The following is a 72,089-nucleotide window of genomic DNA, read 5'->3' on the forward strand; positions in this document are numbered from 1 at the left end:
CCAGGCTCCTCCATCCATGGGGATTTCCAGGCAAGAGTACTGGAGTGGGAGATGGTAAAATATTAAGTCATCCTATTAAAAAAATCAGAGGATTGGTTTGTCCACTAACATGCTCAGTCTCTTTAGTTAACAGGGAAATGAACATAAATCCACAGAGATAACAACATAATAAAACTCAATAACTACAATAAAAACCGCATCTGTCACAGGCAAAAATGTTGAACATCATATAAAGATAATGGTGGTAATACATTTAATGAATACTTCCTACTTAGAGTCACAGTTTAAATTCTGACAACAACCCTAAAAGGAAATTGTTATTATTATTCCTGTTCTTTAGATGTTTCAACTAATGTTTATTTCTAGTAGCCAACTTTGTATTCTCAGCAAAAATCCTACTGAAGTGTAGAGGAGGAAAAAAGCTTCAACCTCTCCATACACTGCCTTTCTTTCTCTCCCTTTTTCTATTTTAGCAGATTTTTCTTCTTTTACTGAGCAGCAAGACCAAAGGAGCTCAGAAAATATTTATACTTAAGCATATTTTTTTTTCCTTTAGGTACACCAGAGGCCTATGGAGACACTATGAAACAATGGTTGATTTCGGTTGTACAGTGATGCCAAGGGTGGTACATAGTGCAATATAGTATCTTTAGAGGACAGTGCAGAACTTTCTTTTTTTTTTTTCCAGAAGCTACAGTTTCCTTATTTGAAAGAATGGCTATAGAATCCTCTTAGGGAGAAAATGATATTTTGGTTTTTTCTTGTAACAAGATAATAAAACAGAAATATTTTCCTTACTTTTGATGGATGCCCACAAATAGGTGGTACCCATATGTATATTAAAATATACAAGCAACTCCTGCAGTTCAATTCCAGAAAAATAAATGACCCAATCAAAAAATAGGCCAAAGAACTAAACATACATTTCTCCAAAGAAGACATACAAATGGGTAACAAACACATGAAAAGATGCTCAACACCACTCATTATTAGAGAAATGCAAATCAAAACCACAATGAGCTACCATCTCATGCTGGTCAGAATGGCTGCTATCCAAAAGTCTACAAACAATAAATGCTGGAGAGGGTGTGGAGAAAAGGGAACCCTCTTACACTGTTGGTGGGAATGCAAACTAGTACAGGCACTATGGAGAACAGTGTGGAGATTCCTTAAAAAACTGGAAATAGAACTGCCATATGACCCAGCAATCCCACTGCTGGGCATACACACTGAGAAAACCAGAATTGAAAGAGACATGTGTACCCCAATGTTCATTGCAGCACTATTTATAATACCCAAGACAGGGAAGTACATAGATGTCCATCGGCAGATGAATAGATAAGAAAACTGTGGTACATATACACAATGGAATATTACTCAGCCATTGAAAAGAATGCATTTGAATCAGTTCTAATGAGGTGGATGAAAATGGAGCCTATTATACAGAGTGAAGTAAGTCAGAAAGCAAAACACTAATACAGTATATTAATGCATATATATGGAATTTAGAAAGATGGTAATGATAACCCTATATGCAAGACAGCAAAAGAGATACAGATGTATAGAACAGTCTTTTGGACTCTGCGGGAGAAGGCGAGGGTGGGATGATTTGAAAGCATAGCATTGAAACATGTATATTATCATATGTGAAACAGATCGCCAGTCAGGTTCAATTCACAAGACAGGGTGCTCGGGGCTGGTGCAGTGGGATGAACCAGAGGGATGGGATGGGGAGGGAGATGGGGAAGGGGTTCAGGATGGGGAACACATGTACACCCATGGCGGATTCATGTCAATGTATGGCAAAACCACTACAATATTTTAAAGTAATTAGTCTCCAATTAGAATAAATAAAATTTTTAAAAAATAAATAAAAATAAAGTGAAATACTAGATTCATAAATAACACTTCCAAAGGAGGTGATTCTGTTAGTCACTTAGTCATGTCTGACTCTTTGAGGCCCCATGATCTGTAGCCTGCCAGCCTTCTCTGTACATGGAATTCTCCAGGCAAGAAGACTGGAGTGGGTTGCTGTTCCCTTCTCCAGGGGATCTTCCTGACCAGGGATTGAACCCAGTCTCCTACACTGCTGGCAGATTCTTTACCTTCTGAGCCACCAGTATTGCCAATTTTAACTGAACCTTACCTCCAGACTTTAAGTAATGTTGGACCAGTTAAAAGAATGAAACTTGCAACTGGAGGCAAATTTCTTTGAAAAAAGTTGCAGTGTATTCCTCTAATTTTCCCAACATGGCGGAACAGAGGGGACCTCCTTTTTACTTTTAATTATGTGAGTATGGTTTCATCTCAATCTACAAGGAGCTTAACTTATGTTTTAGGACTTGTGTCTGAAAAACTTCCCTACAGTGATGATTGTGGATGGCTAGTTTCAGATGGTAGAGCAAGGGGAAGCGGTTCTTTCAGGAATATCTGAAATACATGGGTGGTAAGGGTTTCCCATTGGTGTGCACGAGCATAAGGGGGAACTTGGACTAAACTTAAATGGATTTTCCCACAGTTTGGCACTTGGTGAAGGAGACAGTCCATGTAGAATGGACCACAGGAAACTAGCAGCTGGTAGGGGAATGCTATGCCAGATGAATCTGGGCCTAAATTGAAGGAGAAATATAGCCCTTATGACCACAAGTGGAAGTGACAAATAGATTCAAGGGATCACATGTGATAGAGTACCTGAACAACTATGGAGGGAGGTTTGTGACATTGTCCAGGATTCAGTGAACAAGACCACCCCCAAGAAAAATAAATGCAAAAGGCAAAATGGTTGTCTGAGGAGGCCTTTCAAATAGCTGTGAAAAGAAGAGAAGTGAAAGGCAAAGGAGAAAAGGAAAGATATACCTATTTGAACACAGAGTTCAAAAGAAGAGCAAGGAGGGATAAAAAAGCCTTCCTCCATGATCAGTGCAAAGAAATAGAAGAAAACAATAGAATGGGAAAGACTAGAGATCTCTTCAAGAAAATTAGAGATACCAAGGGAAATTTTCATGCAAAGATGGGCACAATAAAGAAAAGACATGGTATGGACCTAACAGAAGCAGAAAATATTAAGAAGAGGTGGCAACAACATACAGAAGAACTGTACAAAAAAGATCTTCAAACTCAGATAATCACAATGGTGTGATCACTCACCTAGAGCCAGACATCCTGGAATGAGAATATGTGAACCTTAGGAAGCGTCACTACGAACAAAGCTAGTGGAGGTGATGGAGTTTTAGTTGAGTTATCTCAAATCCTGAAAGATGGTGCTGTGAAAGTGCTGCAGTCAATATGCCAGCAAATTTGGAAAACTCAGCAGTGGCCACAGGACTGGAAAAGTCTTTTCAATCCCCAAAGTCATTTCAATCCCAAAGAAAGACAATGCCAAAGAATGCTCAAACTGCTACACAATTGCACTCATTTCACATGCTATCAAAGTAATGCTCAAAATTCTCCAAGCCAGGCTTCAACAGTATATGAACCAAGAACTTCCAGATGTTCAAGAAGATTTAGAAAAGGCAGAGGAATCAGAGATCAAATTGCAAACATACATTGGATCATTGAAAAAGCAAAAGAGTACCAGAAAAACATCTACTTCTGCTTTATTAACTATGCCAAAGCCTTTGACTGTGTGGATCACAATAAACTGTGGAAAATTCTGAAAGAGATGGGAATACCAGACCACCTGACCTGCCTCTTGAGAAATCTGCATGCAGGTCAAGAAGCAAAAGTTATAACTTGACATGGAACAACAGACTGGTTCCAAATACGAAAAGAAGTACATCAAGGCTGCATATTGTCACCCTGCTTATTTAACTTCTATGCAGAGTACATCATGAGAAATGCTGGGCTGGAAGAAGCACAACCTGGAATCAAGATTGCAAGGAGAAATATCAATAACCTCAGATATGCAGATGACACCACCCTTATGGCAGAAAGTGAAGAAGAACTAAAAAGCCTCTTGCTGAAAGTGAAAGAGGAGAGTGAAAAAGTTGGTTTAAAACTCAACATTCAGAAAAATAAGATCATGGCATCTGGTCCCATCACTTCATGGGAAATAGATGGGGAAACAGTGGAAACAGTGTCAGACTTTCTTTTTTGGGGGCTCCAAAATCACTGCAGATGGTGACTGCAGCCATGAAATTAAAAGACGCTTACTCCTTGGAAGCAAAGTTATGATCAACCTAGGTAGCATATTAAAAAGCAGAGACATTACTTTGCCAACAAAGTTCCGTCTAGTCAAGGCTGTGGTTTTTCCAGTGGTCATGTATGAATATGAGAGTTGGACTGTAAAGAAGGCTGAGCACCGAAGAATTGATGCTTTTGAACTGTGGTGTTGGAGAAGACTCTTGAGAGTCCCTAGGACTGCAAGGAGATCCAACCAGTCCATTCTGAAGGAGATCAGTCCTAGGTGTTCTTTGGAAGGACTGATGCTGAAGCTGAAACTCCAGTACTTTGGCCACCTCATGCAAAGAGTTGACTCATTGGAAAAGACTGATGCTGGGAGGGATTGGGGGCAGGAGGAGAAGGGGACGACAGAGGATGAGATGGCTGGATGGCATCACTGTCTCAATGGACATGAGTTTAGGTAAACTCCAGGAGTTAGTGATGGACAGGAAGGCTGGCATGCTGTGATTCATGGGGTCGCAAAGAGTTGAACAAGACTGAGAGACTGAACTGAACTGAACTGACTGAAGTAATCAGAGCAAGAGGTGACTGGGAAACTGAGACGCAGGACATTCTTCCTTTCTGAAATTACTAATGAGGAGTAACTGCCAGTTATGACATGCAAAGGATGAGCACTTTAGGATGTACACTTTAATATTCGAATGTTAAGCCAAAGAAAGACTGAACTCGTAAAACTGGAAAATACAAGCATATCCAAGTGACTTCCACCTCTATTAAATGTACAGAAAATATCACAGAACACTTACTAGCAGATTAATAGGAGCTGCTGCTGCGGCTAAGTCGCTTCAGTCCTGTCCAACTCTGTGCGACCCACAGATGGCATCCCACCAAGCATGCCGTCCCTGGATTTCTCCAGGCAAGAACATTGGAGTGGGTTGCCATTAATAGGAGCATATTTTAGTAAATCACTTTCTAAACAAAATGCAGGCTAATTAATGCCCGGTACATACATCAAACTGACACATTATGCTATTTAACATTTATTTGATCAGTCAGAAGAAAATGGAGGCAAAATCACTGAGTGATAAGGTTCTTATTTATTTGGTCTTATACCTTAGAATAGTGTGTGGCTGCTGTTTCACTTTTCACTTTCACGCATTGGAGAAGGAAATGGTAACCCACTCCAGTGTTCCTGCCTGGAGAATCCCAGGGACAGGGGAGCCTGATGGGCTACCGTCTATGGGGTCGCACAGACTCGGACATGACTGAAGTGACTTAGCAGCAGCAGCAGCAGCTGTGTTATCTTCATGAGATTCAGAGATGCTAAGTGAAGCTAGTTTTCAAGTGTCACTCTTGGCAAGTGAGATATCCCTTTTATAAAAATATCTGCTGAGCTTTGACTCTTAAACTGAAGTGTGTGTCCACATACCTGCCAGAATGTGAATATGTCTTTGTTCATCCTGATTCACAGAGCCTTCAGTCAACAAAAGTGCTTTACAGATGAGCAATTCAAGACTGCAAAATCAAAGGTGGTACATCAAGCTATCTTTCTCCAAGGACCACTGATCATCTTACCTTGAGAAACCAGTAAACTAGATGTTGCTATGTCATTTCCAGATCTCTGTCAGAGTGTTTGTGCGTGGTCATTGTCATTCTCTGAGAGAAGAATGTTGCATGGAAACCAACGATGGCACCAGATTAGCCACTGATTCATAGGAAAACATCTTTCTTTTTTTTTTTTTTTCCTCCGTCTGACAGTAGTATGTGTCTACAGAAATCAGGAAACTTTATTTCTTTGGGGGGTTTATGAAATGTTACCTTGTGAACTGACCTTGACACTTTATTATTGATGATGATGCTTAATAATACATATTTTAAGCCATAACTTCTCTATTAGGTTCTCATATGATACTGTTTTTCATTTTTAGTAACAAAAGTAATTTCAAATCAGATCTCTATAAAACAGTCCAAAACATTGGTATTTATGGTTATGGCCAAGCAGTCACATGATAGCACCTCTAGATATATTTAATGAATTTTTTCATACTTGATAAGGCCAAAATGACATTTGTACAGTAGACATGCTTTTATATTTTTCCCATCTCTTTTGGGGGCAAGTTCTAAATCTAAAAATAAAAAAGAAAAGAAAAGAAAAAAAAAATCAGAAAGTTTGCAAATTGCTGGAACAGGGATGATTCTGGCTGGCAGGAATCATCCCAAAATATTTTTGTAAATATCAGGAAGTCTCCCAAGCAAGTTTGAGCTCAATATTTTGGCTTGGGTGTCTAATCCCTAAGCAACATAGGCCATCAAGGAAACAACCTGCATTTTCAGACATAATAGTAAGGAAGAAATTATACCTGTCGCTGAGTACTCAGTGTCTTGTATAGCATGTTGAAAACTACCTCTCTTCAATTTACAGGTGCCCTAGCCTGATTTAACATGTCAAAGGTCCTAATTTCTAATTTGCTAAGCAATTTATCACATATTACCTACACTCTCTCAAGTCAGATCAAATGCTACCACCAAATCATGGCAATGAATCTAGATATGAGGAACTTTGTGATTAGTTCATTGGGAGAATTTATCATTAAATATTAGAAATATACCTTCAATTCAAAATATAAGGTTTATATTATATTACATCATTATTTGAATAATATTTGTGGAAAAATATGTAAAAAGGAACAGGGAAAAACCTAACATATCTTTCCTGAATCAATTAAAGTTAAATTAAATGTTATTTAGAATTCAGCTTCACATCATAAAACTCACAGGTTGTGCATAGAAATATTTTTGAGAGTACTTAGAAATTTTGCACAAATTTTTTCCAGTAGAAAGATGTTCTGAAATAACAGAGCATATGCCTAAATTTAAAAGACAGAGATTTCCTCTTTATCTGAACTGTGTACTGTTTGTGAGGGCTTCCCTCATAGCTCAGTTGGTAAAGAATCCACCTACAGTGCAAGAAACGCCAGTGTGATTCCTGGGTTGGGAAGATCCACTGGAGAAGGGATGGGCCACCCACTCCAGTGTTCTTGGGCTTCCCTTGAGGCTCAGCTGGTAAAGAATCTGCCTGCAATGCAGGAGACCTGAGTTCAATCCCTGGGTTGGGAAGATCCCTGGAGAAGGGAAAGACTACCCACTCCAGTATTCTGGCCTGGAGAATTCCAAGGACTGCATAGTCCATGGGGTCGCAAAGAGTTGGAAACGACTAAGCCCACTTTCACTTTCACTGAAGTGTGTAAGGGAACAAAAGGCAGACAAGGGAGGAATTATGTTCCCATTGTTTGCTTAGTGAGGACTACTGACACCTGAAAATCAATACCTCTGGAGTCAGACAGCTTGGATTCATATCCATGATCTGCTGTTTATTAATGATTCAATTTCATGTCAGTGTAAGTGGGATGGTATAGAATAGTTACTGTCTCACAAAGGTGGTGATGGAACTGCACCACTGGTTGCTATTTTTAAGTCCCAACAACATTCATGGTAAAGAGGATGATAAAAGGATGATGTTCCAAAACTCTACAACAAAGTAATGATAGTCATCAAGTAGAAATGGTGAAAAGTCGTGAGAAGCTGGAAATTGGATATAGTAGTGTGTGAGTGAACAAACAGGGATGAGGATATGGTCAGGCACTCAGCTGTGTCCAACTCTTCGCAAAACTATGGACCACAGCCCACCAGGCTCCTCTGTCCATGGAATTCTCCAGGCAACAATATTTAGAAGGGTAGCCATTCCCTTCTCCACGGGATCTTCCCAACCCAGGGATCAAACCCATGTCTCTTGTGTTGCAGGCAGATTCTTTACCACTAATGCAACCTGAACAAAGAGAAGAAAGTATTAATTAGGACATGTAACAGGTAGGTGTATGTCTATATTTAAGGCTATTTGTTAGGTACAGCACAAAGCACATGGTGCCAGAGAGAAAGAGTATTTTTTAAAAAATATTCACTCATTTATCTCTACAATTTTCTCTCACACAATTATCTACCTCATCATTTAAGAGCAAAGTGTTAATAATGAAGACTAATCAATTTCTATAAGTTACTCCCTGAATCTCCCTGCATTAAGTCATTTAATATAATGTCATTAGGACAATCTTTGAAAAGAGAACTGGATTCAAATTCACACTTTTCCTGTTTTTATACTTTGCATAAATGACTTCTGAGCCTTAGTTTTCTGTCTGTAAAATGGGAAATATACACTTTGTTGAGCTATTATAAAGATGAATGAAATATTATATTAAAGCACTTAATACAGTGCCTAGTAATGGTAGAAACTCAACAAAATTAGTGGCAGTTATTATTATCCCTGCCATTAATAAAGTGACACATTAATAAAAAGTTTACTAATAAAAAGTGACACAAAAATCATCTCTTTGATCATCTAATATAAAATTCTAAGAATTAAAAATATTTTCACAAATTAAGCTTATCTCAGTGGTAAGCTTTGTGCATTCCATTAAACAAATTTTACTGAACACATGCTATGTTCCCAGCATGGGATGATAAACAAAATGACTTGGTCTGTGATCTCCTGATGATTTGAATCTCTCTATATCTATTTTTTTAATATAAATTTATTTATTTTAATTGGAGGTTAATTACTTTACAATATTTTATTGGTTTTGCCATACATCAACATGAATTCGCCACAGGTATACACGTGTTCCCCATCCTGAACCCCCCTCCCTCCTCCCTCCCCGTATCATCCCTCTGGGTCATGGAGATTGAAAGTATGCTAAAAGACAACTACAGTAAATGGTAATTAGTGCTACCCCTGGAGGTGTTGATGTGAACGAGCACCTAACCCAGACATGTAAGGAAAGCTGAGTTTAGATATCCTTGTTTAGTTCAGTTCAGTCATTTAGTTATGTCCGAGTCTTTGCGACCCCGTGGACTGCAGCAAGCCAGGCTTCCCTGTCCATCACCAACTCCCAGAGCTTGCTTAAACTCATGTCCATTGAGCCGGTGATGCCATCCAACCATCCTCTCTCATCCCCTCTTGTACTGCCTTCAATCTTTCCCAGCATCAGGGTCTTTTTCAAGGAGTCAGTTCTTCATATCAGGTGGCCAAATTATTGGAGTTTCAGCTTCACCATCAGTCCTTCCAATGAACACCCAGGACTGATATCCTTTATGATGGACTGGTTGGATCTCCTTGCAGTCCAAGGGACTCAAGAGTCTTCTCCAACACCACGGTTCAAAAGTATCAATTCTTTTGCACTCAGCTTTCTTCAGAGTCCAACTCCCAACATCCATACATGACTACTGGAAAAACCATAGCTTTGACTAGATGGACCTTTGTAGGCAAAGTAATGCCTACTTTTTAATGTGCTATCTAGGTTGGTTAGATATCCTAGGTAAGGGTTAAATAAGGAAAGAGAAAGATTCAATTTTTCTAGGAACAATACTGTGAAGGCTGAGAAACCAAGCAATGTTATACAATCAAGTAACAGAAAAAAAGACAAACATGTTCAGATTTGAAGAATGTGGAAGAGAGGCAATAAATGAAATCAGAGAGAGAATTTTGAGTTAATATTCCAGGGTTTTATAAATCTTTAGGAATGGGACTTTTTCCAGAGTAATATACAAAGAACAAATTAGAAATAGACTGACCATATTATCCAGCACCCCTACACCTGTGTATTTACCCAAAAGAATTAAAATCAGGGTCTCAGAGAGATACCAGAACTTCCATGTTGATTGAGGCACTATCCAGAATAGCCAAGATGTAGAAATAACTAATAGCTTCTCTGGTGGCTCAGAAGGTAAAGAATCAGCCTGCAAATGCAGGAGATCCAGGTTTGATCCCTAGATTGGGAAGATCCACTGAAGAATGAAATGGCAGCCCACTCCAGTATTCTTGCCTGGAGAATGCCATGGACAGAGAAGCCTGGTACAGTCCATGGGGTCACAAAGAGTTGAACATGACTGAGCAGCTAACACTTCCATGGCCTTTTCAGGGTTCTCTGGTGGCTCAGTTGGTAAAGAATCCACCTGCAATGCAAGAGACCTGGGTTCAATCCTTGGGTTGGGAAGACCCCTTGGAGGAGGGCATGGCAACCCACTCCAGTATTCTTGCCTGGAGAATCCCCATGGACAGAGGAGACTGGCAGGGTGCAGTCCATGGGGTTGCAAAGAGTTAGACACAACTGAAAGACTAACGACAGAAATAACTAAAGGGTTTCCCAGGTGGCACTAGTGGTAAAGAACCCTCCTGCCAATGCAGGAGTTTTAAGAGACATCGGTTTGATCCCCAGGTCTGAAGATCCCCTGGAGGAGTGCACAGCAACCCACTCCAGTATTCTTGCTTGGAGAATCCCATGGACAGGGGAGACTGACGGGCTGTGGCCCACAGGGTCGAAAGAAGTTGGATACAACAGAAGTGACTTAACACATGAGCATAAACAACTAAAACACGTGTCAACAGATGAACAGATAAAGAAAATATCGTATACATACAATGGGATATTATTGTTTTAAATTAGAAAATTCTGCAATATGCAACGACATGGATGAACACTGAGGACATAATTAGTGAAATAAGTAAGTCACAGACAAACGCTGCATAATTCTACTAACATGAGGCATCTAAAATGGTCAAATTCATAGAATCAAAGATTGGGATGGTGTTCACCAGAGATTCAGGGAAAGAAGAAATGAGGAGTCGATAATCAATGGGTATAGTTTCAATTAAGCAAGACAGATAAGCTTGAGAGGTCTGCTACACAACATTGTACCTATAGAAAATATTGTATTTAAAATTTTGTTAACAAGGTAGATCTCTTGTTAATTGTTTATCAAAATAGTTTTTTTTTTAAAGGAATGGACACAGTTTAACATTAAATTATACTTTCTATAAAACTTTTTCAAAAGCATATTTCACAAATCTAGAAATTCTAATATAGAGCCCAAGATTTGGAATCTCCCATGGAAAGAATGATAACACACTGGCCACCAGAACGTGACACTTCTAAGCTTTTCAGCTCTGCATAATATAATGTTTACCTTGAGAAAAAAAAAATTTAATACCAAGGTAAGCCATTTACTTTTCTCATGGGTTAATGGTAACTTTTGTCTACTCAGATGGAATGTATCAGAAATAAGATGTTTTCTTTTGTGAGTTAGGCTATCAACTGAACAGGGTTAGAACTGTTCAACTGGAAGCCACTCAAATGGTGACACCAAACTTGGACACAAATGCTGACCTCTGTCTTGCTCCTAAAACATGACTTCTTTTCTCCACAGCCAATAAGGCCATGTTTTTATTTCCTTCAATAACACATGATAGATTTCAGTGAGAAAAAGTAATTCTGCAGCAAATTCTGCAGGCAAGGGATTGAAGAAAATGGGAGGTCCTGTCCATTAGCTCGTTTTAAATCGGGGATAAAAGAAAACTGTGGCTTTAAGAAGAAATAGAGAAACTGGATCGAACTCATTTTGGATTTTAACTTTAAAAAGTCTTACTTTCTGCTGATTCAGTTGAATAAAGTGTTTTGCCCTTTGCCTTTCACTCTTTTCAGCTCTTAAACTTTTTACTGTCATTCTATTCTATATACTGACCACTTACATTTCTTATTTTGAAACGTTCACTGATTTTTACAGGGGGGAAAAATACTATCAGACACATTATTAGCATCTTGAATAACTGAAGAAAGTAAAGGACTTGAAATTTTGTTTTCTGGGATTTTATCTATTTACCCATCTTAGAGAACTTGTGAACATAAAAGGTTACAAGGAATACAATTCAAATCTTACAAACTTTGCTACTTGGCTTGGTATTCACACTAATCAGCTTATCTGATTATCCTAACTCAAACTTTCTTTTATCTCTATTAGCCATTTCAATATCTTAAAGATTTCCCATAAATTGTTAATACTTCCCTTTAGGCTTTAGTTTCTGTTCCCACAATCATAGATTCGAATTAAGTGGTGAAAGCCTTTGCTAATTCAATAAAGGGTATTTCAGTAGCAAATAATGAGAGATCCCCAAAATACTATAAAATGTTACATTTAGATGTAGCATCAATACCTGCGCTGGCCAAACTCTCCACAGATGAATCTTCCCAACCAAAGATCTGTTCCCTAGTGTAAGGATGGTTCTTAGGAAAGCGGGAAACACACTGGGTAACAGCATGGAGTCAGCACATGGAAGATGCTTTTTCTCTTAGTAATTCCTGCTCTGTAGTGGGATTGACTTAATATTCATATTAGTTGTCCTCAAACTCCACAAAGTTCATGCTCTTTAGTAACTTTTCTTCTCTGGTCAACTATAAACCCAATGTTTCCACTACCCCTGTGAGTTTTTCTCTTTGGCTCTACTTAAAACCTTTTTAAAATACTTTTTTAAATGCATTTAATAAATACAACAAATAATGATTGCACAGACTAACTTATAGGCCAACTAAGAAAAGATAAGAAAAAAGGTTAAACAAGAAATCACAATTTGAACAGAGAAGCCTAACAAGTTCAACTGTATGCTGACAAAACTATAACGCTTGGATCATTAGCTTGTGGCAGTTGATTGAATTCAGAATTTGTCATGAATTAGGCATTTCCAGTAATGTTACAAAACCAAAATAACATCTTTAAAAGTTTTCAACTCCTCTTGAAGAACATTTTTACCTGCCCTACCCTGTTCTGTTTCTTATGAAATAACTGAAAACATGGAGTGGCTTTCTCTGTTTAAATTGATCATTTGTAGGCAATTTTCACTTAAATAACTAGCCATGATGATATTAAGTCTTCAAGACATGTACTGACTTAGGCATACTCAGAAAAAATAAAGGAAGAAAGAAAAAAAATTAAAGGCCCAGGTGCTATTCCTTTGCTCACACCTATGGCAGGGAGAAAGAGCTCTGAGAACAGATCATGAAACAGACACAGATGTGAGAACATGCAGTTGCTACCAGCAGCTGCCATTTAGTGATGTCCATGGAGATAAAGTTCATAATGTATTACACCTTCAGATTATATTCTGACATAACACACTATAAATCACAGAAATTTTAACAACTAGGTTGCAATTTCTCCCCTTTTGTTAAGTGGAGTCTCCTGGTTAAGAAAAAGTGAACAGTTCATATGCTGTGTGAGCATACGTTTGGTGTTTGGGTTCTCGTGTGTTCACTTTGTGTGACTACGCATATATTTCTTAGCTTCTGCTGTCATATTCACACTGTCAGAGATAAATTGAAATTGCCCCTGAAGAAACTCAAGCAAAACAGAAGTGAAAAAGAGATGGAAGAGAGGAAAAGGAAGAAAAAGAGCTAGAATGTTTTTGTATTTATTTTACTCAGAGTGCTCTAAATGAGAAGTAATGAAATATGCTATGGACAGAGGAGCCTGACATGCTACAGTCCATGGGGTCACAAGAGTCGGACACAACTTAGCGACTAAACCACCACCACATACATGTTACTTCAGTATTTAAGACGGAATTCGATGAAGGTGGTCAAAAGGTACAAACTTCCAGCTATAAGATAAATAACTACTAGAGATGTAATGCACAACATGATCAATTAACACTGTTGTATGTGAATAGAGTAAATCCTAAGAGTTCTCATCACAAGGAAACATATTTTTTTCTTTCATTCTGTATGTACATGAGATGATGAATATTCAGTAAACTCATGGCAATCATTTCATAATGTACAGAATTATGCTGTGCACCTTAAATGTATATAGTGCTGTAGGTCAATCATATCTCAATAAAACTGTTAGAAATGAAAACAAATAGCTGTTTCCAAAATATTATTACTTTTATATATAAAGAGAAATATCTGTGACTTCCCACACTTAGGCAATTACTTAACTCTTCATGGTCTGGAACATGAAGTAACTCTATAACAAAAGGCTGTCCAATGTTAAAAGCAGATGAGATATCAGAACGAGGGTATTCTGGGAGCACAATTATAGTTAAAAACCATTGAGAACCTGATTATGTTTTCCTCCTACTTTAGGAAGCTATGTTGTCAGATGGATTCCTAAATGTAAAACAGTCATATCCCTTTTGGTTCTGTAAGCTGATTCCAGTTTCTCCAAAATTTTTGGACAAAGTATTTCTGATCTTTTCTCCCCTGGGTTGCTTACAATGAAGCCATCTGCTCTAACCTCTATACACCAGTGTTAGTACTGTCCTCATGTTATCTCAACACCAGTGACAAGGTACCTAACTACCTGACTTTGTATTGCACATTATTGTTTTGAATTAACCAGACAGGGTAGAGGAAAGGTTAGAAAGCAAACAATGAAATATTTAAAGATTAGTCAAAAGAGGAGACTAGCTTAGAATAACATTACTTAGAATACTTCATTTCACCTTTCCAAACCAAATTCACAAATCCTTATCCAAAACCTTTGGATCCATCATGTTTCAGAATAAAGACTTTCTTTTATTTCAATTTTGGAAAGATAGATTGTGTCTTTACTACCTATTAGGGAAGGCTTGCAGCAGGTTCTAGGCAACATTCTATAATCAAGCACATTAATAAAACTGCAACAAAAGAGTTGAATAATCCCACTAAGTACAATAAAGAATGTAAATAGCCACACAATTGCTCTTGGCCAGTTTTTGCTGCCAAATGAGTTAATTTTGGGGCTTTGGATGGGTTGTATACCAGATTATGAGTAATGAGTGGCAGACCCATAACTGTTTTTCTTCTAGATATTTTGAAGGTAATTCTTGAATAATCGCTGCAAATATTAATGCAATGTACTAAAATCCCCAAAACTTGTTGGCTTGAGTCCTTAACATTTATTTACTGAAGTCTTCTATTTGAATAGAGTTTTATTTTGTACTCAGAAAGTGTGAAAGTGTAAGTAGCTCAGTCATGTCCGACTCTTTGTGACCCCATGGACGATAGCCTATCAGGCTCCATGGGATTTCCCAGGTAAGAATACTGGAGTGGGTTGCCATTCCCTTCTTCAGGGGATCTTCCCAACCCAGGGATCGAAGCCAGGTCTTCTGCATTGCCACCAGATTTCTTTACCGCTGAGCCACCAGGGATTAATTACTCAGAAAAGGAAAATATTTTTTGATGTCTTCAAGTAGCTTAAGGATTAGAGTAGATGTGCCAGAGTAGCTATTCTCTATTTCTCCTGAAGACAGGATCAATTAAAGTGACATAAGGCTTCAGAACATTGGACTGGAAGAACATTTACTAGCACACTATGACTTTCAGAGTTGTAAGACGTTAAAGGAAAACATAGATGCTTAGAAAACAGTCCTTCCCATATACAGAAAGAGAAGAAAAATACAGACCATTGTCTTTCTGGAATGCTTATATTCACTTTATACTTAAGGGAATGGTCTTGCTGTATTTTTGAGACAATGATAACATTTTAAAATAATGTATCCTAATGTGGAGCCTCCAGTCAGATCCAGTCTATAGCCCTAAGCTAAGAATGGTTTTGGAGAAGGCAATGGCACCCCACTCCAGTACTCGTGCCTGGAAAATCCCATGGATGGAGGAGCCTGGTGGGCTGCAGTCCATGGGGTCGCAAAGAGTCGGACACGACTGAGCGACTTCACTTTGACTTTTCACTTTCATGCATTGGAGAAGGAAATGGCAACCCACTCCAGTGTTCTTCCCTGGAGAATCCAGGGGACAGGGGAGCCTGGTGGGCTGCAGTCCATGGGGTCGCTAAGAGTCGGACACGACTGAGCGACTTCACTTTCACTTTTCACTTTCATGCATTGGAGAAGGAAATGGCAACCCACTCCAATGTTCTTCCCTGGAGAATCCCAGGGACGGGGGAGCCTGGTGGGCTGCCGACTATGGGGTCGCACAGAGTCGGACACGACTGAAGTGACTTAGCATAGCATAGCATAGCATAGCAATGTGGAGAGACACATCATTGTCACATCATTAATATCTACATTTTTCCTGTTTCCTTACATGAGTCATTCCCAGCATCCAGAATGGATCCATATCATACCATCAGTACAAAATGGTAGCCATTTGGCTGGTCTACCATTTTCACTTACAAGTTTTTATATTTATTGTTTTTACATGTGGTTAAAGTGTCTTATTTAAGAAAAATATATCATTGACAATAGCAGAGTAATTACACAGTCATTGCTTCAATCTGGCTATATAAATTACTGTGATTTAACCTACAGTAGTAGTAAAAACAAATGATATTATTTTTGGTTCATTACTGCTGATCTAATAAAATGTAATGAATTAAGAAATTTCCTGAGTGAAGCAGACTCATAAAAATAACAATTTACTAATAGTGCTGTAATGCTCAATGTGAATGAATTAAGAAAAATAAGCATTATAACAAAAATATATCTTTAAGAACACGTCTTCCCCATTTCTTTCATCCCCTGTCTTCTAGTGTGAATGTATGCTTTGATGGCATCCATGGAGATCATTATCAGGAACTATAATCTCAAAATGATAGCTTGTTTATATGAAAACTTTAATAAAAATTCCAGGAACTTTAAAGTTTCTGGGTAGCTTATATGAATTTAAGGATAAAGACATATTCCATATTCTAGGGATGCTTATGTGCCAAGAACTAACTCATATTGATGAAGCAACATTCAGAAAAGGAAAATCTGCCCCGTCTCCCTTTTGTTGTAAATATCAATAACCTCAGATATGCAGATGACACCACCATTATGGCAGAAAGTGAAGAAGAACTAAAAAGCCTCTTGATGAAAGTGAAAGAGGAGAGTGAAAAAGTTGGCTTAAAGCTCAACATTCAGAAAATGAAGATCATGGCATCCGGTCCCATCACTTCATGGGAAATAGATGGGGAAACAGTGGAAACAGTGTTAGACTTTATTTTTGGGGGCTCCAAAATCATTGCAGATGGTGACTGCAGCCGTGAAATTAAAAGACGCTTACTCCTTGGAAGGAAAGTTATGACCAACCTAGATAGCATATTGAAAAGCAGAGACATTACTTTGCTAACAAAGGTCCGTCTAGTCAAGGCTATGGTTTTTCCAGTGGTCATGTATGGATGTGAGAGTTGAACTGTGAAGAAAGCTGAGCACCGAAGAATTGATGGTTTTGAACTGTGGTGTTGGAGAAGACTCTTGAGAGTCCTTGGACTGAAAGGAGATCCAACTAGTCCATTCCGAAGGAGATCAGTCCTGGGATTTCTTTGGAAGGACTGATGCTAAAGCTGAAACTCCAGTACTTTGGCCACCTCATGCGAAGAGTTGACTCATTGGAAAAGACTCTGATGCTGGAAGGGATTGGGGGCAGGAGGAGAAGGGGACGACAGAGGACGAGATGGCTGGATGGCATCACTGACCTGATGGACAGGGAGGCCTGGTGTGCTGCGATTCATGGGGTCACAAAGAGTCGGACACAACTGAGCGACTGAACTGAACTGAACTGAGAAGGGTCACAAGTGCAGGCGGCTTCGATGGCACACCAAGTGCGGCTGAGAGGAGCTACTCGATGTCTGAGGTCAGGGGCAGAAGCCGGGAGGACCCTATGCCCGAGGGGAGGCGGTCAAGAGGAGCTACCCCACGTCTGAGGCCAGGGGCGGCTGCCGGGAGGAGCACCCTTATGTCCAGGGAGCAGTGGCTGCGCAGGCGCAGGAGGGCCTAGAGGAGCTACTCCACGTTCAAGGTAAGGAGGGGCGGTGGTGAGGAGATACCCCTTGTCCAAGGTAAAAGAAATCCAAGCAAGATGGTAGGTGTTGCAACAGGGCATCAGAGAGCAGACACACTGAAACCATAATCACAGAAACCTAGTCAGTCTAGTCACACTAGGACCACAGCCTTGTCTAACTAAATGAAACTAAGCCATGCCCTGTGGGGCAACCCAAGATGGGTGGGTCATGGTGGAGAGGTCTAACAGAATGTGATCTACTGGAGAAGGGAATGGCAAACCACTTCAGTATTCTTGCCTTGAGAACCCCATGAACAGTATGAAAAGGCAAAATGATAGGATACTGAAAGAGGAAATCCCCAGGTCAGTAAGTGCCCAATATGCTACTGGAGATCAGTGGAGAAATAACTCCAGAAAGAATGAAGGGCTGGAGCCAAAGCAAAAAGAATACCCAGCTGTGGATGTGACTGGTGATAGAAGTAAGGTCCGATGCTATAAAGAGCAGTATTGCATAGGAACCTGGAATGTCAGGTCCATTAATCAAGGCAAATTGGAAGTGGTCAAACAGGAGATAGCAAGAGTGAACGTCGACATTCTAGGAATCAGCAAACTGAAATGGACTGGAATGGGTGAATTTAACTCAGATGACAATTATATCTACTACTGCGGACAGGAATCCCTCAGAAGAAATGGTGTAGCCATCATGGTCAACAAAAGAGTCTGAATGAAGTACTTGGATGCAATCTAAAAAATGACAGAATGATGTCTGTTTGTTTCCAAGGCAAACCATTCAATATCACAGTATTCCAAGTCTATGCCCCAACCAGTAACGCTGAAGAAGCGGAAGTTGAATGGTTCTATGAAGACCTACAAGACCTTTTAGATCTAACACCCAAAAAAGATGTCCTTTTCCTTATAGGGGACTGGAATGCAAAAGTAGGAAGTCAAGAAACACCTGGAGTAACAGGCAAATTTGGCCTTGGAATACAGAATGAAGCAGGGCAAAGGCTAATAGAGTTTTGCCAAGAGAACACACTGGTCATAGCAAACACCCTCTTCCAACAACACAAGAGAAGACTCTACATATGGACATCACCAGATGGTCAACACTGAAATCAGATTGATTATATTCTTTGCAACCAAAGATGGAGAAGCTCTATACAGTCAGCAAAAACAAGACCAGGAGCTGACTGTGGCTCAGATCATGAGCTCCTTATTGCCAAATTCAGACTGAAATTGAAGAAAGTAGGGAAAACCACTAGACCATTCAGTTATGACCTAAATCAAATCCCTTATGATTATACAGTGGAAGTGAGAAATAGATTTAAAGGCCTAGATCTGATAGAGTGCCTGATGAACTATGGACTGAGGTTCGTGACATTGTACAGGAGACAGGGATCAAGACCATCCCTGTGGAAAAGAAATGCAAAAAAGCAAAATGGCTGTCTGGGGAGGCCTTACAAATAGCTGTGAAAAGAAGAGAAGTGATAAGCAAAGGAGAAAAGGAAAGATATAAGTATCTGAGTTCAGTTCCAAAGAATAGCAAGAAGAGATAAGAAAGCCTTCCTCAGCGATTTAATGCAAAGAAATAGAGGAAAACAACAGAATGGGAAAGACTAGAGATCTCTTCAAGAAAATTAGAGATACCAAGGGAACATTTCATGCAAAGACGGGCTCGATAAAGGACAGAAATGGTATGGACCTAACAGAAGCAGAAGATATTAAGAAGAGATGGCAAGAATACACAGAAGAACTGTACAAAAAAGATCTTCACGACAAGATAATCATGATGGTGTGATCACTGACCTAGAGCCAGACATCCTGGAATGTGAAGTCAAGTGGGCCTTAGAAAGCATCACTATGAACAAAGCTAGTGGAGGTGATGGAATTCCAGTTGAGCTATTCCAAATCCTGAAAGATGATGCTGTGAAAGTGCTGCACTCAATATGCCAGCAAATTTGGAAAACTCAGCAGTGGCCACAGGACTGGAAAAGGTCAGTTTCATTCCAATCCCAAAGAAAGGCAATGCCAAAGAATGCTCAAACTACCTCACAATTGCACTCATCTCACAGGCTAGGAAAGTAATGCTCAAAATTCTCCAGGCCAGGCTTTCACAATACGTGAACCATGAACTTCCAGATATTCAAGCTCGTTTTAGAAAAGGCAGAGGAACCAGAGATCAAATTGCCAACATCTGCTGGATCATGGTAAAAGCAAGAGAGTTCCAGAAAAACATGGATTCTGCTTTATTGACTATGCCAAAGCCTTTTACTGTGTGGTGTGGAAAATTCTGAAAGAGATGGGAATACCAGGACACCTGACCTGCCTCTTGAGAAACCTATATGCAGGTCAGGAAGCAACAATTAGAAATGGACATGGAAGAACAGACTGGTTACAAATAGGAAAAGGAGTACGTCAAGGCTGCATATTGTCACCCTGCTTATTTAACTTATATGCAGAGTACATCATGAGAAATGCCGGGCTGGATGAAGCACAAGCTGGAATCAAGATTGCTATGAAATATCAATAACCTCAGATATGCAGATGACACTACAGAAAGTGAAGAGGAACTAAAAAGCCTCTTGATGAAAGTGAAAGAGGAGAGTGAAAAAGTTGGCTTAAAGCTCAAAATTCAGAAAAGGATAATCATGGCATTTGGTCGCATCACTTCATGGGAAATAGATGGGGAAACAGTGGAAACAGTGTCAGACTTTATTTTGGGGGGCTCCCAAATTGCTGCAGCTGGTTATTGCAACCATGAAATTAAAAGACGCTTACTCCTTGGAAGGAAAGTTACGATCAACCTAGATAGCATATTGAAAAGCAGAGACATTACTTTGCCAACAAAGGTCCGTCTAGTCAAGGCTATGGTTTTTCAGTGGTCATGTATGGATGTGAGAGTTGGACTGTGAAGAAAGCTGACCGCCAAAGAATTGATGCTTTTGAACTGTGGTGTTGGAGAAGACTCTTGAGAGTCCCTTGGACTGAAAGGAGATCCAACCAGTTCATTCTGAAGGAGATCAGCCCTGGTTGTCTTTGGAAGGAATGATGCTAAAGCTGAAACTCCAGTACTTTGGCCACCTCATGCGAAGAGTTGACTCATTGGAAAGACTCTGATGCTGGGAAGGATTGGGGGCAGGAGGAGAAGGGGACGACAGAGGACGAGATGGCTGGATGGCATCACTGACTTGATGGATGTTTGTTTGAGTGAACTCTGGGAGATGGTGATGAACAGGGAGGCCTGGCGTGCTGCGATTCATGGGGTCACAAAGAGTCGGACATGACTGAGCGACTGAGCTGAACTGAGAAAGGTCTCTCCGACTTTGTCTTACTGCTGTCTGATTTCTAGACTAAAGTCTACCTCTCTTCCCACCTCCCTGCTCCCTAACCTCCATCCCTGTCCATTTCGCATATGTACCCACAAACAATCATTGCAGGAACACTTGGTCTGTTCCCTCTCATGCCAAAGGTAAAGAAATTATTTAAATTTTATACTTCTATATGACTTTTACTTCAAAATATTATTACATGAATTTTTGTCAGTACCATTTAAGATCCTAACTGAATTACTACATTCCTTGATAATACATTTCTTCTTTTTTTTTTTTTCTGTTTAAAAAGTGATGCATGTCAATTGTGCAAAGAGAAAACAGACACGACTCAAAATTCCCCTGCTTTGTAATAATCACTTTTAATATTTGATAAATTTTTACTCTTTAATCCACACATTCTGATGTACAAATAATCCTACTCTTTCTATTTTGTTTATCTGTAACTATTCTTCATTTATGATTTTGAGTCCCTCTTTCACCAGACTGGCAGACAGACAAATTTGACTTCAAAGCTCCAACATTAGAGTTCTGTCATGATACCTGGGTCACACACAGCATCAAGACAGCAAGGATCCCATTGGCTGTTGATTATACAGGATACTACTGAAGAGTGATCATGGCTGACTGTTACTTTCATCATTGAAAAAGTCAGGAAGAGTGAGAATCATATAAAATGACACACTCACACCTAAAACCATTTATTTGAATGAAAGACAAAGGACATAAACATCTGGTAATATCTTGACATGGGACCAAGACTTTACTTATGACTATCTTATCCTTGAAGGCATTTTCATATACTCTGTTCTGTATGGTCTACAGTTTCAAGTATTGGTTTCTTAAAAGTAATATGAAAACTTAGAGATGTCTGTTATCTGAGTGAGGATTATTTTAAAAATTTACATTATCCCACATTTTAAATGTACAAGTATGTAATTAAATTCAATCTGTTCTTAGAGATGGTTATTTAATCTTTCCTAGTCATCAGCTTTATTTTTTTCAGAATAATACTTCCTTTTCACACTTCAGTTCCATAAGTTTATATAAAATTTAATTAAATTAATTACAGGTATAAATTCAAATGGCATAAAGAGATCTTTGAACATAACTCATGATTGGTAAGCAGACAGTTTAATGCGTGAGAGCAGAAGTAGGAAGCCTGACAATCTCAAGCACTCTCGGTGTGGTGGAATTCTGTGACTAATTTTATAGAGGGAATAATAGTATTGAGTTAATGCAGTGAGTTGGTTAAACAAAAGCTAAGAAAATTCTGCCTACTTTCCATTAATTGAGCCATGGTTTGAATAGAATTCTTTTAATTTTTTTCCATCTAATAACACATTATATACATAGGCCACAGGTTGAAATAGTCCTCGGAAATATAATTTCTAACACTTTCATGTGATTTCTTTAAACAGCTGCCTCTAACACAATTTAACCATTCCACTACTGGTTGGAATTAGAATATTTCAAATAATGACATTACATTTACTGTTAGAACGATTTTAGAAGTGTAATTATTGAAGCAGGTGAAATACATATTTTAAAATATTCTTAATATATATTTCCAAATTACTCTTGAGAAAACATTTTTTTCAGTCAGTTCAGTTCAGTCACTCAGTTGTGTCTGACTCTTTGCGACCCCATGAATCACAGCACGTCAGGGCTCCCTGTCCATCACCAACTCCCGAGTTCACCCAAACTCATGTCCATCGAGTTGGTGATGCCATCCAGCCATCTCATCCTCTGTCCCCTTCTCCTCCTGCCCCCAATCCCTCCCAGCATCAGAGTCTTTCCAATGAGTCAATTCTTCGCATGAGGTGGCCAAAGTATTGAAGTTTCAGCTTTAGCATCAGTCCTTCCAATGAACACCCAAGGCTGATCTTCAGAATGGACTGGTTGGATTTCCTTGCAGTCCAAGGGACTCTCAGGAGTCTTCTCCAACACCGAAGTTCAAAAGCATCAGTTCTTCGGTGCTCAACTTTCTTCACAGTCCAACTCTCACATCCACACAGGACCACAGGAAAAACCATAGCCTTGACTTGACAGACCTTTGTTGGCAAAGTAATGTCTCTGCTTTTGAATATGCTATCTAGGTTGGTCATAACTTTCCTTCCAAGGAGTAAGCGTCTTTTAATTTCATGGCTGCAGTCACCATCTCAGTGATTTTGGAGCCCAGAAAAATAAAGTCTGACACTGTTTCCACTGTTTCCCCATCTATTTCCCATGAAGTGATGGAACCGGATGCCATGGTCTTCGTTTTCTGAATGTTGAGCTTTAAGCCAACTTTTTCACTCTCCACTTTCACTTTCATCAAGAGGCTTTTTAGTTCCTTTTTCTGGCATAATGGTGGTGTCATCTGCATATCTGAGGTTATTGATATTTCTTTTACACACCTACTATTAGAGGCAAAGGGTCTTTTTATGGAACATTTTCCCAGACATTATTTTGTCTATTTTTAATAATTTGATAAGCAAAGTCTTCTATTTCCCTTTAACTCTAATTTTAATTATTTGCAATTGAAACACTGATGCATTCTATTCAATACTTATTGTTTCACATTTTTCTACTGAAGTTTATTAATTTTCATATTGATTTGTATATGCACTATTCATATGGAAGAGTGAAGTCTTTATTACATTTTAAGAAATATTTTTTCAGAAATTTTGATGTTTTTAAAATTTCATTGTTATTAGTGTTCAGAAATATGTTATTTTGTATATATTAATTCATCAATCTTCTTTGTGGTATATTTTTAAAAAATCTAAGTGGATGTTCAGCCTTTTGAAATCAAATAGATACCAATATTTTCTTCTACTTTAATTCCTAAGTGATTATAATATTAAGTTAACTAACTAAAATAGCAAATTAAATATATTACATATTGTTTGTTAATTACACACATATATATAAAAATCAGTGCTTGCTAATATATGCCTTCTATTGTTGTTATCTGGTCACTAAGTCATGTCCAACTCTTTGCAACCCCATGGACTGCAGCATACAAGGCTTCCCTGTCCTCCACTATCTCCCAGAGTTTGCTCAAGCTCATTTCTAATGAGTTGGAATGCGATCTAACCATCTCACCCCTTGCCATCCTCTTCTCCTTTTGCCTTCAGTCTTTCAGTGCCTTCTATATTGAGTACTTAATAGTCTTGCCTATTTTATTTTTTACAATCAATGACAAATTAGTCTGTTTTCATGACAATGTATCTTATTTCTGTTAATACCTTATATACAGATAAACATTTCTGGGGCAAAGCTGGATAATTAAGACAAAACAATCTCTATTATAATTTTAAATTTTTTAGGTCTTTAACTTTTCAACACTGTTTTATGGATTTCTGAATACAAGTTTTGTCCTACTTCTGTTAAATATATATCTAATTATTTTACTTTTTGACACTATTGTAAATATTATTTTAATTTAATTTTCAGAAAGTAATTGCCTGTATATAGAAAGGCGTTGATTTTTTTGTACTTTATTCTTATATCCTAAGCCCTGCTCAAGTCATTTATTAATTCTGATAGCTTTTCAGTGGTTTTATTAGAATTTCATGTATATTGGTTCATTTTGTTTTCAAATATATTTAGTTTTACTTCTTCCTTTACAGTCTGGATGATTTTTTTTTTGCTTAAATGTCCATTCTAGAACCTCCAGTACAGTATCAAATAAAAGCAGCAAGAGTACACACTCCTATGTTTTTCCTGATCTTTGGAAGAAACATTTCACTTACAATATGATGAGACCTGTAGGATCTTCACAGATGTTGTTTATCAGGTTGAGGAACTTCCTTCTAATTTGACTGCCTTTTATCATGGTGTTGGATATTGTCAAATGCTTTTTCTTCATCTGTTGTGATGAATATGAATTTTGTACATTATTCTATTAATATGGTATATTACATCTATTGATTTTCAGATGTTAAATAAGTCTGAAATCCTAGCATAAAACCCATTTGATATTGTTATGCTAACTAATCTTATACATTGCTGAATTCAATTTGCTAATATATTAAAATGATTTTTTGCATGTAAAAAATTTTGGTCTGTGATTTTCTTTTCTTTCTTTCTTTCTTTTTTTTTTTTTTTTTTTCATAGTTTTGGCTTTGGGATAATGCTGCTGCTGCTGCTGCTAAGTCGCTTCAGTCGTGTCCGACTGTGCGACCCCATAGACGGCGGCTCACCAGGCTCCCCTGTCCCTGGGATTCTCCAGGCAAGAACACTGGAGTGGGTTGCCATTTCCTTCTCCAATGCATGAAAGTGAAAAGTGAAAGTGAGGTCGCTCAGTCGTGTCCGACTCTTCGAGACCCCATGGTCTGCAGCCTACCAGGCTCCTCCGTCCATGGGATTTTCCAGGCAAGAGTACTGGAGTGGGGTGCCATTGCCTTCTCCATTGGGATAATACTAGTCTCATAAAATAAGTTGAGAAGTGTTTTTTCTAGAAGTTTTTAAGTCTCTATCTGATGTTAGTATAGCCCATCTAGCTCATTTACAGCTGTTTTCATGGTATAACTTTTTCTATCCTTTTACTTTCAAACTACTTGTATATTTGACTCTAAAATGTGTCTCCTATGGACAGGCTATAGTTGGGTCAATTTTTAAAAAAAATCTAATCTCTCAAAATCTGTCTTTTGAATGGATGGCTTAAACCATCAAATTTAATGTTATTATTTATGTGATTGAATTTAAAGCTGTATTCTTGCTTTTTTTTTAAATTTATTTTATTTTAAAACTTTACATAATTGTATTAGTTTTGCCAAATATCAAAATGAATCCGTCACAGGTATTCATGTGTTCCCCATCCTGAACCCTCCTCCCTTGGTTTTTTATGTGTCTCACGAGATTTTCTCCCTCCTCTTTTCTAAGTGTAAAGATTTGTAGTGTGACATTTTAGTTTCTGTAATGATTTTTTAAGTTATATTTTTGAATTATTTTCTTAGGGAATTCTCTTCGGTTTACAATGTGCATACTAAATTATCACCTCTAGTTTATACTGACATGTACAAAAAAATAGAGAAATTTTATTACTATATAGCTCCACTCCCTCCCAATTTTTGGTGCTATTAATGCTATTCTTATTATATCTATATGTAACAAACTCAGCAATACATACTCTTTTAAGGAAGCTGAGAGGAAATGAGAGCAAATATATATTTATAGTTTGCTGTACTAAGCTTTTTATTTACCCTCTCTGGTTCTCTTCGATCCTCCCTGTGAACTTAAGTTACTATGTGTTGCTATTTCTTTATTGGAATACAGTTTTGTTCCCACCTACTTGTTTGTGCTGTTATTGTCAAATATATTCCATTTCTGTAATGCTAAACAATACAATTACATTCATAATGTTTTATGCAGTTGCTTTCTAAATCAGTCAAGTGGAGAAAAGATTAAAACATTATGCAATTACACCATCATTGTATACTACCTACATAATTACCTTTATGTTGCTCTCTCTTTTTTCCTTTCATGTGGCTTCAAATTACTGTCAGATGTCACTTGCTTCATGCTTGAGTAACTTTCTTTAGTACTTCTTAAAAGGTAGTTCTGCTAATAACAACTTCCCTGTTTGTGTTTATCTGGGAATTGTTATTTCTTCTTCATTTTTGAAAATTAGCTTTGCTGGCTATAAAATTCTTGGTTTTTAACTTTTAGCACTTAGAATATGTCATCCTTTCTTATGATCTCCACTGTTTCTCTTAAGAATTTTGCTTTTAAAATTACTGGTGTTCCCTTGTACATGATGAGTCATTTTCTCTTGTTGCTTTCAAGATTTTTTTGAGTGTGGTTTCAGCATTTTAGCTATGGTGTGTCTGTGTGCAGAAGTTTTTATGTTAATCATACTTGGAATTTTTTGAGTGTTTTGGCACATAGATTGTTTTCCATCAAATTTGAGAAGATTTTAGCCATTATACCTTCAATTATTTTTCTGAGCCTTTGTCCTTCTCCTCTCTTTCTGATACTCACATTATGTACGTGTTGATACATTTAATGAAGTCTCACATTCCTCTGAAGTTCTGTCTTATTTTACTTATTCTTTATTACTCTGTGTTCTTCTGATTATGACTTCTATTGCTGTATCCTTAAGTTTGATGATTCTTTTTTTTTTTTTTTTTGACAGTTCAAATATGTTTCTGGGAACTTATATTGTGTTTTTCTTTTTTGCTATTGTATTTTTCCACTTCTGATTTTACCTTTATATATGTGCCAAGTCACTTCAGTTATGTCTGACTCCTTGTGACCCTATGGACCGTAGTCCATCAGTCTCATCTGTCCATGGGATTCTCCAGTCAGGAACACTGGAATGGGTTGCCATGCCCTCCTCCAGGGGATCTTCCCGACCCAGGGATTGAACGTTTGGTCTTTTTAATAATTTCTATATCTTTCCCAATATTTTTCATTTAAAGAAACATTGTCACCGTACTTTTCTTTAGTTCTGTAAGCATGATTTCCTTTAGCTTTTGAATATATCTATAACTGCTACTTTGGTGTCTTTGTCTGCTAAGTCCAATATCTGGGCCTCTCAAAAGCAATATACATTGCCTGCTTTCTTTTCTTATGTATGGGTCAAGATTTCCTGTTTCTTTTCATATCTCGTATTTGTTTTCTGAATACTGGACACTTTTGATAATATATTGTGCTGCTGCTAAGTCACTTCATTCGTGTCCGACTCTGCTCGACCCCATAGACGGCAGCCCACCAGGCTCCCCTGTCCCTGGGATTCTCCAGGCAAGAACACTGGAGTGGGTTGCCATTTCCTTCTCCAGTGGATGAAAGTGAAAAGTGAAAGTGAAGTCGCTCAGTCGTGTCCGACTCTTCTCGACCCCATGGACTGCAGCCCACCAGGCTCCTCTGCCCATGGGAATTTCCAGGCAAGAGTACTGGAGTGGGGTGCCATTGCCTTCTCCGGATAATATATTGTAGTGACCAGGTACTGTTGCCCTCAGGAATTGTTTTCTTGTTTGTTTGCTTCTTTGTTTGTGACTTCTCTGAACTGATGTTAAAAAGTTTATTTCCCCTGCAGTGCGCTGCTCACAATGCTCCTAATCAGACCCTTTTACTTATTTTTTTTTTTTTTCTTTAGGCTTGTTTCATAGGGATTGCCCATGGGCCAACACAAGCTACTTATTGGCCAAAGGTTATGGTTAAATCCCCTTAGGCAGTTAGTTTTTTACTTTTCACCATTGGACCTGAAAATTGACATCATAGTTCAGAGAATCTACTTCCCTATTCCACACACCTTGCCCTCACCCTCTTGCCTCCCAGCCACCTGGTGCTTTTTCATCCAGAGAAAAGGTGTGTGGAGGCTCCCTCTCTGAGTTCTCCTGGAAGGGCACAGTCTTGTACATATATACTCTTCCGGACTGCTAGGGATGAGTGTAATTTTATTTTTCAATCATCTGGTTTTCTGAAAGTTGCTTCTAGGCCAGAATACTTTATTATTAAACAGTGTTTTGTCAGAGGTTGTATTTAATGCCAATGTGGCTTCACCCCTGTATTCATATTTCCATGTGTCCCTTGCAGCATGCTATCTCATCTGCCCGATCATGCTATGAATACTCCTGAATGATTGCCTGAGTGTATGCATGTGCAGTCTCTTCAGTCATGTCCTACACTTTGCAACTCCATGGACTTCTCTGTCCATGGGATTATCCCAGCAAGTAATACTGGAGTGGGTTGCCAGGTCCTCAGTGGGTGCCATCAGCCAAATGAGCATACCCTTTTGCCCACCAGAGTTGTCTGTGATCAGAGAAGGGCTCTTCTTTGCTATCTCTAGAACACGTCTGGCTTCACTGATGTTTTGCTTGTATCAGAGCTAGTGACTACTCTCAGTTTTCCACCAAGATATCTTTTTTTTGTTTGTTTGTTTTTGAGGCTACTCTTAAACATGAAGTTTTCTACTCTCTATTTCAGTTAAAGTTAGTACCTTCAGGTAGAGCTGTGAAGATCTTTGTTCTTATATCTCTCTTTTCTGCAGCACTATCCCAGATCTTGGGCCTGTGACCTCTTTTCCCTAAGATGACATGTATGACACTGGTATGAGTGGCAATCTTTAGTCTTCTCTTTCTGCTCCTTCTGACATGGAACTTCCATCCTATAAATGAGCTGGGCAAAGGCTATCAGGGTCCAGTATTTCAACTGAGTAGAGAGAGAGCTCTGTTTTCAGCTGTAGCTGCCCAGGACAGAACTTCTGCAACACAGGGGTATAAGGGTGTGGAATGTGATGAGAAATGCCAGCAACTTGCCCCTACTGGGGTGAAAGAAGAGAGTCACACTGGGAGTGGTTGGGGAAGGGAGTCCCATCTTCTAGACTGCACATGGCCAGGGCAGAATTTCTGTAACACAGGGCTGATGTGTGTAATTAGCAAGTCATGATTCACATGCCACAGACATTCACTGTTCCTACTGACATTTAGTAGATTTTCTTCTATGCATATTTCTTCATTTGTTGTATGATCTTAAGGAAATTTCCAGAAACTTTGGAAAATAGCTGTCTAATTTCACCACTTCATTTATTGTTTTCCTGGGGAGGGCATCTGCCATATTCTTTACTCCCTCAGTTTGGAGGTCAGACGCCATTTGATTTTCTTATTGTGTTTCTGGTTAGACGTCTGATTTTTTTAAGATTTCCAGACATTGGAAATTTGTTTTGTTTTACTTCATTGAGAATATTTATAATGGCTGCTTTAAAAGTCTTTCCTGTTAGTTGCAACAGTTGGTTCATCTTGGACGCAGACAATTGCTTTTCTCATTTGAATATGTTCCATTTTCTTGGTTCTTCATGTATCAATTTTGGATTGTATCTTGAACATTATCAATGCTGTCTAGGTTCTGAATTTTGTTGGTTTAATCCAATGAATATTATTTCCATGCTTTTAGCAGATAATTTTCAGGGCTGAGTTTGAACTGCAAACTATATTTCTTATGTTGCAGATTCAGTCTCAGTTCAAATCTTCTGAATGTCCCTGGATTGTTTAGGGTCTATTTCTCACATGCAAAGGTATTCCTTTGCTGTACTCAGTCTGGACTAGAAGTCACAGAGGTGAGAATTTACTTCTATGGCTTCCTACTCTCTCTTTTCCAAGCAATTATGAACCCTCTACCCAAAGCTGTCTGTTTCCTCTCAAACACTTTCTAGTTCCTTTTTCATTATGTTCAAATTTTATAAAGTAGATATTTTATGCAGGCAATCTTATCCAGTAGTATCTTATTCTGTCATACCCATATGTGAAACATTTATGAGAAGAATTTTAACCAAAATTCAGTCTTTTTTTATAGATATAGTGGCTTCATAGATCCAGTGCTTGATAGTAATATAGCCACTCCTGCTTTTTTAAAAAATTAGTCTTAGGATATTATATTTTTTGTTATTCTTTTACTTTTAAGTTGAAGTGAAAGTGTTAGTTGCTCAGTTGTCCGACTCTTTGCAACCCCATAGACTGATTCCGCTGGGCTGCTCTGTCCATGGAATTCTCCAGACAAGAATACTGGAACGGGTAGCATTCCCTTCTCCAGGGGATCTTTCTGACCCAGGGATTGAACCCAGGTCTTCTGCACTGCAGGTAGATGCTTTACCATCTGAGCTACCAGGGAAGTCTTTTCAAATTATGTCTTTATAGTTAAAGTTTTTTTTATTTGTAGACATTATATGATTGAGCCTTGCTTTTATTTTTTTTTAAATTTTATTTTATTTTTAAACTTTACAATATTGTGTTAGTTTTGCCAAATATCGAAATGAATCCACCACAGGTATGCCTTGCTTTTTAAAATCCAATATAATTGACTCTGTAGTGCTTAACCATTTGCATCTAATGCAATTATCAATAAAGTCCAGTTTAAATCTTGCCATTTATTTTCAGTGCATCCAATAAGATGCTTGTTTCTTTTCCCTTTTTTGTCTTCATTTGTATTAATTTATTTTATGATATCACTTTTATCTCCATTTTTTTAGTTATACCCCTTTATTTATACTTCAAGAATAGTCTAAGAAGCTTAAAATTCAATAATTCCATTTCTCCATTCCCAGGCCATACTAGTATTTTTATACTTCATGTTCTTTCCTATTTACAAAGCCACAATACATGCTATTATTTTGCTTTGAACACTTCTCATTAATAGGAAGAATGTCTTATTTTGATATTTTCCCACATTTTTTTTTCCCACACATATTTACCATTTCTGACATTCCTCCTGCATTTGTGCAGAGCCATATTTCCAACTATTATAACTTTCAGTTATGACCTCCTTTAAAGTTTCTTGTGGCGCTGGCCTACTAGTAATACATTATATCAGATTTTGCAAAGCTAAACTTGTGCCTTTACTTTATAATGACAATCTTTTCTGGGTACAGTGTTCTAGCTCTTTTCCCTCTTTGTCCTCTCCTTCTTCTTCCAACGATTTGAAGATATTTCACCATTGTGTATTGAATTTTTGGTTTTCTGTCATGAAAGATACTATTTTTATATTTATTCTTCTATACCTAACTTTTTTTTTTTTTTTTTTCTGGCTGCTTTTAAGGTTTTCCTTTCTATTCACTGCTTTTCAGCAATTTGTTTATGGTGTAATTTGATGTCATTTTCTTCATGTTTTTTTCTTAGAATTTGTTTAGCTTCTTGAATTTGTGGATGTGCAGTTTTCAACAAACTTAAAAGAATTCTGGACACCATTTCTTAAAGTCCCCCATCTCCATCTGAGAATCAATTTACATATTTGTTTAATCTCTTAATGTCAGCAGCTCATTGACACCATGTTGATTTTTTCAGCCTTTTTCTTTTTACATTTATTTTGAATAGTTCTATTGCCAAATCTTTCAGTTAATTTTCCTTTCCACAGTGTCAAATCTGTTGCTAATGTCATTCAGTTTTTGTGTTTTTTTCCAAAAATTGCAGTTTTTATCTTTAGAAGTTAGAGATGGGTCTTTTATACATCTTCTACTTCTCTCCTTATCATGCTTACGTTTTCTTATATATTCTTGTTTAATGCTCTTGTCTATGATTTCTATCATCTTCATCATTTCTGGACCAGTTTCTATTGACTCTTGTCTTTTGCTACTAGTCCCATGTTCCTCAGCTCTGGTATTTTGCAGCACAGATTCTAGCCAACTTTGCCTCCCAGGGTTTTGACCTCTTCAGCTAAGCAAGACGGCCGGTCTGTTCAGTTCCCCTTACTGCTCTGTGTTAAGGAAACTTTCTCTAGACAGTAAATTGGGGTATTCATAAGACTCACGTGATTTGTTTCCTTTTCTGTTCAGGGATGCCCTTCCTATTCTATTCACTGTCCAATGTCTGAAAATTGTAGCTTTACTTATTTTGTCTAGTTTTGTATTTGGTTAAGGTTAGAGGGTAAATCAAATTTCTTTTGCTCTTACATGGGCAGAAATTGAAGACTGAGTTTTGGCAGTCTTAATGTAATTTTGGTTGTTTGGTTTTTTCCCCCGTTTCCATGTTTTTTGTTTGCTTTTGTTTAAGAAAAACCACATCTTGAACCTGAAAATTTCTAATTTTTCATCTTTACTCATTATTCAATTTCTTTTTTCTTTTTCTTTTTTTTCAATTTCTTTTTTCAAACCTTATTTTTCTTTAGTGCTACTTTCCTACTGGCTTCTTATGTGAAATTATTTAATCTATTTTGTTTTTAAATAATATCTTTTAGCACTTGGAATTTCTTTGTGTTCAAGTTTTAGCTTCATTTGACAACTTTACACACCTAAATATTTTATTTTATAAACTGTTCTGTTATTGTGTTAGTAATTTCTTGTTTAACTAGTTATATGGTATTGATAATGTTTTAAAATGTCCAAGTGGATAAGTTTTGCTAATTTTTAAGTTTATAAGTTTATAATTTTTCCTCTCCAATTTCAAAATTTAATAATTTATTAAAGTATATTTTATTAGTTTTTCTTATCTGAGAGGTTAAATTAAATATATAGGTTCTATTTGCATACATATAGCTATATATTAGTATCTGGTGGGGCATAAATTTAACCAGTGAGAAATGGGAAAGAAAGTTCAAAGTTACATTCCATATGGTTTGTCAGATTCTCTCTTGCATTTAGTAAGCAGTGATCCCTAGTTTTGGCTACTGTACTAATGCATTATTATATTGGCTCTCCTTCATTCTTTTAATTACCCCCATCTTCTTCCTAGTTGCTCTTTGGGATCAAATTCTCCCCAGAAGTACGCACATTTAAGCTTTGTCTCAGATTCAGCTTTCTGGGTACTCAAGCCAACTCATAGATAAATTTGCTCATTTAAAACCTCCCATGGCTTTCAATATACTTAGAATGATATCTAAGTTACTTTCCTTGATTTACAAAACTGTACGTGTTCTGATTTCATACCTAATCATATTTTAACACAATCTCTTTGTCCACTAAGATTCAGCCATCATGCTTATTTGCTCAGTCATGTCTGACTCTTTGTGACTCCATGGGGGTAGCCATACTAGCCTTCTTCCCACCCTCTGAACACAATGAGCTTGTTTCTACCATAAGGGTTTTGGCACTAATATTTTTTCTTAGAATTCCCCACTTCTCTCTGAAAGGCTGGCTCCTTGCCATTTGTGTCTCAGTTTCATGTGATTTTCTTGGAAAGAACTCCCTTGACCATCCAATCCTTAAAGTGGTTACCATTTACTTTCTATTACACAATTTACTCTAATTCTCCTAGCATTTATCAATATCAGCTCTTTTGGATTTTTTTCTGAATTCCTTATGCCATATATGATTAAATATTAGATTAATCTTAAAATTAATCTTAAGATTAGAGACCCAAACTCTGTTGTTCACTGTTTGCACAATGTCTGGCAGAGTAAGCACTTAATAAACATTTGCTTAATGAGTGAATGAATAAAATCACCATCTGAAACTTAATCATCTCTGTAGATTACAAAATATTGCTATGGCTTAAATGAGCTCTTTAAAGGTATTTTCCAGTATTGCTATGATTTCTTATGATATCCAACTTCCTTTACATTTCCCTCCACAATGTTTTCTTTCTCATCCTCAACTCTGCTTGTGGGTTTTGGTTCCTATTTCATAATGGGTCTAATGATTATTGTTTGGTTAGTGAGGCTTCCCTGGTGGCTCAGATGGTAAAGAGTCTGCCTGCAGTGCAGAAGACCTGGGTTCAATCCTTGAGTTGGGAAGATCCCCTGAAGGAGGGCATGGCAAACCACTCTGGTATTCTTTCCTGGAGAATCCTCATGGACAAAAGACCCTAGTGGGCTACTGTTCATGGGGTTGCACAGAGTCGGACATGACAAGCAACTAAGCAGCTGCAGCAGCAAGTCCTGCCAATGGAGAGTTAATACCAATGGTATTAAAACACAAGTTTTATTGTATATTGGTATTTCCAATATACAATATATATATTGTTGGTATATATTGCTGGTATATATAATATAATATATATATTATATTAGTTGTTATATATCGTCTTTAATCCCAAGGACATGAGATGCCATTTCTGACCTTAACTGAAGATATCAAACAGTTTCATAAAATTACCTTCAGTTCAGTTCAGTTCAGTTCAGTTGCTCAGTCTGTCCAACTCTTTGCCACCCCATGAATCGCAGCACACCAGGCCTCCCTGTCTATCACCAACTCCCAGAGTTCACCCAAACTCATGTGCATTGAGTCGGTGATGCCATCCAGCCATCTCATCCTCTGTCATCCCCTTCTCTTCCTGCCCCCAATATCTCCCAGCATCAGAGTCTTTTCCAATGAGTCAACTCTTTGCATGAGGTGGCCAAAGTACTGGAGTTTCAGCCTCAGCATCAGTCCTTCCAATGAACACCCAGGACTGGTCTCCTTTAGGATGGACTGGTTGGATCTCCTTGCAGTCCAAGGGACTCTCAAGAGTCTTCTCCAACACCACAGTTCAAAAGCATCAATTCTTCGGTGCTCAGCCTTTCTTCACAGTCCAACTCTCACATCCATCCACGACTACTGGAAAAACCATAGCCTTGACTAGATGGACTTTTGTTGGCAAAGTAATGTCCCTGCTTTTGAATATGCTATCTAGGTTAGTCATAACTTTCCTTACAAGGAGTAAGCTTCTTTTAATTTCATGGCTGCAATCACCATCTGCAGTGGATCTGGATAAATTACTCTTAGGTTTTCTCTGGATCTGGCTTGCTATCCTTCAAACTCCTTTCCTCTTTACTCCCCTCAACTGTTATTTTCTGTTTATTCATCCTCAACTGAGCAGTGCATGTGTTCCCAGTCCTCAGTTGTGTCTGACTCTTTGAGACCCCATAGACTGTAGCCCACCAGGCTACTCTGTCCATGGGATTTCCCAGGCGAAATAAAGTGGGTTGCCATTTCCTCTTCAGAGGATCTTCCCAACCCAGGGATCAAACCCATGTTTCCTGTGTTTCCAGCACTGGCAGACAGATTCTTTACCACTTGAGTGACCTATCAAAATTCAGTGTTTATCATGAGACACTGCACTGATTTATTACCCTTTTCCCCAAGTCTATCAACTCAAGTACTCTCCCATCCTCAGATCTAGACATAGTCAGTACACTGAAGTGCATGACTTCCATCACAACTTCTACTATCTGCAATACATTCAGTTAGTGGAGGTTATAGTGACCTGACCTGAACCCTTACACTCTTGTCGCCCAACACTCTGGACAGATGGAGCACATATTAAATTATAATCCTTAGTATGTATCATGTTTTCAAGGCCCATTCTAGCCCTATGTTTATTTTTTCCCTTCTGGCATTTTATTGCAGATTCTATAGCTGCCAGGATAGTCTACCAGAATTCTAGCTGCTTAAAAACAAAACAAAACCATCTTTCTAGTTGCTTTGGTTGGCATTGACCTTGTGTTTCTGAACCAGGAAATAGAGTCTGAGAGAGATGAAAGGTGTTCCTGACAACTTTCAAGAAAACAGGATTGCTTCTTTTCTAAATTACACCAAGAAAGCATTATCAGTTGTTTGTTTCAGTAAAATTTCATCTTTAATGCTATTGGACATTTTATCCAGATTCTGGCAACAAGATGATGATCAGCCACAGTTTTTAGGATTGATATGAGTTTTCTAACTTTCCTGTATCTTTTTAAATATCTTAGTGGGCTGCATCTAGGCCATCAGCTAGAAGATTCCATTAAATTATAGCTTTTATCTGTCAACTTTTAATCACTCTTGGAGGTTTAATTTTATATTTTCTATATTTGTTTCCGTCCTATTCTTCCATTCAAGGATTAAAAGTGTGGTAACACATGAAGAAACTAAAGATGGGAGAGAGCCAGAAAACTTGTACTTTTTGAGTTCATAACATGTGCCAAGCATAGTGTTGTATGATTTAGTTTAATTCTCCTTCAACCATTGGAATTAGATGAAGTTATCCTATTGCACTGAAAAAATGAAGGCTCAAAGACATTAGGTAATTTATACAAGGCTGCACAACTACGTATTTATTCAAGTTTTATCTGGATGTACTATAAAAATTGGAATAACAAATTTTTAAACATCTGTTCATTCATAACTCACAGCTTTTACTTCCAGATTTTAAATGACTTGTTTAACAGAAAAACAAAACAATAATTCCCTCTTTCTAATCCCTTTGCTTTTATTTGAAGATATTTCCCTCTTTATTTTGTGACAGAGACCCATACATAATATGTAACTAGATATGAAAGTACAACCTACCATACAAACTGAAAAAGTATGTTCATGATATATATGCAATACCTTGCTGTATCCTCAGATTATGAAATGTGTTCTTCTCATTTTTTACCCTGTTAATAAATTTCCTGTCCAGGGACAGGACATATAAATTATCATTTTAAAAGGACCCCAGTATTCAAGAGAGTTGCCCAGTGCCTCAGTCTGTAAAGAATCCACCTGCAATGCAGAAGACTCGAGTTTCATCCCTGGCCCAGGAAGATCCCCTGGAGAAGGAAATAGCAGCCCACTCCAGTATGCTTGCCTAGAAAATTCTATGGACAGAGGAGCCTGGAGGGCTACAGACCATGGGTTCGCAAGAGTCGGACATGACTTAGTGACTAAACCACCACCATTTTTTACCCTATCAACAAATTTCCTGTCCAGGGACTGGACATCTAATTTATCAATTAAAAAAAAAAAGACCACAGTACTCAAGCAGCATGCAAATTTAATAGGAGAGAATCACGTCCCCAGCTCCATGATAAGGAAAAATACATTTATCTCTCAAGAGCGCCAGCTTCACTGAGGGTTTTTCTGGAAGAACTGATCATGGGAAACTTGGGAGGAGGCAGATCTTGTGCTTCCAGTGTAATTGAAAGGCAGGAGGCAGGGATGTGTATGTGGAAAGTTTCAGGAGAAGGGCTGGAGGCAATAGTGTAAGAACTCACTGTGAATCTACTATAGAGAGAATGTCACTTACAGGCTTGAGATTAGAACAGATAAGTGGAGTGAGTCCTGCTAATGGAGAGCTTTGAAGACAACAGTCAGGAGTTTATCTTTGATCCAGAGGGCAATGGATGCCATCCCGGAACTTAATGAATAGGCTCCTTTCCAGGCAGCGCAGTGGCCATGCAGGGCTGTTCTATGGCACGTTTACTCCTGGAATGCTGCAGCCAGTAAAAAGGAGGAGAGACAAACAGGCAACTACTAAATTCACTGAGGAGGGGAAAGCGGTCCATTTTCATGTCGTTGATTTCTACAGTTTGTTCACCTGTTTGTTGAGGGTCGTTTCATTTACTTGCTGTTCCTTTTTTTCCCACTGCTCAGCACTTCTCCCAAGTATTGCTTGGTTATTGACTGAGTGTGACATTTTATGTGTAAGTTGGGTAACTGGGGGAGGAGGAGTGCATAATGAAGGACAGTAGGCTCTGTTTAGTTAGTTATGCTACTCGTGCATAAAAAATTCATTGACCAGAAAGGGTTAATGCCCCTCCAAATGGCTTAACTTAATCCCAGAGTGCAATTGGCTCATTTGGAGGATTTGGCCCATTGAGTGCATGTTAGGAGAGAAGCTGAAACACCTCTTCGCTAAGTCCGGTGCAGTGAGGTTAAACCCAAGGGCATATAACAGGTCAGTAGCAGAGTCAAGAATAAAATCTCAGCCTTCTGAACCCCCTGAAAGTGCTCTCTTCACTTGACTAAGTTTCTTTCTCTTACAATATATGAGAAGAAAAATTAAGGGAAGAGAAAAGTGAAGGCATTAAATAAAGATGTATGTATAGCAGAATTTTTCAGACATACAGAAGGAAAGAAATTTGAAAATAGATGAAACAGACTTCAAGAACAAGTTAAACAAAAATTTTCTAAATGCTTAAAATGCAGCAGGGCATACACCTCTGTTTAGGGATTGTGCACGGAATGCATTATGCCCTGAAGGGTGAAAGCAATCATCTCTCCTTTGATCAGCTAACAAAATATTAAAATTAGCATTGTTTCTGAATTACATACAGAGAGTATATCCTGAAAAGGCATACATATGGATACAGATGGTAAAAACAATGGCTGTTAAAGAACTGAACAAATAATTGTGCATATGTGTAGTATAATGGAGAGGTGAAAAATGCTTGGAGAATCAAAGGCCTGAATTTACATTTCTGCTCTGTCACTTTTAGTCAGTTCAGTTGCTCAGTCATGTCTGATTCTTCATGATCCCAAGGACTGCAACATGCCAGGCTTCCCTGTCCATCACCAACTCCTGGAGCTTACTCAGACTTATGACCATTGAGTCAGTGATGCCATCCAACCATCTCATCCTCTGTTGTCCCCTTCTCCTTCCGCCTTCAATCTTTCCCAGCATCAGGGTCTTTTCCAATGAGTCAGTTCTGTGCATCAGGTGGTCAAAGTATTGGAGTTTCAGCTTCAGCATCAGTCCTTCCAATGAATATTCAGGACTGATTTCCTTTAGGATTGACTGATTGAATCTCTTTGCAGTCCAAGAGACTCTCTTAGTCTCAAGACTCAAGACTCAGAGACTCAGAGACTAAGAGGCTAAGAGTCTAGAGTCTCATCACTTTTAGTAGTTGTGATCAAAGTCATTTAATCTTTTAGGCCTCAGATTCCTTAATTGAGGGACTAGGAGCAATGATTAAACTAGGCACTTTGTAGTATTTATTGCAAATTAAGTGAGATAGTTTATATAAGGTACTTAGGACAGTGCCTGACATGCAATAGACACTCTTTTTTCCCTTAAACAAGACATTGATATTATGGATATCTTCAAGTATAATTCACACAAATCAGCCCTAAACTTTTTTCCCCCCCTAGGCAAGAATACTGGAGTGGGTTGCCATTTCCCAGGGGATCTTCACAACTCAAGTATCAAGCCCATGTCTCCTGCATTGCAGGCAGATTCTTTAATACTGAGCCACCAGGGAACCCCCAGACATTCAGTATGTATTAGCTCTTACTAAAGCTTACCAAAGGGCTAAGTTGAGACTGTGGTGGACAGAGGTCAAGTGAGATTTTAGGGTGATACCTTATAGATTTCATTTATGTTTTCTGTCGCCAGCACCAAAGGTAAAGAGCAATGTAATCATGAGCTTTTATATCTGGAAGTAGGGAAACTGAATATGATTTTACCAAATAGAAAACCAAGGGAGAATATCCAAAGAAACACACATAAAAAAACTGATGAAACAAATGTAGACAGCTTAACTTATGTTCTAAGGGCACAGCATATATCAGCATTAAAAAAAAAAATTTTAAGGGCTATCTTAAAGTTCGCTATGGCCTAGCAAATCTGTTCTCTCTTCTACATCAGAGCTTAAAATTTTATAATTAAGTGGTCAGTGATGTGGTATAAACTGGAAAAGGAGATTATTAAGATATGTATTTATTTAGATCAGCGCTATATCCACAGACAATATGAATTGAAGACTTATGAATTTGATCAATAAAAACAATTAAAATATAATTGTGGTCAAAAATATGCTTTAGTTCAAAAAGATTTCTGAATCCAAATTATCTAGATAACTGCCTGCACTATTTTGATGCTATTGTTTCATTTAAGGCATTATCCTAGGTAGCAACTGCAGAGAATTCCTTTGTCCAATTAGTTACCCTGGCTACTCAGACTTCAGCCCAATAGCCTTGCTTTATCTCAGTGGAATAATCTGTGAAGATGCACTGAAACTGTAGAAAAAATTCCATGTTTGTGTACTTGTGTGCATTTCTTTGGGAACAGAGTATCTAGCATTTATCTGATCTTTGAAGGAATATATGACAACAAAAAGCTGGACACCATTAGCCACAGGGTTCTTCTTCACTTTGTGCAAGCATTTTCTGTCCCAAGGTTGCATTTTTTCTTTCAGTGACTTCGGCTTCTGGCCACATGTCCATGCCTAGCCCACACTCTAATCATTATTCTCACTTGATTCGCTTATTCGTGGTTTCTTATCTTATTCCACAACCTTAGCTAGCCAAAGTCAGGACCATATTTTTTTCTTTTTTGATAGCTTACTTCACAGTGTCTGTAGCTACATGGAAAATGGATTTACTTGAATATATGAAAAGTATCTAATCCAGATGAAAAATCTCTGAGGGAGGGGATATCAAGCTTACAGACTGAAAACAAAAGCAGCCAAGACTTTCTTCACTTTAGGGAACCAAAAGATAGATTCTAAAAGGCAAAAGGAGAACAATGAACTGCACTGATTCACACCCTACCTGATATTGATATTGAACTTTTTATAGGTTTGTGTCAGAATGCCCATATTTTTCACAACGGGGAAGACAGAGTTTAGATGATAGAGTACGGGTACAGTTTATAATCCCCTAAACACTGAGATGAATGCTGTGTACAAGAGAGGGAACATATAAATACTGGGTGGATTAATTTGGTCATATTCCTCATTTCCACTTTATTGCCTCTTTATCTTCATCTGCTAATTTTCATTAATACCACATATATGAATTTTTTTTATTTTATAATCAGTAGAAAGATAACTTTCCTCTTATTAGCAAGTAACATTTTTTCTTCTGGTCATGTCTGAATTATCATTAGTTAGAATGTTTTGCACTATTATCGCCTACTTGAAAGACACTTTTCTAGGCTTTATTTTCAAAGAAGTAGTCAGGGAGTTTAAAATCTAATGGTGAAATGCACTGAATTGCTAGTTTTCAGTAATAAGGAACATTTAATCTGTTTTTCCTTCCCATTTCCAAGTAAAAGAAGTCTCTAAACTATGGTTCTTAATAGGAGTAGTTTCACACTCCCATCCCCATCTCAGATAATATTTGGGTAAATTTGGACTGTCACATCTAATGCTTGTGCTCCTGGTATATAATGTGTCAATCCTACAATGCATAGGACAGTCCCCTATAATGGAGAATTATCCAGTCCAAAATATCAACAGTGCCGAGGATGAGAAACGCTGCCCAGCGTCTCACTCACCAGGCCTTATGCTCTCTCTCCCCAGAAAAGAGGAACAACTTATTTGGTTTGCAAGTATGAAGTGGACTTGCCTGCCACACTCTGTCCCTTCGCTTTTCTCTCTGGAATCCCACGGCCTACAGAGAGGGTGGATTTACACCTGCTGACAGCTGTGTGATAAAGTTGATCAAGCCGGCTGTGTTCCACCTCTGCAGACGGCAGGGGTTTTGTTTGTTGTCTGTTTGGTGGTAATGCGAATGGGGTGACTTCAATTCAGAGGAACCTTAGCAGGACTATTAGGACTTATCTAAGCTATGTCCTTCACGATTGCTTTTATCAGTAATAAAGCTGACATTTTGATCTCTAACTGCTTGACTCCTGTATCATTCTCTGTAAATTGGTTCTGATCTCGGGTTGGGAACAGTGGTGTTATTTTTTGACCCCCTAGAACCCAAAATCTGTTACTGTCTGGTGGTTCAGGAACTTAATGGCTTACCTCTAGGATTCCTGGACTTCCCTATCAGAGAATCTCACTCAGTAAGTAAGATCCAAAATGTAATGCCAACTAATTAATTTAAGACACATGGTATGGTTGAGATGATCAAAATAAGAATACTAGATATCAGTTTCAAGCCTTCTTTTTTTGAATGTAGTGTTTTTGCTTTTTCATAGGTAATATAAAGGAAAATTTATTACAAAGATGACCTTATAGGGTTTTTCTTTTGTCCCTGAAAATAGCAGTTAATTCCTTACTCAGAAAATCTAAATAAATCCTATCATAGCTGTATGCATTTTATAACCACCTCCATGAATTTTTTCACTGGTGACAGATCAGCTATATTGAACTTTGGGAACTAAGAAGCAAAGTAAAAGAGGTCACTTAGGGTTTGTAGCTAAAATAAGAGGGGATAAAGTTATTCAAGAGAACACCATGCTTCTAATATGAAACAGATTCTATGCGGTATTGTCATTAATAATGAGATTGGTTGCCCTAAGTCAGACACAAGATACTGGTTTTTCGGTTTGTGTTATATCTGTATGTGAGAAGAATATACTGTTCACATGACACTGCAGAGGGCTGTAAGTGATTTTAAAAAGAAGGATGTTGTACACAATACCAAATAACCTAAACCCATCCAAAATCAGGCCCTATCAGTTAGGATGGCTTAGAACAACTCAGGTGGATTCTGTGATGCTGCACGTCTGCTGTGGCCCTGTGCTCCTTGTAGCCAAGCAGGGGTCCAGACTGTCAGAGGGTTCACCTTCCACAATCTCTTTGACAAAGCCAAGGGAAGATGAAGAGTCACCCAGTGGTTTTTAACTCTTCTTCCAAGAAGAGACATATATTTCTGGTTGAGGCAAATCAACAATCTACATCTAACTTCAGAGGCAGTGGGTAGTGTCCCAGTGGCTTAGGTGGGTAAAAAATTCGCCTGCAATGCAGGAGACACAGGAGATGTGCGTTTGATCCATGGCTCAGGAAGATCCCCTGGAGAAGGGAATGGCAACCCATTTGGTACTGTTACCTGGGAAGTCCCATGGGCAGAGGAGCCTGGCAGGGTCTCAGTCCACAGGGTCTCAGAGTCAGACACAACTGAATGACTGAGCACCAGTAATCCTACCACATGCTTGAAAGGAGAGAATTGAAATATTGCAACCGGCTCTCCTAATGATCACATAAATTGTTACCAAAATTCCAGTGCAAACTAGTGATACTTCTCATCACATATTTAATTAATTTTTCACTATTGACTGTCATAATTTACAAAGTGCCTGAATTTCTAGAATAATCAGTATATCAAAAAATACTTTCATGTAGCCAAGACTTTTGTCATCTTAGTCGCGGATGGTGTACTGTTTACTATTTTGTGTTCCGGAGCCTGAGGCCTGTACAGCCACAGTGATACCCGGCTCTGTCCGTGTCACACACCACATGTGCTAACATGGTGTGACACATCATTTGGGAAGACCTGCAGTGCTGTGACCCATATGCTCACAGGTGCCCAGCCTGAGCTGCTGTGTCCCTATGGTGTTTTCCTAAGAGAGTTCTAAAGGCACATGCAAGAGTACTTCTTGATATTTCTTTTACTTATGTCTTCGTGTTTAGTGATACAGATTGAAGGGAAATATGATGGAAATTGGTAGCTGCTACACCAAGACTGCAGGGAAATGAAAGATTTTACCTGTCTAACTTGTCGAAAAGGCCTCTTTCCAAGTTAATTTGAAGATTAACATTGAATGTATAAAAGGAACTCTTAGGTGACTAGGGCTCTCTTTTAGACTGCATGTCATGTGGACACAATTCTCAGCCTCTCTGAACCTCACTGGTAGTCTAGCCTTTAGGCAGGAGAGGGAATGCATTCTGCCCTTGTTTATATTGCTCTCATAACTCTCCAATATGATGTGTTTGTATTCTGGGCAGAGTAAAGGCTGTGGATGGGGAGGGCTGATGGACTAGAGGAGGGAGAGGAAGTGCAGGTGCAAAAGAGAAAGAAGGGGGAAAAGAAGGAAGAGGAAGACAACACAATGGCCATGCAGGTCAGTGGAAGTTCATGACGCAGCATCAAAGAAAATTTGAACTTGGAACAGGAGACTGTAAGATTTCATGCACACTGTCCAATCCTAACAGTAAGGAAAGGAACACAAGTTTCTAAACACTTCTGTGCAAGCCAAGTTTATGATGGTTTTAATCTGATGTTCTAAATTACGTTTTTGCCATTAAGCAAATGATCCAACATAATGTGATGCCTTTATATTTTTCTTGTTTAGTCACCAAAATCTGGACATTCTTGGGTATCTATACATACACGAGGTGAATTACTCTACAGTCTTAAGAAATGCTGGACCCTAAACAGACAAATTCTAGCTTTGTTCTTTCACAGTGATAACAGAAGCACTGGAAGCAATGGGATCAGGGGAATTAGAGGAAATGCTCATTAAAACAAATTTAAAAGGTCTAATGATTAAAATATTGATTAATTAGCCAAACATTGATTAGCAGTCACACTTTATCAACTACAAAGTTTCTAATTACTGCACTATTATTCCATAGATTGACCTGTTTTCTCTTGTCACTTATGATGAAGAACAATTTTTATTAAGTGGGTTTTGGGTTTTTGACCTGTAAAATTTTAATAGGGAGTGCAAAGTGGGTGTCGTGTGTGGTTTGGCATTTTATTCACCAAGGGACTGATAGTTACTGTCTCTACTTAACCAGAAGCACAAAAAGTGCAGAGGGACAAGAGCACTTAGGGATTAAAATCTTACCATCTTCCCAGTCAAGGGGAAAAACAAGCCACATGTTGATCCACTGAATGAGGAAAGAGGAAAATGTTTGCCCTTCTGGTTATGCACAGAATGGCCGATACACTCAACCAAAGTGTATCAGTTACAGATTGTCCAGAAACACAAACACACAATGAGTGATATAGAATGAAGAATTTGTTATAGAGATTTAATTTTGTGCACTTTGGGCACAGGTTAAATCATCTATGCAAGGCTGTTGCTCTTGCATCTGGTACTGGGCATGGTCTCAGCAGGGCAGACAGTTGGGGGTAAATGATGGACCAGAAGTAGGAGAGGAAGGATACACTGGAACTCACATCTGTCCCTCACTGTCTCCAGCTTCAGTGATACAGATCACCTGCAAGAGAGGCTAGCGCTCTTTACCAGGGAGCTGCCTGTGCACATGGTCCAGGATTCACATGTGCTCAGTCACTCAGTCATGCATGTCCGACTCTGCGACCCCATGGACTGTAGCCCACTTGGCTCCTCTGTCCATGGGATTGTCCAGACAAGAATACTGTAGTGGGTTTCCATTTCCTCCTGCAGAGGATCTTCCTGACCCCAGGATCAAACCTGCATCTCCTGCATTGCAGGAGATTCTTTACTGTCTGAGCCACCAGGGAAGCCTATCCAGGATTCAGAGATGCTGAGAAAGGAGATTCTGTAGGAACTTGAAGAGCTTCCAGCCCAGCTATTGCTCCACACCAACACAGTACTTCAGCAGATCAGGACAGCGAACTGCCTCAGTGCCTGTATAGACCTTCAGAGTGGAGAAATAGTTGCCCTTTTACTTCTAGCTCCCAGATCTTGCAGGTCAATTTCTCTTGCAACTCATCCTAACCCACCATAATCAGGAAAGGCAGTTGTGGGAAACAAAATTTCAACTTAACTAAATTGACACTGTACAAAGCCACCACAAAAAGCAAAAAGGATTCTAATCCTAGTTATCACAGACAACAAGGTCTGAACTCCTAAAGGCACGTCATACAAGAACAGACATTGGGGCTCAGGTGCCACTGTGAAGGAGATTTGCCACCAAACTAACAATATTTTCCCTTTTAGGAAGAATTCTTTTTCACTGATACCAAGGAGGTAAAAAAAAAAACAACAGCCGACTCATACAAGGCCAATGAAAACAGTGCATTTAAAATATTCCAACTGGGCCACTTCTGGACATCTTGCAAAAGATCTTGTTGATCTCAGTAACTGTCTATTTAAATCTTCTAGGGAAGTACTTATGCCCTGATTCACCAAAAGAAAAGGCCAGCATGGCACATGGGGTTACAATCTCAATATAACTGTCTGGAAGTGCTGCTCCAGGTTTACTCCTGATGAGATCAGCTGGAAGGCCAGAAAGCAGATTTACAGCATGAACGTAAATGAGCAGGGGGCACACCTTTCTGATCATGCATATGCTTGACAGGCAAAATGTGCTTACGACCTTATTGCCAAATAAGTAACAGCACATAAGCTCCTTGCAGTCAGTGGGAAAATGACATCCTGAAGACAATTCAGAGCTGGGCGTTAGGCTAAGGAGATCAACAGTCACAGTCTGGGAAGAGACAGGAGGGACTCCTACAGGCTCAGCTTCTGGGCTCCACGGCGGGGCCATGTTTCAGGCACAGCTGTCTTATTGAAGCAGTTGAAAGGGGAACTGCATTCTGTCCAGGTAAGAAGTACCTTGCTGGCTTCTGTGTGTGAGGACACCAAAAACAAAGCCTATAAGCCAAGAAAACCAGTCCAAAGTCTGAAGAACTCTTCACAGTTCTCCCACTTTATGTGTCTGAATGTACATTGGCCCATAGGAAGGGAAAGAAACTGTTAGTCACACAGTCGTGTCCGACTCTGCAATCACGTGGACTGTAGCCTGATGGTCTCCTCTGTCCATAGAACTCTCCAGGCAAGAATACTGGTGTGGGTTGCCATTTCCTTCTCCAGGGGATTTTTCTGACCCAGGCATTGAACCCAGGTTTCCTGCATTGCAGGTAGATTCTTTACCATCTGAGCCATCAGGGAAGCCATAATCAAGGAGGTCTTTTGCTATTAGCAGTTTCACTGGTCTACTGCAGTCTAGGTGACACATTTTATTCAGTACTAGTCCAAAGTTAAAATTTCAAAGTGGAAGGAAATGTTTAAGAAATTAACTGGATAGCTCCAAGTTATCTGGCACTTAAAAGTGCTTTTTTTTTTGGCAGTGCCATGCACCTTGTGCAATCTTAGTTCAGTGACCAGAGACTGAATTTGTGCTCCTGCAGTGGAAGCTCAGAGTCCTGACTACTGGACGGCCAGGGAATTACCTCAAAGTGCTTTCCGATCCTGAATTAAGATTTTCTGCTCCTGACATTTAGACTTGCATGAAAGTGAAAGTCGCTCAGTCAGTTCAGTCAGTCATTTCAGTCGCTCAGTCGTGTCAGACTCTTTGCGACCCCATGAATCACAGCATGCCAGGCCTCCCTGTCCAACACCAACTCCCGGAGTTCACTCAAACTCCTGTCCATCGAGCCGGTGATGGCATCCAGCCAGCTCATTCTCTGTCGCCCCCTTCTCCTCCCTCCCAGCGTCAGGGTCTTTTCCAATGAGTCAACTCTTCACATGAGGTGGCCAAAGTATTGGAGTTTCAGCTTCAGCATAAATCCTTCCAATGAACACCCAGGACTGGTCTCCTTTAAGATGGACGGTTGGATCTCCTTGCAGTCCAAGGGACTCTCAAGAGTCTTCTCCAACACCACAGTTCAAAAGCATCAATTCTTCGGTGCTCAGCTTTCTTCACACTCCAACTCTCACATCCATACTTGACCACTGGAAAAACCATAGCCTTGACTAGATGGACCTTTGTTGGCAAAGTAATATCTCTGCTTTTTAATATGCTATCTAGGTTGGTCATAACTTTCCTTCCAAGGAGTAACCGTCTTTTCATTTCACGGCTGCAGTCACCATCTGCAGTGATTTTGGAGCCCAGAAAAATAAAGTCTGACACTGTTTCCACTGTTTCCCCATCTATTTCCCATGAAGTGATGGGACCAGATGCCATGATCTTCATTTTCTGAATGTTGAGCTTTAAGCCAACTTTTTCACTCTCATCAAGAGGCTTTTTAGTTCCTCTTCACTTTCTGCCATAAGGGTGGTGTCATCTGAATACCTGAGGTTATTGATATTTCTCCCGGCAATCTTGATTTCAGCTTGTGCTTCTTCCAGCCCAGCGTTTCTCATGATGTACTCTGCATATAAGTTAAATAAGCAGGGTGACAATATACAGCCTTGACATACTCCTTTTCCTATTTGCTCAGTCATGTCCAACTCTTTATGACTCCATGGACTATACAGTCCATGGAATTCTCCAGGCCAGAATACTGGAGTAGGTAGCCTTTCCCTTCTCCAGGGGATCTTCCCAACCCAGGGATTGAACCCAGGTCTCCAGCATTGCAGGTGGATTCTTTACCAGCTGAGCCACAAGGGAAACCCAAGAATACTGGAGTGGGTAGCCTATCCTTCTCCAGAGGATCTTCCCAACCCAGGAATTGAACCGGGGTCTCCTGCATTGCAGGAGGATTCTTTACCAACTGAGCTATCAGGGTAGCCCTTAGACTTGCATATACGGTCACAATTATGTGAAGTAAGATATGCAAGTAAATGCCTGCTCTTACACTTACTATATGTGGCAAGTCTAAATATTAATTCAGAACTAAACACTGGAAAAGACTCGAGAATCCTTTGGACAGCAAGGGGATAAAACTAGTTAATCCTAAAGGAAATCAACCCTGAATATTCATTGGAATGTCTGATGTTGAAGCTGAAGCTCCAATACTTTGGCCACAAGATGTGAAGAGCCGACTCATTGGAAAAGACCCTGATGCTGGGAAAGATGAGGGCAGAAGGAGAGGGGGCGACAGAGGATGAGATGGTTGGATGGCATCACCAACTCAATGGACATGAGTTTGACCAAAGTCTGGGAGATGGTGAAGGGGAGGAAAGTCTGGCATACTGCAGTTCATGGGGTTGCAAAGAGACACAACTTAGTAACTGAACAACAACAAAATATTACTAGACGGGCAGTCACAACACTACCTCAGAATGAAGAGTCATAGCAGTTTCCCATTTTTCTAGTGAAAATATCGAAACAATGTCAGAGAAGTAGCATAGATTGCAAACTTTGAGGCTACTGATGGTATAATATTGAGGCTAAATTAGGAGACAAAACATCCTGGTAACAATAAAAGAAAAAGAATAAATTATCTCATTATTAATTTTCTATGTCCTTTTCCTATTTTAATGTTGGGTTTTATTATTGTTTATGAATTTGGGAGAATGGCTTTCATGTTAAGATATATGTAGATATTTAGATATATTGATATCCAGCAATCAGGTCCTTCAGGGTCTACCCCAGCTGTGCTCCCCAAGATCATTCCATTCCAAGGACAACCTATAGCTGCTGACTGAGCAAGGTCAAGGTATAAAGCATGACCATTTCAGCTCAACATAAGACACTAATGGGCAATTTTTGCTCCATAGCCTCATACTCAGTTGGTATATGTTTCCTGCTGATGCTGCTGCTAAGTTTCCTAGGACTGCTTTAAACAACAGGAAACTATGTCTCAGTGCTGGAGGCTAGAAATCCAAAATCAGGATGGTGGTAGGGTTGTTTTTTTCTAAGGGTTCTTGGAATAATCTTTTCCATGCCTCTCTCCCACCTTCTGATAGCTTCAGGCATTCCTTGGCTAATAAATTCATAGTTCAGTCTTCTGTCTTTACATGCCATCCTCCTTGTGTCTCTGTGTCTTTACATGGCTTTTTTCTTAAAAGGACAACATTCATTTGGCTTAAGAAATCATTATACTCTTGGGGACTCTCCTGGCAGCCCAGCGGTTAAGACTTTGCCTTCCAATGCTGTGGGTACTGGTTTGATCCCTGGTTAGGAAGCTAAGATCACACATGATTTGTGGCCCAAAATCAAAACATAAAACAAAAATGAAAATGCCTTGGTTTTCTGGGGCTAATAAAAGAACTATTTATTTTAATAAAGAGAGAGAGAGAAACGATTTTACTCCAGTGTGACCTCATTTTAACTTAATTGATTACATCTGCAAAGGGCCCATTTCCAAACAGGGTCACATTCAGTTATCGGGAGTTAGAACTTCAATTTCTTTTTGGAAGGAGGGGCATAGACATAACTCAATGCATAAGAGTTGGTCAAGGTTCTTACCTGCAATTTGACTTGTCTCTGTCTACTTCTGTTTATTTCATCTGATTTTCTTATCTTCACAGGTTTTGTTCCTAAGACAAATATTACATTTAAAATATTTCAGCTTCTGCTTTGAAAAAACCCAATCTGTGACTTAATATTCAGATTATCATTGTTTTTATGTATTTGATTATTGTTGTTACAAGTTACTTCAAAACTCTGCCCTGATTTTCACTTATTCCCATAACAATATTGCTGTTGTTGTTTAGTTGCTCAGTTGTGTCTGACTCACTCTCTCTCTATATATATTTCAGATTATTTTCCATTATAGGTTATTACAAATTATCGAATATAATTCACTGTGTAATCCTTTTGCTTATCTATTTTATGTATAGTAGTTTGTATCTGTTAATTCCATACTTCTAATTTATCCCTCCATCTTCCATTTCCTCTTTGGTAATCATAAGTTTGTTTTCTGTCTGTGAGCCTATTTCTGTTTTGTATGCAAATTCATTTGTATTATTTTTTAGATCTTACATATAAGTGATATCATATAATATTCGTCTTTCACTGACTTCACTTAGTATGATATTCTCTAGGTCCATCCATGTTACCACAAATAGCAATATATATACATATATATATATATATATAGCGCATATCTTCTTAAATCACTCATTTATTGATGAACTCTTGGGTTATTTCCATGTCTTAACTGTAGTAAATAGTGCTGCTATGAACATTGGCATGCATGCATCTTTTTTAGAGTTTCATCTTTTCTGGATGTATATACCCAGGGGATTGTTGGATCATAAAAGCTCTATTTTTAGCTTTTTAAGGGAACCTCCATACTGTTCTCCATAATGGCTGTGCCAATTTGCATTCCTACCAACTGTGTGGAAGGGTTCCTCTTCCTTTGCACCCTCTCCAGAATTTATTATCTGTAGACTCTTTGATGATAGCCATTCTGACCTGAGTGAGGTAATACCACATTGTGGTTTTGACTTGCATTTCTCTAGTAATAAATCATGTTGAGCATCTTTTCATGTGCCTACTGGCCAGCTGGATGTCTTCTTTGGAGCTTATTGATGTACCTCATGATCAACTCGTTTTACTCCCTGCCTCACTGTGACCTTTTATTTACCTACCACTGTACCTTTGGAAAAAATGGAGACCGTGGAACGCTTCTGGGTTCTCATTTATCTCCAAAATTAATTGTGTCAATAAGCTCTTTTTAGCTTCTGAGGCTTACATTAAAGCTTAAAATTAACATCAAAAACAAACAGTGTAGTTAAATATAGTTAAAATATAAAACCACATTTTTGTGGTTAGTTGAACCTTAGAATTTAGAATTGTTCTATATTTAAGATCAAACTCAGTATAGCATATTATATAAAAACATTTGAAAATTTGAAGAGATGTTTATATTTTTATGAACTTCTAAAAATCAGTTAACCATTCAGTTCAGTTCAGTTCAGTTCAGTCACTCAGTCGTGTCTAACTCTTTGTGACCCCATGAATCGCAGCACGCCAGGCCTCCCTGTCCATCACCATTTGTTGCAAATAAACTGTATGATTATTATAAAACATAATACATATTTCTATTACTTAAAATTTATTCTTAAGAAGTATAACATTAGAACTTTGGGTTGCATGTAATAAAAATTTTTTGATTTAAGAAACAAGAAGAATTTCAGGATATGGTGATCTTCACAAAACAAGGACTAAGTAACTACTATATCCAAGAACAGAAGAAGCATTAGGATTCTCCCTTTATATCTGACTTTCATTCTTCTTTAAACTTGTTTATTCTTTTCTTTCTCTTCCCAGACCAGCTAATGCTATTCTTCTAGTTTTTTGAGTGGGGAATATGGTTGTTGACTTTTCATGAATTGCATATAGTAGAGCATTAAATTCCTAGAGAGAAACTGATTTTGTAGATGTCTTCCTTTTTCTAAATGCTATGAAATTGTCTGATGGGTTCAGCTGGTTTAAAGTACCTACTGCTGGAGTTGTTTGTAGCCAGGGGATGGTAACTAAGGAAGGAGCTACAGTTTGTCTTACTTGGATTAAGAGTCCTTCCTTGAACCTATCAACTGAAACCAGAAGTCATATGCCTTCATACTACAGGGCAGTGTATATTATATTCAGGTGACAAAAGGGGAAATATGGGCACTTTTTCAAAGGAAAGAAAATACTTTCCCAACGAAATAGGAGGTAGACATGCCTGGTCAATAAAGTCAATATAGTAGCACTCATATGTATGAGCACTTAACAAAAGTGTTCTCCTTATGAGAATGAGGATGAATCTTGTCTAGTTTTTTTTTAAATGATCTCATTTTAACTTCTCAAGTAAACATTATTGAGCTTGCTTCTGGTTTGAATTCACAACTGTCATCTGCACATAGAGAGGTAATATCTCCATTTTTCTGAAGAGAAAAATGATGGTACTTTGCCACTCTCAGTGGAGTTTTGGGACCTTTTGGTTGCATGTGACAGCCAACCCATTTCAAACAGGTATAAGTAGAAAGGGAATTAAACACAACGTTACTTTTAAACTTCTTTTTTTTTTTTTTTTTAAATAGACATTTACAAGTAAGTGATTTAGATTCACTGGAAATATATTGAATGCTTGACAATTGAGAATTAGCCATAGATGTTGAGTTTACCATCCTGGAGCTGAACGACAGTGACTGTGGGATCCTCCAACAAATCTGGGTAAGGAAAACCTATGAGATGATAAAAAATATAAAATGATCAGAGTCTACCTGTGAAGACTAACTCCCTGCTGAATTTGTCTCTTCCCAGGAGAAAATAAGGAGAAACTAGTCAATATCAATCAAACAAACTCAATTATCTGAACCTCCATGAGGTTTTCAACATTGAGGTAGCATTCTTTTGGCCATTATCTTTGTTTTTGCCTTGACAATTCCTAGATAATGAAACAAAGTATTATTCTGATTGATAAAAAGAGGCCTGGGCTCCACCTGACCTCTTTGAGAGCTCTCTGGGGCCATGATACAGTGTACAGAGAGCAGTGAAGATAATGAAAAAAAAAAAAACAAAAAAAAATCCTAATACTCTCCAAGCCCCTGACATGATAATTTTTTAAAAAAATAAAGCTTGTCATACTTAACACTAAAACTAATGATAATAATATATTTCTAGAAAATGGGTTAACATTGTTAATATAGATAGAAAACATTATTTCATCTCCTTTTTTCATTTCTAGTTAGACTAAAACTTTGTAGAAATGCTCCTTATAGATTTGATTACGTATTGTGTTGGCCTCAGCCTTTGGTCCCTATTATGTCTGTGCAGCTAAGGATTAGGAGCAAGAGTTCTCTGACATTACAGATCTATATTCTGAGTGACCATAAAACAGTGCTGCCAATAGCCTTTACTTTTACAGCTCTGCAGAGAGAGGAAGAAACCAAGATTAAGAGAATTGAGATGCTGTGATAGAGAGCATCTTAGGCTTTCCAAAAAAGTCCATCAGTCTATAAAACTAGAAATATACGTATATGTTTAGAGCAAAACCGTTCTTGCCATCATCAATGAAAGGAGTTTTGAAGAGACTGTAGCTTAGCATTCAGTTAGATACAATTCAATGGTTTCAGGTGCTGATTTGTAAACTAACAACTTTAAAAAAGCTCTTTGTTGCTTCAGAAACGTGAAGTGGTGTGATTCCTCTGGGAATTCGGAACAAGCAAATATTTTTGTTAGATGTGGCAGTGTTTTACAGGAATATGTTATTATCATTGGTTTTAGTGCAAATCCTGAGACGATGTTTTACTTAACATGTAAGGGGCTTGGCAAACCATTCCGTCTGGAGTACAGGAATCATGTCTATTAATATGAGAATTACATACAAATCCTCTAAGGCGTGGATGGGAGAATAAACTTCAGACTGTGCATATGCTGCAGCAGTATTAACATGATAGATTTTCAATGCTCTGCAGGATCCATTACTGTGTTTTGGGCCAATAGTCCATGAATTTGAAGGATTTATACAATGGACCATAACAGCTCCGTAGGTACAATTATGTCCCATCAGATGAAAAAATGTCTTTTTAAAACCTTCCTATTAACCTGTTTGCTCCATAGACCATAATCCTTTGAAGGTTAAATTATATACATAGAAAAATGGGCCAAATCACCTCATTTTGTGTTTTAAAATGTATTTATGGTGAAAAAGCTCTCCAAAATGGGAGACTAGAAATTGTACCCAAGAGTACCATCAAATCAAGGTGATTTTTAAATGTGAGTGCCAGGCACTACTTGCAATTTCTGCTCAGGAGAGAAATCTTCATAACCCAAAGATAACACTCCTTTATGTACCATTTACATTCACAATCATCTAAAAATAGATCAAACAATTGAATACAATCTGAGTAGTGAAATAACACAAGGTAACAGCTCTCAAAGCATGGGCAGGCACAAAGAATCATAATAAAGCTGTAACTTACCAATTAAATGGAAAAGCATGCTAAAATTCTTTATACTGTCTATATCTTATCTATACTTGGTACTTAGATGAGAAAAACCAGAGCACATGATTTTTTAATTATTAATACAATTTTATTCCTTTCACAAATACTGTTGAACTGAGTATTATGCTCAATACATGCTAAGTATTTAGTGCATTTTAATGAATGTATCCATGGGGTCTAAATAATTAATTTAATCTCTCTCTCAGATAGTAGGAATCTTCTGATAGCATTTTCTTAAACCATATGAGCGACTGTTATGAGTTACTGGAAACAAGTGCTTGATGATCAGGGCATTGTTATACCCCTTATGGTAAACCACAGTTCAGTTCAGTTCAGTGGTTCAGTCATGTCCGACTCTTTGTGACCCTATGGACTGCAACATATCAGGCCTCCCTGTCCATCACCAACTCCTGGAGTTGACTCAAACTCATGTCCATTGAGTCAGTGATACCATCCAACAATCTCATTCTCTGTTGTCCCCTTCTCTTTGTGCCTTCAATCTTTCCAGCACCAGGGTCTTTTCAAACGAATCAGTTCTTCACATCAGGTGGCCAAAGTACTGGAGTTTCAGCTTCAGCATCAGTCCTTCCAATGTATATTCAGGACTGATTTCCTTTAGGATGGACTGGTTGGATCTCCTTGATGTCCAAGAGACTCTCAAGAGTCTTCTCCAACACCACAGTTCAAAAGCATCAATTCTTCGGCGCTCAGCTTTCTTTATAGTCCAAATCTCACATCCATACATGACTACTGGAAAAACCATAGCTTTGACTAGATGGACCTTAGTTGGCAAAGTAATGTCTTTGCTTTTTAATATGCTGTCTAAATTGGTCATAGCTTTTCTTCCAAGGAGCAAGTTTCTTTTAATTTCATGGCTGCAGTCACCATCTGCAGTGATTTTGGAGCCCCCCAAAATAAAGTCTGTCACTGTTTCCACTGTTTCCCCATCTATTTCCCATGAAGTGATGGGACCAGATGCCATGATCTTCGTTTTCTGAATGTTGAGTTCTAAGCCAGCTTTTTCACTCTCCTCTTTCACTTTCATCAAGAGGCTCTTTAGTTCTTCTTCTCTTTCTTCCATAAGGGTGGTGTCATCTGCATATCTGAGGTTATTGATATTTTTCCTGGCAATGTTGATTCCAGCTTATGCTTCATCCAGCCCAACATTTCTCATGGTGTACTCTGCATATAAGTTAAATAAGCAGGGTGACAATATACAGCTTTGATGAACTCCTTTCACAATTTGGAACCAGTCTGTTCTTCCATGTCCAGTTCTAACTGTTGTTTCTTGACCTGCATAGAGATTTCCTAGGAGGCAGGGCAGATGATCTGGTATTCCCATATCTTTAAGAACTCACACAGTTAAAGGCTTTGGCATAGTTAATAAAACATAAGTAGATGTTTTTCTGGTACTCTTTTACTTTTTTGATGATTCAACGGATGTTGGCAATTTGATCTCTGGTTCCTCTGCCTTTTCTAAATCCAGCTTGAACAGCTGGAAGTTCACAGTTCACATACTGTTGAAGCTCGGCTTGGAGCATTACTTTGCTGGCATGTGAGATGATTACAATTGTGCGGTAGTTTGAGCATTCTTTGGCATTGCCTTTCTTTGGGATTGAAATGAAAACTGACCTTTCCCAGTCCTGTGGCCACTGCTGAGCTTTCCAAATTTTCTGGCATATTGAGTGCAGCACTTTCACAGCATCATCTTTTAGGATTTTAAATAGCCCAACTGGAATTCCATCACCTCCACTAGCTTTGTTCATAAAGGTCCAGTTGACTTCTCATTTTAGGATGTCTGGCTCTAGGTGAGCACACATTGTGATTATCTGGGTCATCAAGGTCTCTTTTGTATAGTTCTTCTGTGTATTCTTGCCACCTCTTCTTAATATCTTCTGCTTCTGTTAGATCCATACCATTTCTGTCCTTCATTGTGCCCATCTTTGCGTGAAAAGTTCCCTTAGTATCTCTAATTTTCTTGAAAAGATCTCTAGTCTTCCCCATTCTATTGTTTTCCTCTATTTCTTTGCACTGATCACTGAAGAAGGCTTTCTTATCTCTCCTTGCTCTTCTTTGGAACTCTGCATTCAAATGGTATATCTTTCCTTTTCTCCTTTGCCTTTCGCTTCTCTTCTTTTCATAGCTATTTGTAAGGCCTCCCCAGACAACCATTTTGCCTTTTGCATTTCTTTATGGCGAACTGCAAACCAGTCTCTTATCCCAGCTACTTAGAACCAGTACTAAGATTATCCCAACTACTTAGAACCAATCCTAACCAATGCTCTCCTTTCAAAGTTAAGTACTGAAAGTATAGGCCTACTTAAGATCTGCAATGTATAGGCTCAATTATTCCATTAAAAACTTTGAAATAAGAATAGTGAATATGTCAAGGCCGAGAAAAGTTTTTTCTCTCAATCGGGTACTTTGGTGAATGTCTTTTCACCACTGTCCTTACTTGCTGTTCTGCTCCTTCCTTTGAATTCCTGCTAGTGACATGCATAATTTTTCCATAAATTTTGAAAAAAGTACTTTGAAATCTTTGGAGGAATGACAGGATACATATAAAAAGAAATTAAAAATAAACATACTGTGGTTGCCAGGGGAAAGGATGGGGGAAAGCATAGTTGAGTTTGGGATCAATGTGTAAACAGTGCTATATTTAAAATGGATAAGCAACAAGGATCTACTGTACAGCACACTGAACTCTGCTCAGTGTTCTGTGGCAGCCTGTGGGAGAGGAGTTCAGGGGAGAATGGATACATGAATGTGAACGGCTGGGTCCCTTCACTGTTCACCTGAAACTATCATAACTTTGTTAATCGGCTATACTCCAAAACAAAATAAAAAGTTTAAGAAAAATAAAAAATAAACATACTATAAACCTAAGCAGGAAAAGAAAATAAACACCCATCCACTCTTCCAAAATCCTCTTCTCTTTAGCAAATATGGAAGGAGAAAGAATGGACAAGACAGTAAAAAATGACTTATCAAAATTTTATCCTCCAATATAAAAATATCTAAGTTTTCTCACTCAGATGAGTGAGTCTTCTATATCACCAGGTATCAGCATACAGTTTGGTAGTATACATCCTCATAGCCTTCCTGTCTCAGGGTGCAATTTTTCTTCAGATGGAGATGTGTTGGTAGACTTAAATTATAATGTGGGTCCCTTTTAGTCTGTATGCTATGCCAGCTCATTTGTGAGCTTATGTATTATTAAGTATGGTAAAAGAAAGTGAAAGTAGCTCAGCCATGTCCAACTCTTTGCCACCCTAAGGACTATATAATCCATGGAAATCTCTAGGCCAGAATACTGGAGTAGGTAGCCTATCCCTTCTCCAGGGGATCTTCCCAACCCAGAAATTGAACCGGGGTCTCCTGCACTGCAGGTGGATTCTTTACCAACTGAGCTATCAGGGAAGTCCTTACTTTTAAAGGGATACTTATCGAACCTAAATGTAAACAACCAGTGCAACTGCATTGCTTTTCTTGATAACATTTTCCCCCAATAGTAGAGAGATTAAAATGGGAAAGTTTTAAATAATTTTTTCCTGCTCTTTTCTATATGAGGCATGGAAGAGACCCATTTTCATTCAACTTGGCTCTTTTTTATAAAGATATGTAGGAATGAGAGGAGTAAATTGCTGTTGTAAAGAATTCCAAAGCTGTTGGCTTTCTCTGTCTTCATTTCAGGCTGAAGGCCCCCTACCACAGCTTAGTAGGGATATGCTCTCAAACACTGTGTCTCCCTGAGCATTTATGTTCTACTCTCAGGAAGCACATTTGAGGTAAGATCAGATCAGTCACTCAGTCGGATACGACTGTTTGCGACCCCATGAATCGCAGCACACCAGGCCTCCCTGTCCATCACCAACTCCCGGAGTTCACCCAGATTCACGTCCATCGAGTCAGTGATGCCATCCAGCCATCTCATCCTCTGTTGTCCCCTTCTCCTCCTGCCCCCAATCCCTCCCAGAATCAGAGTCTTTTCCAATGAGTCAACTCTTCGCATGAGGTGGCCAAAGTATTGGAGTTTCAGCTTTAGCATCATTCCTTCCAAAGAAATCCCAGGGCTGATCTCCTTCAGAATGGACTGGTTGGATCTCCTTGCAGTCCAAGCGACTCTCAAGAGTCTTAGGCAAATCCGCATGAGTAAAATGCCTTGTGGTTCTACTCTGATGCCTAAGATGTAATTTGGCATAATGTAGAGCCTGAGGAAAGGAGCATGAATCTTCCATAAAGAAGCTACATAATTTCCTTCTTTCTCTCTTAGCTTGGAGGCCCATGAGAATGTCTTCCAAATGGAAAGGGTGAAATTACATTGGGTGTTACCCAAATCTGCTTAATGTCACTGGAGTAATGTCTTCATTTCTTCTACGAAGGGACCACTCATGTGATTAGGCAATAGAGTTTTGTTTTTGTCTTTATTTTCATTTTTATATCTAGTTATGAATGTTTGTACAATTCTGTGTATTCTTGCCATTTCTTCTTAATATCTTCTGCTTCTGTTAGGTCTATATCATTTCTGTCCTTCATCGAGCCCATCTTTGCATGAAATGTTCCCTTGGTACCTCTAATTTTCTTGAAGAGATCCCTAGTCTTTCCCATTCTGTTGTTTTCCTCTATTTCTTTGCATTGATCACTGAGGAAGGCTTTCTTATATCTTCTTGCTATTCTTTGGAACTCTGCATTCAGATGCTTGTATCTTTCCTTTTCTCCTTTGCTTTTCACTTCTCTTCTTTTCACAGCTATTTGTAAGGCCTCCCCAGACAGCCACTGTGATTTTTTTTTGCATTTCTTTTCCACAGGGATGGTCTTGATCCCTGTCTCCTGTACAATGTCACGAACCTCATTCCATAGTTCATCAGGCACTCTATCTATCAGATCTAGGCCCTTAAATCTATTTCTCACTTCCACTGTATAATCATAAGGGATTTGATTTAGGTAATACCTGAATGGTCTAGTGGTTTTCCCTACTTTCTTCAATTTAAGTCTGAATTTGGCAATAAGGAGTTCATGATCTGAGCCACAGTCAGCTCCTGGTCTTGTTTTTGCTGACTGTATAGAGCTTCTCCATCTTTGGCTGCAAAGAATATAATCAATCTGATTTTGGTGTTGACCATCTGGTGATGTCCATATGTAGAGTCTTCTCTTGTGTTGTTGGAAGAGGGTGTTTGCTATGACCAGTGCATTTTCTTGGCGAAACTCTATTAGTCTTTGCCCTGCTTCATTCCGTATACCAAGGCCAAATTTGCCTGTTACTCCAGGTGTTTCTTGACTTCCTACTTTTGCATTCCAGTCCCCTATAATGAAAAGGACATCTTTTTTGGGTGTTAGTTCTAAAAGGTCTTGTAGGTCTTCATAGAACCATTCAACTTCAGCTTCTTCAGCATTACTGGTTGGGGCATAGACTTGGATTACTGTGATACTGAATGATTTGCCTTGGAACGAACAGAGACCATTCTGTCGTTTTTGAGATTGCATCCAAGTACTGCATTATGGACTCTTTTGTTGACCATGATGGCCACTCCATTTCTTCTGAGGGATTCCTGCCTGCAGTAGTAGATATAATGGTCATCTGAGTTAAATTCACCCATTCCAGTCCATTTCAGTTTGCTGATTCCTAGAATGTCGACATTCACTCTTGCCATCTCTTGTTTGACCACTTCCAATTTGCCTTGATTCATGGACCTGACATTCCAGGTTCCTATGCAATATTGCTCTTTACAGCATCAGACCTTGCTTCTATCACCAGTCACATCCACAGCTAGATATTCTTTTTGCTTTGGCTCCATCCCTTCATTCTTTCTGGAGTTATTTCTCCACTGATCTCCAGTAGCATATTGGGCACCTACTGACCTGGGGATTTCCTCTTTCAGTATCCTATCATTTTGCCTTTTCATACTGTTCATGGGGTTCTCAAGGCAAGAATACTGAAGTGGTTTGCCATTCCCTTCTCCAGTGGACCACATTCTGTCAGATCTCTCCACCATGACCCACCCATCTTGGGTTGCCCCACGGGCATGGCTTAGTTTCATTGAGGTAGACAAGGCTGTGGTCCTAATGTGATTAGATTGACTAGTTTTCTGTGAGTATGGTTTCAGTGTGTCTGCCCTCTGATGCCCTCTTGCAATACCTACTGTCTTACTTGGGTTTCTCTTACCTTGTGCGTGGGGTATCTCTTCACGGCTGCTCCAGCAAAGTGCAGCCATTGCTCCTTACCTTGGATGAGGGGTATCTCCTCACCACCACCCTTCCTGACCTTCAACGTGGGATAGCTCCTCTAGGCCATCCTGCTCCCGCGCAGCCACGGCTCCATGGACGTTGGGTTGGTCCTCCCAGCCACCTCCAAAAAAAGATCTTCATGACGCAGATAATCACAATGGTGTGATCACTGACCTAGAGCCAGACATCCTGGAATGTGAAGTCAAGTGGGCCTTAGAAAGCATCACTACGAACAAAGCTAGTGGAGGTGATGGAATTCCAGTTGAGCTATTCCAAATCATGAAAGATGATGCTGTGAAAGTGCTACACTCAATATGCCAGCAAATTTGGAAAACTCAGCAGTGCCCACAGGACTGGAAAAGATCAGTTTTCATTCCAATCCCAAAGAAAGGCAATGCCAAAGAATGCTCAAACTACTGCACAATTGCACTCATCTCTCACGCTAGTAAAGTAATGCTCAAAATTCTCCAAGCCAGGTTTCATAATATGTGAACCGTGAACTTCCTGATGTTCAAGCTGGTTTTAGAAAAGGCAGAGGAACCAGAGATCAAATTGCCAACATCCGCTGGATCATGGAAAAAGCAGGAGAGTTCCAGAAAAACATCTATTTCTGCTTTATTAACTGTGCCAAAGCCTTTGACTGTGTGGATCACAATAAATGTGGAAAATTCTGAAAGAGATGGGAATACCAGACCACCTGATCTGCCTCTTGAGATATTTGTATGCAGGTCAGGAAGCAACAGTTAGAACTGGACATGGAACAACAGACTGGTTCCAAATAGGAAAGGGAGTTCGTCAAGGCTGTATATTGTCACCCTGTTTATTTAACTTATATGCAGAGTATATCATGAGAAACGCTGGACTGGAAGAAACACAAGCTGGAATCAAGATTGCCGGGAGAAATATCAATAACCTCAGATATGCAGATGATACCACCTTTATGGCAGAAAGTGAAGAGGAACTCAAAAGCCTCTTGAAGAAAGTGAAAGTGGAGAGTGAAAAAGTTGGCTTAAAGCTCAACATTCAGAAAACAAAGATCATGGCATCTGGTCCCATCACTTCGTGGGAAATAGATGGGGAAACAGTGGAAACAGTGTCAGAGTTTATTTTTTGGAGCTCCAAAATCACTACAGATGGTGACTGCAGCCATGAAATTAAAAGACGCTTACTCCTTGGAAGGAAAGTTATAACCAACCTAGATGGAATATTGAAAAGCAGAGACATTACTTTGCCAACAAAGGTTCATCTAGTCAAGGCTATGGTTTTTCCTGTGGTCATGTATGGATGTGAGAGTTGGAGTGTGAAGAAAGCTGAGCACCAAAGAATTGATGCTTTTGAACTGTGGTGTTGGAGAAGACTCTTGAGAGTCCCTTGGACTGCAAGGAGATCCAACCAGTCCATTCTGAAGGAGATCAGCCCTGGGATTTCTTTGGAAGGAATGATGCTAAAGCTGAAACTCCAGTACTTTCGCCACCTCACGCGAAGAGTTGACTCATTGGAAAAGACTCTGATGCTGGAAGGGATTGGGGGCAAGAGGAGAAGGGGATGACAGAGGATGAGATGGCTGGATGGCATCACTGATTCAATGGACGTGAGTCTGAGTGAACTCTGGGAGTTGGTGATGGACAGGGAGGCCTGGTGTGCTGCGATTCATGGGATCGCAGAGTCGGATATGACTGAGCGACTGATCTGATCTGATCTGATGAATGTTTGACAATGGAAATGCCAATGGGCACAAATTCAGGAATATAAAAAGCTATCTTTTGACATTGGGCCTGTCATAGCCTCCAAGGGGAAAGTGTCTGCTGAAAGGATTTTAGTTTATCTTGTTCCTTTGTAAATCACTAATGGCAAAATTTTTTAATGGATTAATCAGCTGAATGTAGGAGTTTTGCTACAAAATATTTCCCATTTTACTGTTAAGACTAAGTTTATTAAAGGAAGATGATACTGAGAGTTTGACATTAAAAAAAAAAATCAACTTTCGCATTCCAGGCATTCATGACTGTGACCTAATTTGAGCTTTGGGCACTAGACTAGCATATGGGTTGTGCGCAGCACTGCAGAGGATGACATATTAGAGGGAGAAAGCTCACCCTGGCTCCCCGTCTTCTCCCAGGCAAAATTATGCACCAGCCATACAACTGAGTATTAGACAAAGCTAATGATGGCCTTGATTGGAGAAAGAGTATCAGATTCATTAATACCTATAAATAGTATAATCAATTGGGAGTCCAGTGTGTCAACCATACATTAGCAACATTTGCTTTTCAAACTTCTCCCAGCAATTACCCAATTGGTATTTATAAATTACAATCACACACACAGATGAAGGAAATTCGCTGGAGCAATTACCTATGCTCGAATGATTTCACCTTTCAAGACAGTAGTAAAAGTAAGACATAAAATAGAACTAGTTTATCTTTCTCTGTAGCTTGGAGATTGAGAGCTATTTAATGCTTGAAAACAGGCATTAGTGGTCCAGGGTAAGTCATGGGCCAATCCCAGTAATTTACACCAAACGAAAAGAAAAGAAATAAAGGAAAGGATGAAGAAACATGAAAACTAGAACCACAAGAAGACAGTCAGCATTAATTTAGCATAAGAAACTTGTAAGCAGATACCCAGAAATCTGCCTGCACTGTTCATAATCAAATTGCAGAAACCACTGTGAGCTTAGCCTGGTGGGACTACTTTCCAAACCAGAGTCTGAAAAAAGCTATTCCATATAAATATACAACTTATAATTCCTCTATTTCATATACCAGGGATACCCCAAGCATTTTTAGATTTCAGACACAGCCTGGTTCCCATGAAAGATAAATTTCCTCCTTTTCCCTCAGGTTAAACGTGGGGATGAGGTCTGGGGAGGAAGGAGAAGTTAAGGGAGAGGAATTGAGTCTTTTGGAAACGCACTAGTACGAATATCCTATGATGCCCTGCCCAACTGAGTAATTGAAATTCTCTGTGAAGCCCCCACTGATATGTTTGTAAACCATTGTAAAGCATAAATGATTTTTTTAAAACATGATAATTTTGATGTTGCAAGCCATCTAACAATTACCCTATGCAGCTGATATAGGTCGGTGATAATAAATGTTTTAAAAGAGAGATGTCACCACTTAACTGAGTCCCATACAAAGTCCTACCTTTATGTTATCCGCTGCTTGTTTTTGTTTTGTGTGTGTGTGTATGTATTCAGTCATGTCCGACATTTTGCGACCCCATGGACTGTAGCCCTCCAGGCTCCTCTGTCCTAAGCTATTTCTAAGGAGAAGCATGTGGATCAAAGTAGAGGGGGCAAAGAGTTAAGCCACTCTAATGGCTCCTGGAGGTCCATATATGAGCCTGGTGATTGTTCTTTCATTGGCCTAATATGCTCCCCACATTTTTCTCATGGCTCATTCAGACTTCTTACTCAAATTTCACTTCCTGATGATCACTTCCTATTTCTCTACTGCCTCATTACTCCATCCTCTTACCATGCACTATTTTTCTGCATAACACATATTATCCTCTGAATTTATCATGTTCATTTATTTGCACACAATTATATAAATTACACAAGAGCTGGAATTTTGTCTCTTGTATTCACTGCTTTCATTCTCAGGATCTGCCATATAGGAAACATACAATGTATAAATTGTGAATGAATGTACTTGTTATTCATACATAGCAAGAATTATAGTAACTAATTATTGGCTCAAAGGTTGTCTTCCTGGATGTAGCTGTAAAACCTTAGAACTGTTAAAGATGTATTGACATTCTTATTTCCATAGACTGCATATTTACCTCTCAAATGCGGGCAGCAAGATCTCTAACACTAGATATATAAAAATACTTATATATGAAAAAAACAATGAGAGAAACAAAACATTGCAATGTGTAATGTAGTTGGCTGACTTTGACCCAAGATAATCAAACCCCACCAAAACCCTATCTACTCAGATTCATGCCTTATTCCCATTCTCATAAAAACTCTTCGTGTGTTTATTTATTTGCACAATATCTGAATTGAAAGGAGTCCCATTTTAAAATTTTATCAGTTTGTGTCATAACCTTAATGTCACTTAAAGCTACACCTTTAGGGAGTCTATTTAATATTAAAATAATTACTTAAGAATAATGCCTATATTTTGGAATTTTAGAAATGTAATCAGGGTAGACAGCCACTACTTTGTGCTACAAATCTGAATGTGAAATTTCAGAAGTCCTCCTTGCATTAAAAATGAATTAACTGTGTGATTATTAATTGTGCATATTCCAATCCCTTTGTGCTGTACTGCATGTTTCTTGAATCTCATTTGAATCCTTTGGCTAAGTAATGTGTCAAGGGGGGTACGAGCCTGAATGCCTGAGTTATTTAAAAGGCAGGACAGCTCTTCCAGATTAGAATACCAATGAGTGGGGTTAAAAAGGCTCTACTGTAGTTGGAGGGCAGCTCTCAGTCTGAGAAGTACCTGAAAAGGACCTCTATGGACTAATTTTCAGAATCACATTGTAATGTGGGCTCATGTCAATCATCAGAACAGACAGCTTCATCCCATGATATAAACTAGTTATACATTCAAGAGCTGCCAGAAGATCTTCATTAAAAAGGGACTTAGCATTAAAGGAAAAAGGTTGTTTTATTATAATACTTCAAACACAGTTTTTTGTTTTATATGTTGTCAGAATTCTTTTTTGTTCTTTGCTGCAATATCAAAAAAAGTACCACAGAAGATGGAAAACATTAAATATTCCATTTTTTAATAGGAATCAAGGAAGCTTTCTGGTTTAAGGCATTAAAATCATATACATTTTTCCTAAATTTATTCATGGCTTTGAATAACAAAAAGAAATCTCTAGATGTAGTAGGAGGATGTTTTTAATCTTTTGTAGGAAGGGATTTGCAGGGCTGACTACTCAAGGTAAAATATCTCCTGGCAAAGTATATCAGTGAGAGCTTGATACATATAAATTTGTATAAAACCTTTGGGCTCTCCACAAGCTTCTAGATACCAGTTAGATATTACAATTGATGTCATTAAAATTTAATATAATTGTGTTAGGAGGAAAACAGGAACAATATCCATGTAAGTAAATCATTGACACTATAATCTAGTATTTAAAGAAAACAACAGGGGTTTAACAAAACAAATAAATGTATCTTTTTACCTATATTCAAAAGCGTCATATCAAAATTTTAATTTAAATATATTTATACAAGTCAGGTAACCTATTCAAAATATCCAGCATATATACATATTTATCTAAATCATCACATTTCAAACACCAAAAATGTCAAAGCAAATAGCTTGGTAAATGGAATTAAAACAATTACAGAGTCTCTTGCAAGTAAGGTATTTGTCTCAAAGGGTACAATAAACTCTGTTTTCTGTGCACAATGAAGAAAATGCAATATTGTGACTCATTTTCTCTCCTGAAACTGAAACTGCCAATTCCAGAACACATGATCTCAAATTGGTCTCATTATTTAAATGTGTCCCTGATAGATGCATCAGTATTTATTTACAATAACTCATGTTAAACTACAATTTACAACTTTTCGTTATGACAGGATCATGCTATATGTTAATTTTTGGTTGCTTCCCCTCAGGAGTCCACCTGGAAGCACAATCATTAAAACTACCAGTGGAAGCCAGGGAAACGTCCTGGTGGGGCTGTTCTCCCACCACGAGGAAGAACAGGGCTTAATTAAAGGTCTTCCGATGTTCAAAGACCAAGCGCTCATAGGAAAGCACGTGTCCGAGGCCTCTGACTTCACTCCTTCTCCCATGAAATGACTTTTTATGCACAATTACTCATTTTCCTCATCATCCTCATATAAACAGGCTCTAAAATTCGTAGTGTAGAAAGAACTGAGCATCTTTTCAATGCTTTTACTATTCACAGTGTTCAGAGCATTGAGGGTGGTAATTTTATCAGCCAAAATTTGAAAGAAATCATAAATCAAATTTTTGTCCAATCCCCACAGTACTATGGAGAGATGAAAGATGGAAAGGGAAAAAAGGGAAATATTATAGAGCTTGTACATTTTTAACCCACAGATTTATCCAGTTTCTAGGGAGATATGGCTTTATGCCACTGAATAGATTGCTGTTTCATCTATACTCATAATATCCAGCAACTGATAAGAACTCAAAAATACATTTTATCAAATAAATAATGTCATGTGGTGTTCACATACTATTTTGATAATAAATTAACAAAAAAATGTTAGAATCATAGAAAATGGAGCTGCACATAACCTGGTCTTCAATTTACTGCTTCTTGCTACTGGATTCAGGACAAATAATGTTAATTCATTGAATTTTGTAGTTTGTTCAAAATGTTTCAATACAAAAATCATTAAAAAGATTAAATACTGTTCTTAAGTTAAATGGCTGAGATTCATGGTTAAGACATATGATTGTGAATATGTAATTAAATTAAATTCCACCCTAACTAGTTTAGAATATTATAGAAAAAGCCTGTATTCTTCATATTACAGTTGCATTTTCATTTCCATGAAAATATCTTATGAATTTTTTAATTGATCTTCTCCTTTATAGTTAAGAATACTTTTATGACCAAATATTCACAGTGGTCTGAAATAAAGTGTTTTCTTATACTATTATATTTTCATATTTCAACACATTTAAATAATTTTAAACTTAAAAAAATATTTATTGAAATATTTAAAATTTTATTTTTGTCTAAGTTTTTCCTATCTAAGCATCTACAGAAAAATGAGAGGTGAAAAATGGTGCAATTTTAATACTTAGTGATTCTGTTCTATATTCTATCATCATATAAGCCCCACCAAAACTCTTTTAATCCTAACACATGGATCTGATACCAAGATTTCTAGTTACTAGGTAAGTATATTTCTTGAAGGGTACCTTAGTATTCATCATTAGTACATTTGTTGATCAATCAGGTATTTTTAATAAGTAGTTCAAGGACCATTGGTTTTAGCATATGAAACGACAAAAACACTTCATAAGTCATGGGGAACAGAAAATATCTTTAATACCAAAGGTTTGTTTTATTGTATTTATCTTGGCTGCAGGATCATAACTCCCTGACCAGCAGTTGAACCTGGGCCCTTGGCAATGAAAGTGCAGAGCCTTAACCACTGGCCTGCCAGTGAATTCACCAGAAGGCTTATTTTATATGGAAACATTTTCTAAGAAAATCTCAATATATTTTATTTTCCCCAGTGAGCTTCTATTTACTGTTTCTATTCCCCAGCACTTTCTGGTTAAACGTTATTGTTGAATGAAAGCAGCAAAACGAATGACTTGATGTACCTCATAATTATTTAAACAACAAAGGCAAAACCTGGATAAAAGGGAAAATAATGTGGCTGTGTTCTGTGACTCTTTGGGGTGATAGTGCAAGCCCAATCTGTTGGGATCTATGAAAACACCTTAAGAAATTTGTAGAAGTCATACAAATGTATTGAAATATATGTTTGGATTAATAGAGGTTAATATTCTATAGAACTGGAGAGAGTAAAGACCTGAATTTCTTTATTCCATGTGTTTATATATAAATATTTGTTACATATTATATATAGAAAGTATACAATACAATAAGGTACACAAATATATATTTTTACATATTAATTTCTGTATTATATAGATTTATTTCATATACTATATATTTCTTAATTCTTGCTGTCTGAAGCAATTTCTTATAGTGTAAATCTTTTCTTTTTGAAGTATAGTTGATTTACAATATTGTGTTAGTTTCTGGTGTACTGAAATACTTTCTTAATATTTAATAGAGTTGATGAATTTTGAGTATGAGGGAAGAAATATGCATATATGTATATTTATACTCACATTTATATCCATACCTACCATATAGCTCACATATATGTACATACATGTAAACACACATATACATACACACACACATATATATATATATACACACATTTACTTTAGGGGCAACATATATGTATATATTAAAAAATACTTAAATGTTTATATACATTATAAACACACATAAATGTTTAAATGAAATAAATATGATATATTGAAAGACGGTGGTGGTCAAAAGCAACAGTGATTTACATAAATCAGAATGTAGAATGAAAAATAAAACATATTCAGATTTATTAAAATACATCTTTTGAGCCCACTATGAAAATATTATTATCAACTTTTGTCACAAATTTAAAAGGATGGGAAAAGTAGAGGACAGAAGAATGTAGGGAGAGAGAGCTGTAGAGTCAGAAACATAAACACCGCTGACCCAACCTGACAATACTTAATTGAGCTTTAGGAAGCTTTCAGTGATAGTATTCAAAAAAGGCTTCCATGTAGCAGCAGTAAAGACATCGTCAACAGCCACTTCAGACAGTTCAGATAGAGCTTCCCTCCGAGGATGGAAAGAAATGATAAGTGGAATGCTGCTGTAAGCATCTGGACTTAGAAGGATTTCTCAACTTTATATATTGATGGCCAAGTTGAAAGAATGTGCAGCAAGGTGAGAATCTTGCTTGTGAAACAAAAAACCAAGGAAAGGTGGTCAATAAAAAGGTGAGAAGGAGTGCAGTTGGATGATTAGAAACCTTGAAGTTAAATGGCATTTTGCAATTCATTGTGAAAGAAAGAACAAAAACCACTGAGACTGAACAAGAAGAATCTCAAAAGAATTCTCCATTTACAAATGTGCCTACAGAAAAATGGAACATATGAAAAGGAAGAGGCTTCAGGTCTGATTATACTTCATCACAGCTTTCAGATGAAGAGTGAAACGTTGTTTAATCCTCTATAGATATTTTCAGGCATGTGTGTAAATAATGAAGTTGAAAACAGGTTACTGATTCTTAAAATCTAACATCTATTGAATAGTATGGAGTCAGATTTTTCTTTAAGTCAAATAACAGTATGTGATATGAGTAAAGCTCTTCCAGAATTATTATCTCTACAGATAACTTTTCTAAACTAGCGACAGATGAAGAAATTGAGGTGAATTTCATGTTCTGAAATTTCTGATTTTTTTTATTCTACATGATAGTCATAAAGTGTGGCTTCTTTATTTACATGTTTATTTATTTATGGAGATGTCTGTATGTATGTAAGTACTTGTTTATTTGTAATATGTCAACACAGCCCTATTTTAAAATATCTGCAAGTACCACTTTTTTGAAATAAGTGGGTGAATTTTTTTCAGGTTTTTTTATTTTACCTTTTATGAGGTGGTCGATTTTTCTGCTTTGTGTTTTGATTGTTTTGGGGAAGGATAGTATTATTAATCAATGAAATTGATCACATTAACCAAATATGGACAGAAAGAAACAATATTTCCTGTTATATTTCATTGCAGAAACATGGTCATATTCCACTTTCTCTTAACAGTAAAACAAAATAAAACATATGTCTCAAATATTTAAGTCAACTAAGACAATGCACTTTGAAGCAGAATATGCTTCAAATTATAGCATTCTAGTTCCCCATAATTCTACTGGGACAGGGCTGCTATTTAAAGAAACTCTGTGGTTTGAGAAATGACGATATGACAAAGAAATGTACACAATCCTGAAGGGAACCAAAAGGACAGATGCTTCAGGCTATCTGAGCTTCTGTTAAATATGAGAACCAAGGGGCATGAACCTAAGCTAGAGAATGGCCTGGCACAAAAAGTGCTTCCAACTCTTTTGCAATTGCCCTTTGTGGAATAAACAGCCCAGAAAAATATAACAAGCAGCAGACACAACAAGAACATGGACAAGTGGCTCTGGACAGAGCAGTGGCAATTTAATGAGTAGAAATCCTCCATGTTCTATTTTTAGGGTAAGTATGTATATGGATGCTCTGAAAATTGGCATTTTCATTAGAGTTAAATTTGTTCTAATATTTTTAGGAGTTCAAAATCATACTATTAAAGGCCAGATATTCATCCATTAAACATTCACAGCTAAAGAAAATCCTTTTGGGAATTATTAAGAAATAAAAAGTGTTTGTATCTGGGAACAATTTTTTACACACATTTAGCTTTATATTTTTAATAAAGAACTTACCTGCTTTTATTCCCCAAACTGAATACATCTGTTAAAAAACAAAGTTTATTTCTTTAAAAGATCTGTTATTCAATCTTTTTCCTCTTAACAGGTCCACAGAGCAGAGAATGTTACAGAATTAACCAAGACAGGTATTAATCTTACTCTCTGGAAACACTTAGGAAGTCATCAGGAATCACACTTTTTTTTTAGAATTGTTACAGTTAGAAAGGCCTTAGAGTGAGCTCCCTCATTTTGAAGATGAAATAGAAATGTGAAGTGATTTACCTCTGGTTTTGTGATCGGGGCATCTAGGTTCTTAATCCATCATTCTTTTTCTTTTATTAAATAGGATGAGGTACATAAAGTGCTTAGCACACTGCCTGGCACAGAGGTAGCACTTAATAACTATTGCTAAAGCTATGCAGAGAGCAATAGCTAGGGATAAATGCACCCGAAGATGTACACACACAAATGTATACACAAATTCTGATGGTAGGAAAAGTGGCTGAGCAGAAGTAAGGGTAATGAGTTTTATGTTATTTATCCAAAGTATTTACATCAATCATATGCTATTTTCAGTAACTTAACACTAAGCCAGTTTTATGACAGAATTTCCTTCAGTGCCTTTATTATTATACAGGTTAGTAGGTGAGTCTCTGCCAAAGAGACCTTGTCTTTCATCTTCGTATGCCAAGCACCTCTCATAACAGGTTCTCAATAAATGGTGCTCTGTATGGATGAATCAAATGATAGAAAATAAACAACCATTAAGTAATAGGCAAATTCTAACTAACTCAGAAAACTCAAATATGAACAGTCAGAATTTGCTTTTAACAAACAAAGAAATGCATGTGGCACCCGTCGCTTCCTTACTGCTATTTTGCCTACAGAGTTGTGGACACATGTATCTTATTCATGATTATTTGGGGAGCCAAAGCATATCTTCCAGTGCAAATGAATGTATTTGAGGGCAGATTCTCCCTGGTCTCTCATTAGTTGTCAAGAGTGACCTAGAGGTATTTAACCTTAAGGACAGAGTTTTTCATTTGCATAGTTTTGTCCTGATCTCTGTCCTGACTAACCAGCCCAGCTTGCCTGTCTGGGAGTCGAGATGAGCAAGGAGAAAAAAAAAAAAAAAAAAACCTAATTAAGCTAGTTTATACACTTTAACATGTCTGGAAAATGGTAGAATTAATGGCTGCAAACCATCTCTGATACTTTAGTCAAGGAATCACTTTTTTTTTTTTCATTTTCAAATGTGCCTATGGCAAGGAGGGAAAGAAGAGGCCCTGTGAATTCAGCCCCACATCTCCCTTTGTGGTAGCTGTTAAGCCAGTGTATTAGCAAGAAGGAGAAAGGATAATAGGGTTAGTAATTGGCAGGGCTGTCCAACTACAACTCCTCTCTCTCCTACCACTTGGCCCTGCCCAATTTATCTCTTCCATAGCCCCTTGATGCCTCATCTCTTCTCCAAACTTTTTAAAAGTTGCCCCCTGTATCTGGTAGCTTGTTATGTAAGGATATTCATCAAAGCTCCAAC

This window comes from Bos grunniens, chromosome 2 (assembly GCF_055505025.1).
Source record: "Bos grunniens cultivar Pamir isolate PY7600 chromosome 2, Bosgru_T2T1.0, whole genome shotgun sequence".
NCBI classification, from domain to species: domain Eukaryota; kingdom Metazoa; phylum Chordata; class Mammalia; order Artiodactyla; family Bovidae; genus Bos; species Bos grunniens.